The following is a 72,089-nucleotide window of genomic DNA, read 5'->3' on the forward strand; positions in this document are numbered from 1 at the left end:
TCATTTTTATCCTTCCAACTAAGAATATGGGATAAGGTGCTTAATTGTTAATTCTTATCCTTATCTTTTAGACACCTTCTAGATGTTTCCTGAGAGTCTTTAAATAGAAGCCTTGTCTCAAGCATTGCATATGGAGATTATTGGATTGCATTGACATGCCGTCGCTTTGAGTCTAGAATCACCACATTGAGAGCTTGCATTATAGCTAAATTTCCATATTGAGTTCATAGGCTGCATATTAGTGATTTGATAGTTGGTAAGATTTACATTTTGAATTGCATCTTAGTTTTTGTTATGCATTCACATTTAGTTTACATTCTAGTTTTAGTTTTCATTCTAGTTATAGCTTGCATCCATAGATAGTTTTCATAATTTCATGTTCATTGCATCATAGAGTGCCTTTGAGTGTGACTTCCTCCATAGTCATATCTTGAAAGTATTATTCTTTTCATATAGTCTAGGATCATATTACACATTGACTTTGCACTTACACTCACATTTGCACTTCCACACAAGGGATTTACTTATTGTTGTGTTTGTGAGAGCATACCAAACACACCCTCCATCAAAGATACACCAACAATGGCTACACATAGCTGCCCTTGTTGAGTAGTAGAGGTGGTTGGAATTTTGGTTTGTTGGTTGCTTTTGCGGATTTCTTTTAAATTAGCTTGATTCCTTAGGCTTCCAGCAATTTGTATATTTTCCAGCACACAATAGGATCAGAAACATCCTTTACTATGATAGTTTTAGTACTTGCACTTATTACCTGTGGAGGGGTGGCACTCAGAATTTGTGTATCTTGTATACTTTCTTCTATTTGCTACTCTACCTCAATTGTTTCTTGATTATCAATATTCATATCAGTTCCTCCCTCAAATCTGCCTTCTTCATTGTTATCCTCTTCATCATCTTCTACCTCAATAGGTTCTTGTTCATCATCTTTGGTTGTGGCTAGTCCATATGTAATCTTCCACATTTTTTTGGACTTCTTTACAACATCCTTTATGTTGTTTTGTAATATGTTGAATGCCCTATACTTAGTTTCACATCTTAGAACATATTTCTTAATGGAATTACACATTTTAGCCTTGCTGAGTTCTGGCATAACTTGAGCAATGGTTATCTCCCTAATCTTCTTCTCCATGTCTAAAAAATAGTGTCATTTCTACTCAACTCCATCATATAAACTCTTAGATATGGAGTTGGAAATTTCTAGAGGAGCTTTCTTAAAAGTAGCCATCATGGCATATATTGCCTCCTCTACTTGATTATTGTCAATCTTTCCAAGGTTATCAAATTTAATGTGAGAGAAACCTAAAAAATCAACATTGTTTCTAATGTTCTCACAAAAATTATCTAGATCTAAGGAGGGACTATGACTCATCACTTGAAATTGGTTGTTGTCATAAGATTTAGTCTTCTCCACATCAAATTCAACCTAAGCAACATACTTTCTTCTTTGTCTTTTATGTGCTCCACCTTCCTTCCTTTTAGGCTTGGCTACCTCCTTAACCTTTTATGTAGTGACTCATGTATAAGCACTTGTGGTAGGTGTTGTTGGTTTGGGCTGACTAGGTTTTATAACCTTCTTTGGTTTTGTCATTAGAGGTGTCTTTTCCTTTCTTTTCTTCTTGTCAGTAGGAGTAGGTGCTTCCTCGATTTCTTCTCCCTCAAAACCTTTTACAATTTCTATTTCCTCTTCTTATTGATTCTCTCCCTAACCTTCTATAAGAGATAATGGTCTTGAACCTGTGTGTCTTCTTCTTCGTCTTCTTTCTCTTCTTCCTCTTCTTCGACTCCTTCACCAAATTTTTCTTTTAGTTTTTTCACCAATTTGTTCTTCTTGATCATAGAAGCAATCTTCAATTCCATAGTAATCTTTGATTTGGCCAATTCATAATTTCCAAAGGCTTTTGCTTCTTTGTCCACCTCTTCTACAAGTAATGTTGTGATTGCTATAGAGGCCTTATCAATATTTATTTCATAACCTAATGATCTTAGCCATCTTACTCAAGGAATTTCTACTTGAACACATGCATGATTAGTATCAACAAGGAAGCAAACATCATCATCATTTTTCTACACTAGTGAGACTAGTATCCTTAATCTCTTCTTCATATATTGTTTGCAATCTTCAAAATAACTAGTCATTACTGACTCAAAGTTATTGCCTAATTGTTTAATGAATTCTCCTATTTGTACTGCAATTGATCTATTTGTCTTCTAGGCAACCTTACCAAATGTAGGAAATGTGTTCTACATATAGAAGAAAATACATACCAAAATAGATCCAAATTTACATTGAGCACTCTTTATTTTCCTTATTGCTCCCAGGTTCTCAATCAATTGATGCAACTACAACTTGGCAAGACCATAAGTATGATCTTTCTTCACAATTTTCTAGCCCATGTCCACTAAAATGCAAGGTACACTGTGTAATTTTCTTGATTGATAAAATGTGTGAGCTATTACCCTTATTGCAAAAGCTATCAGGGGATCTGTGATGGTGTCAATTTTCATTCCCCTTTTGTTCCATATGGCTCCTATGTTCTTTTCAATGACCTCCTTTGACTCACTTCTCATAGTCTTTGTCTGATCTAGGGTTGGATGCCCTATTACCTATGAGAAATTTTCTTTGTAATTTTAACTAGCCCATTCTCTAACCATACTGAGCTATCATGAATTATTCTTAAGATGATCTTAATCCACTCATTTTTTAAGACATTTGGAAAATCTAGGGCATGAGTTAACCCTTCTCAAAAATATTGTATTCTTCTTTCAATGCTCCATTTTCACTTAGTCTTCCATATGCTTCTCTGATTTCCATGTCACTTATGCTTCCAATCTTGCAATTATAACAATTCCTAACATCTTGTATCATCAAGACTCATGGTGGTACCGTAGACAATGCACTAGAGGGGTCCTGCTTATACACTATATCTAGAGTAGTCATGAAAATAGGTTGTTTAATCGCATTTCTAATAAACTAAACATTTAAGACCTCTTTTTCCTCTACACCTTTCACTTTTGAAGAAGTAGACACCATTGTATATATCTAGGGTTTGCAAATTTTTAAATTGCATAGCTTGACACATGATAAATACATTACAAATATGATGAAATGGTGTCAAACAAACTTTCAAATCTCCTGCAAATTCTCAAGTGAAGTTCTCCAGATCAGCTTTAGTTCTTTGACTTCATTCTTGATTTCAAATAATGTTAAATGAGCATAAATCGATCAAATAGCCCCTAAAACACTACAATTAATGCCAAGTGCTTACATAGCTATAAGCTCAAAATTAACTAATTTTTGGCCCACTTGGCATCCACATGTCGTTCCATTCACTCAAAAACTATTATGAGCTCAGCCACAAATAACCAATTTCATTAGCTCGACATCCACTAACATTTCATGTAGAAACCATAAGAGACTCTTCATGCTTGGTAGTAACATGAAAAAGATGACAAAACTTTGAAGACTTTATTTTTTATTTCAAATAAAATTTTGCATCTTTATTCATGCATATGTAATATTTTTAGAACTAAATCCTTTGGAATTGATGCATGGTATAAATTGTAAATATCAGTCCCACATACCTCTTGATTGCTTAGTTTGATGAGGTGTGATCCCCTAACCCATTGGGTAAAGTGATCCCATCTGCTCTTGATGTGTTTCAATCCTCCTTTCTCTTCCATGTCTTGTTCATCTCATCTCTGACATTTTCAATATCTTCCTTGCCTTTTCCTTTGTTGAACTCACAACTTGGTGCCTTTGACCTTGTTGAACAATATCAACTGATGTGACTAGTCTTCAAATAGTTAAAACATGTGGTTTGACTCAACCACCTTTTTTAGTCACTTCTCAAATGTGTTCTAATATAGTTCTCAGGAACATGTCCATACTCTTGATGGTAGTGACAACTATACCTTGTATTATAATCTCAATTATAAAAGTTGCCATTGTTCTTTACATTTGTTTTCTTGTTTGATGTCCACTTGGGTTTGGATCTGCACTCAAAAGCTCTATGTTCATACTTCTGATAGTTATTACAATATCCTTCAAATCTTTGAGTGTGTATGGTCTTGGTTCTACATTCATGTGCCTAATGACCTTGTTTGTTGCACTTATGGTAGTAACCCATGCTCTTCTACTTAACATTTTGATTTGCAATCTTTCTTCTACACACATTAGTAGTATGTCCTTTCTTACCAGAATTATGACAAGTAGGTTTTAAGTTCTTACCTTTGTTACTTCTTTCTTCAACACTTTTGGATAATTCTTCTTCTTCAATACTTGTTTGTCCTAGTCTAGATGTATTATTGTTAGATCTAGGAGATCTCTTCAATTTTTCAAAGTACTTGATAGCTTTATTTGGTTTATTGAAACTTTCAAAAAACTCCTTCTCCCTTTTCAAATCATTTCTCAACCATTCATTCTGAAACTTCAGTGTTGTTATCTCAATGTCTTTACCATTTATTTTATGATTAGCAATCATGATTTAATTCATTGTTTCCAATTTCATGTGAGCATTTCTATTTACTTCTGACGATTTTTCTTCCAGTCTATTGGTCAAAACTCTTTTCTCATCTTTAGCCATGACTTTATCTTCCATAGCTTTATTTTTCTAATCGGTCACCTCACATAGTAATATGGCTTGTGATTCTTTCTCTATCTTAAGATTTCTAATATCTTCATCTAGGGTTCTATTCTTTTCCATTAGATCTACAATTGTTGCATCAAATTCATTGGAGTTACCATTTGAAAATAGCTTAGTAGTGTCCATCTCTTAGTATTTTGTGTCATTCTCCTCAACAACAATTTTGTTCCTTCCTCTCAATTATTTCTTTAGATCTTCTCTTGCTTCATTCAACTGATGTAGAATGATTTGTATTTAAATCTCTTGGTTCCTAATGATCTTCCCCAACTTGTAAACTTCCATTTCCAAGACCTTTTCTCAAAGATACAAAGCTTCATTTTCAGAGAACTATGCTCTGATACCAATTATTGGAATTACAATAGGAAAGGTAAACTTATAAGAGGGGAGGGGGGTGAATCAATGCTTTAAACTTTTTCCCATAAAATATTCAATAAGTAAACTAAAATACCATCTCATATATTCAATAAGTAAACTAAAATACCATGTAAAGCATATACATCTAAAGTATGTGAACAACTAAGCATTCACACATACATGACACAAGATATGATTACCCAAAAAACCTCTAATGAGAAGGTAAAAATGGGTTGGGGATGACACCCAAAAATCTTCACTAGTGTAGTAATAACATGTATCTAATGAAGGTTACAATGCTTGATCATGAACATGATCTACCTTGTGATAGGTCTCCTTGTTAAAGACTTACAACAACTTTTAGGTCTTACCATGTTAAAGGATTCCATCACCTTGTTAGAAGTGTGCCTTGTTAAAGGACTTCAACTCACAATTATGTAAGCACCTTGTTAGAGGAATTCAATACAACCTGTTAGGAATACTCTATTAAGATATTTAACTGATTCACATATTAGAATGTCTCAGCAATGATCCTATGATTAGCACTTTAATGCCTAATGAAAGATCACCTCTATCCTATTATGTACTTGATCCTTCTTGGTCAGATGTCTCTTTGTTGTTCATTGTTTCCTTTCTTTGTTCTCCTTTTTCTAATTTTGTAATTCAATTCAGATCATAATGCATTTGTCACCATGAATGTACTAGTTTACACATACAAGACTCTCCTTGATCATTTATTCATTCCCTCTCTCACACATATGAAGTTTAAGGTTTTTCCTCCTTAAGAAGACATAGGGGACTTAGGGTTAGGTATGAATCAACAGATGTGATTCATCCATATTGTTGCTTAAACCTTCCCTTTACCTGATTGGGTGCATGTAATACTTAGGGATTCCCAATAAAGATTTGTCCTTATCACCAAAATATCATAATTCAATCCTTAAGTCAGCCCAAAATTAGTTTACATAGTAGTTTGTGCCAATACAAACAACTATGACAAAATTGTGTTACTCGGCATCTAAAGTCCCTAGTGCTCAGCACTCACTATTGTAGACACCTAAAAACCTTTAGAAAATAAAGTATTTTTATTTTCTGAAAAAGTCCTGATGACATCATCATTAATTAATTAATTAATTAATTAATTAATTTTTATGCCATTAAATCCCTTTATCTTAATTAAAAATATTTAATTAAGGAATCCCTCCCAAAAATGTTTAAATCTTATTTAAACATTATTTCCTTATTTATTAATTATTTAATTAATAAATTGACCAAAAATCCTAAAATAAATTAAAAAATTATTTTTTGCCCAAAACTTGGCCAATTTCCTTATGACCAATAACCTCTTCCAAAATCTTCTAATCCTTCTTTAATTTCGATTAAAGGCTAATCTCATCATTTTCTACCCTTAATCCCAACTCAAAATATTTAATTAAGATTAAATATTAACCCTCATATTTATTAATTATGTTTTAATAAATATCTCCTCAACCCAAACCCTTGAGATAAATAAACTTTATTTATCCTCAAAACCTTATGAAGTTCTAGACTCTTCTAGAAGGACTTTATCCTCTTCCTAATCCTATCTCTAAACCCCCTTTTTAGCTTAATCCACCCCATCCACCCATACTAACCAAGCTTAGCTACTAACTCACCCGCCCTCATTAAATGCCATCCACTTGCATATCTCTAACATCCCTAATCTAATCCTAAACCCAAGCCTAATCCCTCCCTAGCCTTTGCACAAGCCTAAGCAAGCTTAGAACCTTCCTAATCAAGCCCAAGTCGAAATTGCTCTCATCACCCTCAAAATATCTCAACCATAAAACTTTATGAAGTCCACTAGGTCATAAATGACTCTTACAAGCCCTTTTATTGCTCTTACAAGTCATTATGAGGGTCTTTATGAAGATTTTATCCCTTGAGCCTCCTTTGTTGACTCATCCTTCTCCTTTCCTCCATCCTCTCACCATGTGACATGTGTCACTCCTTGATTGGTTGTAAGGAAGCACAATCCATGTGCTCTCCTCTCATGCAATCTAAGCCCTCCATGAGCTTTTTCCCATCCTTGCATCCTAGCCCTTGATCCCTCAAGCCCTTTGCCTATTTAAGGAATCCTCTCCCAAGCCATTTTAACACAATCCATGAAGTAAAGTCATAATGCCATTTTGAGAAGCCATTTTACATCAAAATCATACACTCACACCCAAATTCCAACTCCATTTGAAGCCCTTTTTGAAGCATAAGCTTGAGCATACATCCTATCTATTTAGACAAAGCTACTCAACAAGAGAACTTCTCATTGAGAGAGCCCATTAATGGCTCATATTCTCAATTGAGAGCTCATCTTAGTCTATCTTGAAGTTTATGAATTTTTTTTAGTTTGTAGAAGCTTTATTTAAATTTGGTTTCTATTAGCATACTAACATTGCTCATATACATTTTGGCATGCCCGGTGGAACCCCGCATGGGTCATCTTCATTAGCTTTTTTAGTCAAGTTTTGTATGTCATTTGCTGATTTTGGCTAATTTTTCTTGTTTTTGTGATTGGTAGGATTGTATAAATTGGTTTTGTAGGTCCACATGAGCATGAAGAAGACAAAGGAACTCATAATCTATCTCATAGTGTTTGCAGATTTTTCAAGCTTATAGGTGGACAAAGCACTTGGAATTCTTCTTCCTCTTCTTGTCTATATTCTTCTTATTCCATCTACTTCTTCTTCTTCTTCTTGTGGGAGATCTTGGCCATTTTTTTTTAAGGAAGCAAAATCATACACACTTCTTTTTAGTGCTTAAAATGAACCCCCAAATCATACTTAAATTCATTAAAAATTAAAAATTTGCAAAAAAGAAAAAATCTTTTACCAAGTGAAACTAAACCAATCCAATCATTTGCATCCTTGCAACATCAAGGTTTTAGATGCATTCATGCAAAGTTAGGGACACTTTATTTTTGGGAATTTAAAAAGAACTTCAAGTTTCCATTTCAAAAGGTTCAAAATCAACACTAAGTGCACACTAAAATCTAAATCAAACTCAAAGCATCAATCAAGGATAAAATGAACCTCATTTGCAAATATGTTAAAGTTCTTTTAAAAATCTCATGAAAACTAAGAGTGCTAAATGGTTGCCAAAATTGTCCTAAAAAGCTTTGTTATTTGTTCCAAACAAATGTCTTGTTGCAAAATCTTGAATGTTTCTTAGGTTTTTTATGCATCAAAACAATCTAGGAATATCATTTTTGGGCTTAAAACATGCAAACTAGAACACAAAATCTTGAATGAAAACCAAAGTCCAAAGAGTCATTTTCACTTTTGAGTCCAAAACAATCTTGAATGATCTAAGGTTAAAACAAAGCACTTCAAAGTTCTTAAAACAACACACAAAATCTCAATCTTGAATGCTCAAAAGAAAAAACTTGAATATTTAATCACTTATCTTTGAATGCATGTTGCTAAAATCAAAGTTTGTTTTTTTTATGAATGCATGATTAAAACAACAAATCCAATCTTGAATGCCATAGATCAAATAATAATCTTTTGGAGCATAAAAAGAATCTACATTTTTGTAATCTTTTAAGTTATAAAAACAAATAAAAATGCTTTGAGTGAGTTTGTCGTTGGACTCACCCTCTTTAATCACCCATCAATTTAACCATTGGTTGCAATCTCAGTGCCATCTATGGGGATGGGTCCACCTAAGAGGGTGTTAAGTGCTCCACGCAAATCAAACTCCACTCACTTGGGTTTTTAGTGGTTTTTCTAAGTTAGAAAATTCCTTGAATGCGCATTAATCTCGGTCACACTTCATTTGGGCATAAAAATTGGACAAATCTTGACATGGAGGGCCTCCGGGTGCGCGCTTGGCAATCGAGTTTCACACATCTTTGTTTTGGGCTTAAAACAAACTCACACTCAATCTTGAATGCTTAACAATCAATGAACATTGCATGGTTTGGACGCATTTTCAATAACGCTCGCATTTCTTATGTTGACGATCTCTCGACTTTCATTATGCTGACGATGTTGTCAAATTGGAATGAATATTGTATGCCATAATCACAAGTGTCTTCAATCATAGATTACAAAATTTAAATCATCAATTGGAATGAACGCGTGTCTTTTAAAGCCCAAGATCATGTATGTGGTCTTGTTTTACACTTTTTAGGAGGCCTGCTTGGGGATTTCATCACCCCTTGGGACGACCTCAACTCCAGCGTTTCGGCGGAGTATAAAGATCGGGAGGTGAATCCAAAGACACCTCTCTTGGGATCAAAATTTTGTCACTCGGGCTAAGCCTCAAGGAACTTTATACCCTTGAGAAGTGAAAGAGGAGAAGTGGGTTACCGCTCCTCTCGGCTGTGTGACATCTTTTTGGTTTCATCTACGGATTTGGGCCTCACGTACCTTGCGTATATCGAGGACTCCCTAGCTAAACCAAATTTCATCCTTGTAGAAAGCTTCCTAGGATGTTGGTGTGTTTGACATGCTTGCTCAAAACTTTTGTCTTCTTGTTTGTTCATAGCTTTTGAATGAATGTTTGCCAATTTTGGTCGAAATCCCAAAAAAGTAGAAATCTCCTAGCTCAAGGCATACTTAGCGTAGTCACTACCTTATCAGAAAATCATCCAAGCTCCCTCGCTGAAACCGAATCTATCTAGTTCTTTGCCTTAGAACAATCTCAAATCCAAAGTTCATCCAAATCATCCCCCTAGCCAGCTAGTAACCCAATCCAAAATCACCCAAGCCTTTAAAGAGTTGTTTTCGCTTTGCCAAAATTTTCTATCCAATCAATCTATCCTACCAATCAACCAATCTCACCAAGGTTATCCCTCTGACAGAGCATTGTCTAGGGTAATCTAGCTTTGTCACTTGTTATCCCTCATCACCTTGAGCTAAAGGTTGGGATCCACAAGTGGTCACTCTCGTGTCATGCCCATAGGATCATTAGTCTATCCTCAAGTTGACACAGCCACCACCAAATCCAGCGCATAGGAAAGAAAAACTCTCACCTTTTGACAACATGCCCTTGAAGTCTTCCATCCACTGGAAAACCAAAAATCTCCAGCCAATCCTCCTTAGGTCTATCATGTAGCTTTAACTCTCCCTAGGAAATCTTTCATCAGCCAATCCAAAATCTGTGCTTAACCCAAATCCAACCATGAGCTTCCGTGTTCATCCATACGCAAGACCCCATCCCCATCAAACTCACCATCAAAGCATGAAGTACCAATCCTATCATGATGTGTTTGGTCACATTGTTCTTGCTCCTGCCACCTCCTATTCCAATGATGATGAAAATCTTGTTGACTATGACGGGTATATTGAAAGCCTTAGAAACATTCTCCCAAGCATCCCCCAAAATCCAAGAGTTATTCCAAACTATCTAGTCATGCCATCTGATATTCTAGCTTCCCCTCCATCACCCCATCAACCAAGCTTCCAATCTTCCACCCCCATCACACTAGCTATTCCTATCAATCCACCTCCACCTTCGACGCACGAGTCTCCAAGGAATCTCCTAGAGGAAATACAAGAAAAGTTTCCTCCAACAGTCGATAAGCCATGTCATCTAATCCAACCATGTGAAGTAGTCAGTGATGAAGCTTCCCCATCTATAATATCACCTCCATCTCCCATAGCTATCATCCCCATACCATCCATCAAATTGCTTAAAATCCTTCCACTTCCCGCAAGCATCAAAATCCCACCACCTGTCAAATCCCTCCAAATCCTATCCACATCGCCTCCAAGCATTTCCCAAATCTCTTGTAATGACCCTTATGCATCCATCTTCTACTCACCCATCTCCACTACTGAATCTCCCATCTATCCATCCACTGCCTTTGAAGAATCCATCCCTTCAACTCCTATCACACCATCCACTCCAAACCAATCCTATCAAGATCCTGCCCAAAAGCATGTTGACATCCCCCAAAGCATAAATGAAGATATCATCGTACCATGTCTTCCATCCATAGTGCATTCACCATCTCCTCCATCTCCAAAACCTCAAGCCATATCTCCTCCACTACAAGATATCTTGTCATCCCACCAGCTACATCAAGATCCTATCCTTCCATCTCCCCCACTCCATGCTTCCATCTTACCACCTATCCAAGCTATTCCACCATCTATAATCTACCCTCTTGGTTCACTTACATTCATCCATGGTGGCCCTCTCTCAGCAGAAGAATTAAGAACAGTATCTCCCCATTGCAATACACCTAATAAATCACTTCTACCATTTTCTGCAAGCAAAAAGTTTCCTCAGCTTGTTCAAATGCTCAATCGATGGCATTATCAAGGTCAAGGTTTAGGACCACAAGAGCAAGGAATCAGAGAGCCTATTATTGCACAAAAAAATCAAGGATTTCATGGTCTTGGATATGTATCCAAAGGCTCACCATCTAAAGGTGTTGGTACACCACACCCCCAAACCAAGCCTATCTCCAAGCCCACCATGCCAGCCTCCCATCACTCCTTCAATCAATCTTATGTCATCCCCCCTCCACCATCTTTGCAACCCAAAAAAACCTACCATATCCCCCCTTCATCCGCTAAATCCATTTTGGGTCCCTATGTCCCAAAATCTACCATCCTCCATCCTCCTATTAGCCATCATAAAAATCCTATTCCATCCATTCCTATGCAAGATCAACAAAGGCACATATCAGGGCACATCATCCATCATCATCCCCCTACATGCTCTTTCATATCCTCTCCATCTCACAAAGCTTCTCCTAACCATCTTCCCAAAGCTTACCACAGCAATGTGAATGCCAACTTCAAAATGCATAAAGCTAAAAGTCCACATCCTAGGCAATCATATGTCTATTCTAAAATACATACTCCAAAAAGGCAAAATCCAATCAAAGAATGCAAAACAATGCAAAAGCCTATGAAAAGAAAATCCAAAACCATGTGGATCCCCAAGAAAAAAGTTGAAACCCAATGCATAATGGCATCCACCATTGCTAATCCCCCATCTAGTGACTCATGTCCCCCATCTCCTATCTCCATCTTGGGTGCCTATATCCCCAAGCACGCTTCCAAAAATCCTCCATCACGCCCGCATCTACCATCTATCCCCCATATGCTCTTTTCACACCCGTTCCAACATGTGCCAATGTTGCTCTTGCAAGCATCCCAATCTCATGCTCCTTTCCAGCATTTTCATCCCTCCATCTCCTACCATCAATCCCATCTAATCCGATCTATTGCATAAATCACACATCCGGTATACCAACAGCTAGCAACAAAATTGAACATTTCAACAGCCAGTGAAAAATCCCAAAAAAGCCAAAATAGCTGAAGAAAGCCAAAATCATTCCAACTAAGTCCAAAGTCAAAAAGTCAAAAAAGAAAAGAAAAATAAAGCATCCACTGGTGAAAACTTGGCAATTCAAGCGCCTTGGACAAGTACCATAATGAAAACTTGGCAAACAAGCGTCATGCGTAATCCTGCCATCCCCAGCTTAGCCTATCACCCTCATGCTTTTGGTCATCTCTTGACATCCACCTCCATCTTCCAATCTATCCACCTATCCTCCATCCTCCAACTTCCATCTCACACCATCCACTAATTTTATGCAGCTTCAGCCAATCATCTCAGCCATCATCCATCTCCCTAGCCCCTTCAGCTTTTTCCATCCTAGCTTCAATCCTATCACATCCATCATAAGACCTCCTTCCGCATGTTATCTTCTAATTGGGGGCACTATATTCCTTGGAGATCTTTTCTTGTCCATCCTCCCTTGTCATTGGTATCTAGCTCTAGGCTATCCTCATGCAAACCCAATGTCATCTCTTTATATCCATCATAATCCTAGCTATCTACCATCCTATCCAGCCATCTCATCCTGCTCCTCTAGCTATCCTTGGTCACAAAATCTCTCATCATCATTGGATGCATCCTGCCAAATCCATATCTTTTGCTATCACCCCACCCTTAGCTTTCACATCTTGCACAACATTGAGCCATCCCGCTATCCTCTCATCCTGAGCTTTTTATCCATCTGTATCATACCTATCATTGGTCCGTTAGCTTGTACCATATCTTGATTAGCCCACTTGTAAATATCTTGGTCCGTCAGCTTGTACATCCTCTTTAGCTTAGTACCATTGTATCTATCCAGCGTTCATGTCAGTTTGTCCTTGATCAACATCTTGCACCCATCTCACATCTTGGTTAGCTATTCCAACGCATCCTTTAGCTAGATTTCCTGTCACCAAAGTGTTATCTTTCTTAGTTCAGCTTGCCAGACACATCACTCATCCAAATCCACTAGCTTCGGTGCTCTCTGATAGGTCCTTGCAGGATATAGCTTTCCTCATGTCTGATCTTGGTCCGTTAGTACCTTGTCCTACCCATCTCGTTGGCAAACGACTCTCTTTTGGATTTTCACTTTCTTTTGATTTGGGATCTTCCCTTTTGGGTCTTGAAGTATCTTTTCCAAGCAATCTCCTTGTTCCCTCCTCAAGGTTGCCACGATCTTCCATATCATGGTATGCTATGAATGGGGCAATTAGAGCGTAAGGTCTTGATCAGGTCTTTCATTTGTTTTTCTTTTCTTCTTGTGGGTTCTCCAGTGTCGTTTCCACGTTGCTTCCTCTAGGATTCATGTGTGATGCTGGGGCAATCCTTGCGTGTTTGTTTTGAGTTAGTTTGTCAGTCCTTTAGACGGTTGGTGAAAAAGCCTTGATGTTCTTGGTAACCTTGGCAATTAACCAACAGTCCTATAGAAAATCTAGTGCTCAACTACATAGTGGTACTTCTCTTTGAAGTATCCCCCCCACTTAAAAAGCTTCAATGGTGTCCTTCATCTCCATTATCCCCCATCCATATCCAGCATCCATCTCTCCTACCCCAGCTTATGCATCAGTATCTCTTTGAATCACTCCTCACCTTTAGCTTTAGGGATCCACAATCCTAGTCTTAGGGATCCACCAATCCAAATCAATCCACCAAGCCTCATCTTTCGAGATCCACAATCCTAGTCCTAGGGATCTCTGAAACCCATCTTCCGCCAATCTGACTCTTTGAAATCCTGTTGCATCAGCTTTTTTAATCCCCTCATCCATCTCCCCATCCTGGATTCCTTTTTATAGTGCTCTGCTCCTTCATCCTCCACCTTCCCTAAGGTCTTAAGCTTGCTTCCTCTTGTGCATCTGATTCTCCTTTATCATTCTCCCATAGTGAGAGTTTGAGCTAATTCAGCCCCTTCTCTTTGCCAATCTGAGTCTCCTTGCTCATCTTGGATTCTTGTACTTTTCAAGAAGCCATCGAGCCTCGCTTTCTCTCCTCGCTACCTTCTTGAGGGGGCATCTCACAGTCCATTCTCTCCTCTTCTACTCTAGCCTTGGGCATCTTATTTTCTTATCTTTGATGCCATGCCACTTGCGGCATCACATCAAAGAGGGGCAAAATGTAGACACCTAAAAACCTTTAGAAAATAAAGTATTTTTATTTTCTGAAAAAGTCCTGATGACATCATCATTTATTAATTAATTAATTATTTAATTAATTAATTAATTTTTATGCCATTAAATCCCTTTATCTTAATTAAAAATATTTAATTAAGGAATCCCTCCCAAAAATGTTTAAATCTTATTTAAACATTATTTCCTTATTTATTAATTATTTAATTAATAAATTGACCAAAAATCCTAAAATAAATAAAAAATTTATTTTTTGCCCAAAACTTGGCCAATTTCCTTATGACCAATAACCTCTTCCAAAATCTTCTAATCCTTCTTTAATTTCGATTAAAGGCTAATCTCATCATTTTCTACCCTTAATCCCAACTCAAAATATTTAATTAAGATTAAATATTAACCCTCATATTTATTAATTATGTTTTAATAAATATCTCCTCAACCCAAACCCTTGAGATAAATAAACTTTATTTATCCTCAAAACCTTATGAAGTTCTAGACTCTTCTAGAAGGACTTTATCCTCTTCCTAATCCTATCTCTAAACCCCCTTTTTAGCTTAATCCACCCCATCCACCCATACTAACCAAGCTTAGCTACTAACTCACCCACCCTCATTAAATGCCATCCACTTGCATATCTCTAACATCCCTAATCTAATCCTAAACCCAAGCCTAATCCCTCCCTAACCTTTGCACAAGCCTAAGCAAGCTTAGAATCTTCCTAATCAAGCCCAAGTCGAAATTGCTCTCATCACCCTCAAAATATCTCAACCATAAAACTTTATGAAGTCCACTAGGTCATAAATGACTCTTACAAGCCCTTTTATTGCTCTTACAAGTCATTATGAGGGTCTTTATGAAGATTTTATCCCTTGAGCCTCCTTTGTTGACTCATCCTTCCCCTTTTCTCCATCCTCTCACCATGTGACATGTGTCACTCCTTGATTGGTTGTAAGGAAGCACAATCCATGTGCTCTCCTCTCATGCAATCTAAGCCCTCCATGAGCTTTTTCCCATCCTTGAATCCTAGCCCTTGATCCCTCAAGCCCTTTGCCTATTTAAGGAATCCTCTCCCAAGCCATTTTAACACAATCCATGAAGTAAAGTCATAATGCCATTTTGAGAAGCCATTTTACATCAAAATCATACACTCACAACCAAATTCCAACTCCATTTGAAGCCCTTTTTGAAGCATAAGCTTGAGCATACATCCTATCTATTTAGACAAAGCTACTCAACAAGAGAGCTTCTCATTGAGAGAGCCCATTAATGGCTCATATTCTCAATTGAGAGCTCATCTTAGTCTATCTTGAAGTTTATGAATTTTTTTTAGTTTGTAGAAGCTTTATTTAAATTTGGTTTCTATTAGCATACTAACATTGCTCATATACAACTATAACTTCAATGCTATCACTCAACATCTAAATGACTCAAATCTTGAATCACTCAACACATACTATCTTCTTGGCACTTGAGTGACTCAACATATGAGTGACTCGACACTCACTATTTGCTTGGCATGTTCTAACTTTTATGTTGTGCTCGACATATGATACTTGTTTGGCATGAACTAAGTAAATGACTTAAGTGTATAGACACTCACTAGTTAAAACCAATATGAAATTAACACTTGTCTAGCCAAATTCATACTTTATAATAATTTTAAAGATGATTCAAATATTCTTTCTTTAATTTGATAATTGTCGGTGTACCACTTTCGAAAGAAGAAAATGTGTGAAACTTTATTCACTTATTGCAGGAGATAAATTTGGTTATTTTCTTCCCCTTACCAAAATCTAAGAAGCTATTTTATTTTTAGTAGAAATAGGTTCTCTAGTGTTAGTATTACTAACATCTAGATCCAAATATTATTCACCTTGCTTAGATAATTTTATCTTTTTTAATAGTTCTTTGCAGTTTGGATTTCGCGTTCTTCATAAATCTATAATTCCTTACAATGTGGTTGACTTTGCTACAATTGTAACATTGGTAATTAGGCTTTCTTTATCTTATAATTCACTCACTATACTTGTAACCATATAAAAATCATGTAAAACAATCTCCAAATAACTTCTTAACGTTTTTATTAGTTCTCCTACATTCACTAGATTTATGACCAAAAGTATTGCAGTTGATACATTTACTACAGAAATTTCTATGGTTATAATTCATTCTACTTTTGTCATTTTAGTCTTGTGACCAAATCTATTGCAATTAAATAAATTATCATTATAATATTAAAAATTCATATTTAACTAAGGATTTATCAATTCCTTGGCTTTAGTTGATTGAACATGAGTAGGTTCATTCATACTTACTATTGAACATGAGTAGGTTTAGTCATAATTTTTTCTCAAGGGAACTATGACAAAATTCTCTAGTATCATATCCAAGCCAGTTCTTATCTTTAGGCTATCTCTAATTAGGATGTTATCCAACTTTTTAGAACATTACTTATCTTTCTCTACTTGTCAAAGGAGCAACCTCAAGTCACTAGAAATCTTGCATTGCCCAATAATATTTTCTTTTAGTTTATCCCTATTATTTTCCTATTGAAAATTTTTCCATGTTTTAGGTAGAAATAAATACAATTGCCTCATTATCTTATGTGATTCTAATGGTGTGGCCTAGACATCTTGGATATCCTATGTCTAGCTTTGCAACTTGATATGATGTTTCTAGATGAATTTTTCTTATAATTTGTCTAGTCCTATATTTGAGTTTCCTAATCTTATGACTAGGTTAGAATGATTCAACTTGAAATAGATATTCATGTTACATGAAGATTAATGGTTCATTATTCTATGTTTTTTTACATGTGACCTACCTCCTTGTGTGTTCTCTCATCATGGTGTATCTATTTGGAGATATTCTTATGGATTTGGGTCTTAACGTATATTATCATCACACCTTTTTTTATCTTGGAGATTGCTAATAAAATAAGCTAACTTATACCTAGAGATCTTTTATATAAGTAGGGTAGTAGTTCATTTTTAAATAGGAAGAGAAATTAGAGCTTGGTAGGAATAATAGCCAAAAGACATGACAACAAAGATAAAGAATAAGGCTTATATCCTTGTTTTTTAGTGTTTTTATTTCTTTTTTTTGTCATTTTTGTTGTATTTTATCTAGCTACAAGTTTGAAAACTCCTTTGGGAATTTTTCCTCCTTTGAATCTATCAAATGGTATCAAAGAGTGGTTTTAGTTCTTGTGATTATAAATCCAAGTTTGTGAGCTTGAAATGTTGTAGATTTATTATTTGGGGGGTAGTAGAACCAAGGATCTCACCTACATCAACAAGGGGATTTCACAAGGTGACCGAGGATAAGATTTTTTCTGATTTAACATGATAAAATCATTTCAACTATAGGATTTATCATATCAAGTTCCAAACATTGTGAACCCTAAATATGCTAGTTGTGGGATGAGATAAGGTAGATCTATCCTAGTACTGAAGAGGGTTACACAAAGGGAATCAAAGAAGAGTTGGTGGATTGGTTAAAGGACAAGTTGGTGATTTTCAAGGAGTATGCAACCAAATTTTTTGAGGCATATTTGAGGTGTTAGTGGATTACTCAAATGTGTTAGGGAAATCAACACTTGTGATTAGAGCATCAAAGATGAGGAATTTCTACAGGGGATTCTTGAAATTTTTAAGGATGTTGCCTAGAATAATGAACCTTGTAAGGAAAGATAAAATGATGTAGAAATTAAGGAAGGAGATGAGAAGTGAGATCCAAAATTATTTGACTAGGGTTAGAAAGAACCCTGAGATTGAAGATGAATCTGAAGAAGCTATTGAAGATCTTAAGATAGCTATAGTTGAGATCATTATATAAGAAGAAATACTATTGAGAGCTATAGCACAAATAAATAAGAGCCATAGATTGGTTATTTTTTTCTTTGATGGTTCATCAAATTCTAAGGAATTGATAAGTCTAATTTATGAGTTAGAGGATTAATTTGAGCTTGAAGATGTTAATGATCCATAAAGGGTTAGGTTATCACATACTAAGTTGAAGGGTCATGTTACCTTGTAGTGGAAAGAAATACAAAAGGATAGGGAAGATAATGGCGAACCTAGATTAATAGGTGGAGGGCTATGGTATCTATAATTAAGACCAAGTTCATACTAGAGGATTATGAATTGGAATTGTATACAAAATTATGAAATCTAAAGAAAAAATATTTGATAGCTAAGAGGTACATAGATGACATCTATGAGATTAAAATCAAATCCAAATACCAATAATTGTCTCAGGAAAGGTGGCTAGCTATGCTAATAGTGTTTGAGACTTAATATCTAGGATGAGTTAAGCATCATAAGGATTTGTACAATTGAGGTTGCTTCTTAGTATGCAAGGTGATAACGGATAATGTAAACCATGAGGAAAATATTGCAAAGTTATAATGAATAGTGGTAGAATTATTAATCTTATGTTAGAGGAGTTGGTATAGAATATTTTATTGAGGAGAATTGAACACTCTTCTCCATATGGGATAAGTTCAATTTAGGATGATCATATGGTGGAAGTGAAAAAGTAGTGTTGGGATAAGTTCAACATTGGACCATACTAGGATGTGGTATTGTGTGATATAGTCAACATGAGTGCTTACCATGTTTTGTTAGGATGATATCGGTAGCATGATGTTGGATCTATTCACAAATGTTGAAGGAATATTGTGTCTATTATGAAGGATGATAGTAAGTTCACTTTAATTCCTTTGAAGGACTAAGGAGGGAAGGATAGCAATATGAGTATAATGAGGACTTATACCTTAGGATATTTGAGTACTTTAGATGAGAAGGTGATGGATTTACAATAGGGGGTTGATAAGGATTTTGAGGTTGTACAATTGTTGAAGGATCTGATGAGTGGATCTAAATGAGTGGAGTTGAAGGATGATTATGATTGGATACGTTGCAGTAGAAGGTTATCAAAATGGTATAAGATTAGCACAAGATCTTTCAAGTAGATTACAGAAAAATACATTTATGAGCAGTGGAAGATGTTGAATCAAATAGAAAAGAAGAAGCAAACATTGAATTATTATTGTATAGTGATAAATGAATAAGAAATTGATGTGAGTTGGATAAACAAAGTAAAGGTTATGGAAGTACTAGAAGAGAAGTACCTAATGAAGGATGGTATAGTGCTTGACTTGTAAATTTTTATATTTGATACAACCATTTACAAAAAATGTACCTTGCAGATGAGGACATTAGGGTCAAGAGTGAGCATGTAATTTATTGTTAGGAATAAGGAGACAAAAATAAGAGTTACATGCAAATATAACCAACATCACAAAGGAATAAAGAACACATAAATAAATAGAAGAAACATATATTTAACATGGTTCACATGATCCCTGGCTATGTCCACTAAACAACAAGTCTAATATTATTATCTAGTAACTTCAACCTATTACAATCTTCTATCTCCCTTACAAGTCAATACCATTGAAAGAAGCTATATATTTACATTAGGGAAATCCCTAACCCTAAGCCAATATTACATGAGTTATGTTGGGTCAATAAGTTAACCCTAAATATTCTTAACAAGTAAACCTTGGGAAATGGTTGATGACTCAACTCAAAGATTTTTTACGAGTTAACCAAATTATTTTGGGGTGATGTCTCGAACCCCATGGCTTATGAAAAGTACATAGTACTTTCTTGATCAGTCACCACATATCAAGAGTCTCCCACTTGGGCACTGACCAAGCTCCACACTTAGCCACCTCCTACTTGGTTATTGACCTTGTAGCTATGTTGCTACTCTTAAAGCTCCTACTAGATTGATGCACTGCTATGATCCTAATGGGCAGCCTTCACTAGCACCTCAGGGTTTTGGTGCTATGGTTTGTACCATGTGGTATCAGAGCCTCCACCTAGGTTCAATTTTTAGAGTAGGTGGAAACAACAATATTACAGTGTTCATCTAGGGCTCATATGGCCAAAGGAAGGCTCATCATATGGGTGCACATCTAGCCCAGACTCTGGACTGTGGAGCATGGTGGGATGTTATGATCCTAGTGGGTAGCCTTCATTATCACCTTAGGGTTTTGGTGCAATGGTTTGTACCATGCACCTTAGACTCAATTTTTCTATTATTACATTCAATATACAAGACCAACCAAATCTAAATATGAGTTTATCTTTTCCCTTAACACCATCTTTGTAAACATATCTGCTAGATTTTTATTTGTATTTATCTTTTTTAGCTTAAGCCATCCATCATCCAAAACTAACCAAATTAAATTGTACAACTGTATGTATTTTTTATTTGATTATAAAGCATAATTCTTGGAAGATGAATGCCACTCTATTTATCTATATATAGATAATTTTCCATCTATGGGTTTCCCAACTCTTCCATGAAAAGTTGAAGCCATATTATATCCTTGGGTGCCTCTGTAGCAACATCATCCTCTTCCTATGTAGTGGATAAAATACCCATGTTCTATAACTAAGGAATGCAAATCACTAGTTTCCTACCAATAGTAAATGCATATCCTATAGTGCTCATAGTATTTAGATCACTTGCCAAATAAGAGTCAACATAACCTTGTAAATTATTAGTATAACTCCCAAAGTATAAACATTTACTAGATGTACCTCTCAAGTATCTCAGATTTCATTTGACTGCATTCCAATGCTCAATTCTAGGAGGAATAATATACCTACTAATGATTTCCATAACATGTGAAATATATGGCCTAGTGCATAGCATGACATACATAAAACTTATTATAGTTGAAGAATAAGGTACCTTGGAAATTTTATTAATGCAGGAGCATCGAGCTTGGTTTCTATGGACCCTATGTTTTATGATCTTGTAGCATATTAGTGGACCATGTCCTATGTTTGCATAAAAAATAACTTGGACTTAAATCTCTTCTTACATATATCCTCTTCTTTCAACCAATAAACCCATTTATTTTTCAAAGCCTTTCTACATGTAGGAAACTTACATAAATCCTAAGTCTAATGTGTTTTAGCAAGGAGTCCATTTCTTCTTCCATTCCATGGTCCCACTAAACCTTCATATCTAGTTGCATATCTTCATCATAACATTTTGGCTCACTAACATTTGTTAATAAAAAAAAACACAAATTGGCAGAAAATATTTGTTGAGGTCTACTTAGCCTTGTTGACCAACTAACATTCACTAGGGTTTGTGGTATTTTTTGTTTCTATTGCTGTGGAGCATGAGGAACTACTAAAACATCATCTTTTGGAGTTGATTAGTAAACTCCTTGTTATGAATCACTTACAATTTTAAGATTCACTAGAATATAGAGTTAAAATGAAGATTGATATTGACATTGCTTGTGAACTAAACAAATAATACTTAGAAATGCAGAAAATAACTAACTAGACAAAACATGCATTAGAAAGAACAAGAGACAAAGGATTTGATTTTGGAGTTCACCAAACTTTAGCTATGTCTTCGGATCTGCAAAATTGAAAGATCAATACCATTTTTATGATTTAAAACTCATATATCACCATGGTCTTCCATGGAGTTAAAATTTGCTTCTTGCTTCCACACTGCAATGATGGAAACTTGCTAGCAACATGTTCATGCCTAGCTCCTTCGCCACTTTTTACAATGCTAAGAAATAAAAGTGCAACTCTCTCTCAATGGACTTTAAGCCTTTTTAAAAATGACATAAGGTCATGAAAAATCCTCTCAAGAGAATTTCACTAAGTTCTTATCTCATTCATGAGACCACTTAGCTTTCTAATTCTTCACAAAAGAATTTAACTACAAAATTCTTCCCAAATGTCCTTTCTTAAAAATTATAAAGAATTATCCATGTCTTCTTATCCCAAAGGACTAATTGCCCTTACAAGAGAAGAATAAGTCCCCTTTTATACAAATTATTATCTTTATTTGGTGTAAAACCAAATAACAAATTTGATAACTATCTCCCCTTTAAATAACAAATAAATCTTCCATATACCTCCCATGTAAATCCTTAACAACCCGTTTGGTTGCGAGCTTGGGAATTGAGAATTAGAATAGAAAATTTGAATGACAATGGAAAATGAAGAATAGGAATGGAAAAATGCAATCCAATCTTGTTTATCCCTTGTTTGGTTATGCAAGCTTAAATTGGAATAAGGTTAACTTGCAATCGGCGCCGTTTGAAAATATTTTGAAGATGCAATTGGTGCCATTGGAAAATTGCTGAAATATTTGAAAATATTGAAAACAAAGTTCCCGCACTCACCCCAGGTCAAAGCGGATTTGAAAATTTAATCAAATTTGAGAAAGCGAAAATGAATGCAAGAATAGCAATTCCAATTACAGGTATTTTTTGGAAAGGACAAAAGCTCATTTTGGGGCTAAAATAAGAATACTTATTCCTATTCCCTATTCCTATTCCACACACCAAACAAATAATACAAATCATATTCTAATTTCCTATTCCTATTTCGGTTGTATTCCAGCAACCAAACGGGCCTTAATGGCACTTATATTCTAACCAATTCAATTTTTGGCTTTTATAATTCAAGCCTTACAAAGAAATTTCAGTTAAATTATGGCCTCTTATTAAATTTTTAAATAAGAGAGTGAATCCTTATTAGTAGGAAGGTTATACATTCATTTTATATTTGAAAACAACATTAGTCATTTTAAAACAAAACAAACCTTTTTTAAAAGTCTGAAAAATCATGTCAAATCATGGAAAATATTGAAACCTTATCATGATGACATCATGCTGATGTCATCATACTTGGCCTAATCATCCAACTTCAAACAATCATAACTTTCACATATGAACTCTCTTTTCGATGAAACAAACGCCATTGGAAAGCTCTTGACGGACTCTTTAATTTGAAACCCATTGTTGACCAATTTTGACATGGTCATATTTCCACCTTTTAAGTCAACCTATTTGACCAAATCTTTGATGAAGTATATTTTGAGAAAATAGACTCCTTTTGACACACTTCAAATTTTGTTAGGAACATTTTCTCATGCTCTATATGTTGATGCCAATTTTGGGAGATTTTGAGTGGGCTGAATTTTTTAAGTCTTCAAGATCCACCTAGATCATTCCTCCCCACTAAAGGAACTTTTGGACCTCCAAAAGGTTCTTAATTAGACAAGTAAGAGAAACACTTTCCCACTTGTCCAATATCTGTTCACCTTATTTGTGCACCTACTTCACAAAAAAGTTGTACAATAATTATGAAAACTACAATCACATTGCTACCCATTTGCATTTCCCCACATCTTACCCCAAATGCTATCCATGTACAACACATTAGTAGCACTAATAAATAAAAAAATGATAATGATAATGAGGTAACAATACTCTTGATCCTCGTAATAGGTTTCCATGGAAAATCCTCATTTTGTGGCACTAATGATCCCTTAAGCACATGATAGTTAGGAATACAAGAAACTACATCCTTTTCATGCTTCAAATCACCTTGTTTTCCCACCTTTGTAGACATGAGTGAAGAATTTTTTCTCACATAAATGAGCCTCTTCATTTTCCTAGTGTTCACCAATAGAGAATCCACTGCAATCTTCTTCTTGTCCTTCTTTGGACAAAGCTCTGGATGAAGCTTCCAATAATGAGATTTTTGATTTCCACTTTTGTTGCAATAAATTCAAGGTGTTTTTAACATCCATCTTTTCTTGCCCTTCTCTTTCTTCTGATTTGGGTATGGTTCTTGATCCACTATCTCTTTACTAGTTGACTTGACCTTCCTATATAAAGCCATTCTTTTCTAACACTTGGAAACACTATGGTTATTTAACCCACAAAATGTGCATGGTTTTCTAAACCATAAACTTTTTACATTGCCAACTTTCTTAAAATAAAATAAAGACATTGGATTTACTAGGATTTCTATACCTTTCATGGTCACCCTTGGTGCGTGCATGATGAGAAGAATCTATGTTTTCTCTTCTCTTGGACATCTTACATGTGTCACCACTGCCTAAAGATGATGTGCCATTTCATTTCTTAGATTTTTCTTCATCTAAAGAATTATTTGCATCCACTACATGGGAGCATTCTCCTTCACCAACCCCCAATCTTGCATCAAGAGGTCTATCTTTAACCTCCATAGGTTCAACCATTTTTTGTTTATGAACTCCAAGGCCCTTTCCTTTGTTGCCCATCTTGGTTGACAACCTCATTCCAACATTTTTAAATTGTTTTTGATAATTTCCACAAGAACAAGGAAGAGAACAAAAAGAATTAGGAGATCTCACTAAGTCTACATTTTTAGCTTCCTTCAAGAAGCCTTCTTTTTCAGACTTCCATTCCTCATACATTTCATCAACCTTGGATTTCATCTCCATGAATATCTTATAAAACTTTGCATCAAAGGCAAACAAAAAATGATTTTCATTATGTGAAGCCATCTTGCCTCACTTTTCTTGAATTTGCTCCAAGTATCTCACAACCTACAACTGGTCAGACTGGCTTTGATACCAAACTTGATATATAAACTCTTTGTTATGAATCACTTACAATTTTAAGATCACTAGGATACAGAGTTAAAATGAAGATTGATACTAACATTGCATGTAAACTAAGAAAATAATACTTAGAAATGTAGATGTAGTACCTAGAAAATTGTTAGAAAGGTTAATCTTTCCTTGGATATATTTTAATTGGGATATTCCAAGGGTCCCTACATGTAGTTTGTCCACTTGTACACATGTGGAGGACATGTCATTGTTTGTCCTTTATTCCACATGTAAGGACAACTCTTGTTTATTTCTTTATTTAGTTTATCCTCCTTAAGAGGATTGTGACACTTTGCACACACCTATTATGAATGTGGCATTCATAGAAATGGGAGTTACAAATGCAACTCCTCTCTCATCTCTATATAAGAGATGCTCCTCCTTCTTTCTTCACAATTACAACACCACTCTAAGCACTTGATGTTATTGTATTGAGCTACTTTTGCTCCGACACTCTCTCTCTCTCTTCTCTAGGCATTTGCCTTCATTCATAATACTCACAAGGGGTTTTCTTTGCTTTCCCCTTATAAATCCTTGTCTCCATTGTTGAACCATCTTGGTGTATGCTCTTGGAGTTGCTTATCTTATGGTAACATTGTTTCACACTTAACTTACTTGGATTGTTTCTCGTTCCTTGCTCAACATTATCATTTTTTACATGGTATCAGAGCTTGGTTATCTAATCCTTGTTTTAAGTTTTGTGGTGAAGGTTGCCATTCATTAGAGCACACCTTATTTGGAGACGTTATTGAGAGAAGAAGTTTGTGTTGTGATTTTAGCTCTTTTTAACTAATCTTGTGCATGCAAGCTTCATATTTTTTTTACTAACCCTCTTTGGAAGGCTTGCCGCCAAAGGGTTTTCTTGTAAAGTTTCATATTTTTTTTACTAACCCTCTTTGGAAGGCTTTTCGCCAAAGGGTTTTCTTATAAAGCTTCATATTTTTTTTACTAACCCTCTTTGGAAGGCTTGCCGCCAAAGGGTTTTCTTAGTAAATTTCAATTTTTTTTGGTTTGTTTTGGACGGCATGCCGCCAAAACAAAAAAATATTACATTAGTAAAGCTTTTTATAAAAACACAATAGTAAAGCTTTCTAACTCTCTACTTTTTCCTACTTCATTTATAAAAAAAAATTTCTTTAAAAAAATAAATATTTCACTATATTGTGTTTTTTATAAAAATAGTGCAAAGCTTTAAAATATATTGTGTTTTTAAAATATATAAAAATAAAAAATATATATATAATTTTTTGAATTTGGTTGGGCGGCCGCGCCACCCGCGCGCCACCCCCACGCCGCCGACGGTGCAGACCCCACGCAGCCGCGCACAAACGATGTCGACGGTGTAGACCCCGCGCCGCCGCGCGCAAACGCCGCCGACGGTGCAGACCCCGTGCCACCACGCGCAAACGTCGCCGCCATTGCAGACCTCGCGCCGCCGCGCGCAAATTTTCTCTCACAGACCCCCGCCGCCGTGCGCAACCACCGCCTCCCCAAACGCCGCCGCGCGCAACCGTCGCGCGACACTCTTGCGCCGCTGCGAACCGGTTGCGCCGCTGCGCACCACCGCCCTCTGCATCTTTGCCCCAACTCTGCAACTTTGCTCACAAATAAACCCTCCCCATCGCTTCCACCGCTCCCATAACTTCGCCCGCAAACCTTTCTACGGCCCGCATCCCGGACACGCGGCAACCGCCGCCTGCAGTGCCCGCATCCTCCACCGCCACGTTTTTTTAAATTTTTTTAACCACCGACCTCGGCCACTCCTTTGGCCATGCGGCAGCCACCGACGAGCTCCGCTCCCCTTTTAAAATTTTTAAAAAATTTTCCCCCCTCTTTGCTAATTTTCCACCTTTTATGTTTTTAAAATTTTGTTTTAACTCAAACTAATAAAACTTGTTTTATATTAATGTTTTTATTTGTTTAATAAATCAATTTTTAATTCTCTGTGACTCAAATAGTTAAAATTAAAAGAAAATATTCTTAATCTTATAAAAAAAAAACAAAAAAAAACCAAAAAAAACCAATTTTTTTTCAATTAATAAAATTTAAATTTTTTTTCTCTCATTTAACAACATTTTTTTTCAATTCATCTGATTTTCAAATTAAGGGCATTTTTTTTTTTTTAAAAGCGAAGAATTTTTTTAATCATATCAACATTAATTCCAGAAATCAAACCTAATTATTCTAATTATCATTCTTGGAAAACTCATATCTCATTTATTTTTCATTTTAAACATCTCTTCGAAATAGCCACTGACCCTTCTCTTGAGCCCGGTTCAGCGGCTACTCAAGACGAGAAAGATACTTGGAAAGCTAAAAACGAAGAAGCTTTAGGGTTAATTGGTATTTCTATTATTCCAGATTTATATGTCTTAATTGCTCACTGTTCTAAAGCTCATGATGCATGGTCCATCTTGAAAACCAAGTATGACAGTGGCGATGAATACCGCAAAATACAATTGCAAGATCAACTCGAAGATCTCAGGTATGCAGATTTTAAAGGTATGGATGAATTCCTCTTAAAATTTGATTCTCTTAAAAGTCAAATTATGACTTTAGGTGTTCAATTAGAGGACATTAGGTTAATTCATCTTATTCTTAAAAAATGTCTTCCTAGACAGTTTCAACAGTTTATAACCAATATTCGTGCACAGCTTGCTATTCCTACTTTAACTTCTCAGTTAACTTATGTTATTTTTCAAACTTTATTACGACAGGAAGAAGCTAAGCTAATTCAGTTTGGTACTCTCAAATCAACTGAACATGCATTTGTGTCTAAAAATTCAACTAATAATTTTCGTTCCAATAATAATAATTACAAACAATCTAATTCTAATTCAAATAACACAAACAATAAATTTCATCCCAAATATAATAATACCAATCATCCTAATAATACTCGTAATACTAATAATCAAAGGAACCATTCCAATTCCAAACCTCATTGTTCTTATTGTGGCAAAGATGGTCACCTTGTCAATAACTGTTTAAAAAAACAAAATGATAAAAAACCTACGAATCCTAGTAGCAATCATCAAACCTCAAACCATAAAAAAGGTCATTTGACTAGTTCTAATCCTCGTCATGCTTTTACTTGTAGCTTTAATCTTTGTAGACCTTTAGAATGGATTGTTGATAGTGGTGCATCACAACATGTCACTTCTCATAAAGAAATTTTTGATTCTTTACAACCTGATATTGCTAACATTCCTATTCAGTTAGCCAATAATCAGACTTGTAAAGTTGAAGGACTAGGTGATGTTACTATTCCTAATGGTAAATTGCATGATGTTTTATATGTACCTGACTTGAAAACTAATCTACTTTCTGTTTCACAGCTATGTCAGAACTATAAAGTTGAATTCTACAAAGATACATGTTATATTATAGATCCTCAAACTCTCAAAGTGATTGCTCATGCTAAAATGGATAATGACAATTTGTTTAAATTCCATGAATTTTCTAGTTCACGATATTCTTTACATACTTCTATTGATTTCAATCTATGGCATGAAAGACTTGGTCATTTAAATTCTGATTATATTACTTTCATGCAAAAGCATAATATGGTTGATGGCTTGCCTTACATTATTCCTTCCAAGATTGCCTGTATAGGTTGCATGAGTGGTAAGATGCATAGGGAGCCCTTTCCAAGTGGAAAATCATGGCGAGCAACTCATAAGTTGCATCTTGTCCATAGTGATCTTTCGGGCCCCATGGAGAATACCTCCATCCAAGGTTCTCGGTATGCACTTACCTTTGTTGATGATTTTTCTAGACGAACTTGGATCTATTTTTTGCATAGCAAGGATCAAGTTCTTGATATATTTATTGAATTTCAGTTATATGTTGAAAGGCAATCTGGGTATAAACTTAAAATTCTTAGAACTGATAATGTGAAGGAATATGTGAATAATGCTTTTCATTCTTATTTGAAATCATGTGGAATTAAGCACGAGCTTACTATTCCTTATACACCACAACAAAATGGTGTAGCGGAAAGAAAGCATCGCACCATTGTTGAAATAGCTAGAAGCATGTTGCATGCTAAAAATTTGAATTATAAATTTTGGGCTGAAGCCATGTTTTGTGCAACTTATATTCTTAATCGGACTCCTACCAAAGCTCTCAAGGCTATCACTCCAGAAGAGGCTTGGTCTGGTAGGAAACCAAATTTACATCATTTACGGATATTTGGTTCTATTGCTTATGTTCATACGCCTAAATAGAAAAGGCATAAATTAGATGCTAAGTCATCTCCTTATATGTTTGTTGGCTATGATGAAAACACTAAGGGTTATCGTGTTTATGATTCCACTACTAACAAAGTTCAAGTTGCTAGAGATGTTTGCATTGCAGAAAATGGCATTCATGATTGCTCTACTAAAATGGATGAAGAATTCAGTGGCACTAAAATTGTGTTGGTGGAGGACCAACCTCCTTCTCTTAACCCTACTCTTTCTCTTAATCAAGTACCATCGGTTATTTCTGCTCCTACATCTCATGATACTCAAATAGATACTAATGATACTTTTATTACTCATGATTCTTCCTCTAGTGATAATTCCATTACAACTAAATGTAAACCTAAATGGGCTCAAAACCTCATCAATGAAGCTGATGATTATATTTCCAAATCTGGTGGAATTAAACATAGAAGGATTAATTATTGTAATTATGCTTTGATGACTACTATTATGAATTCTAACGATCCTAAGTCTTTTGATCAAGCTAACTCTCAACCTCATTGGCAGAAAGCCATGCAAGAGGAATATGATTCGTTACTTGCTAATCACACTTGGGACTTAGTCACATTACCTCCTGGCAAAAATCTAGTTTCATGTAAATGGTTATATAAAACAAAATTGAATACTAATAATGAAATTAGTAAATTTAAAAGCCAGACTAGTTGCTAGAGGTTTTTCCCAAATTGAAGGCTTAGACTATAATGAAACCTTTGCACCTGTTGCTAAAATGCCTACTATCAAATTAGTTCTTGCTTTAGCATCTAAAATGAATTGGCCCATTCATCAAATGGATGTTAAAAGTGCCTTCTTAAATGGTGAGTTACATGAAGAAATCTATATGGCTCAACCTCCTGGATTTGTTAAGAAAGGTAGTGAAAATCTAGTTTGCAAATTGAACAAATCTATTTATGGTCTTAAACAATCACCTAGAGAATGGTATTCTCAAATTAATTCTTTCTTCATTTCTCAAGGTTTTACTAGAAGCAAAAATGATCCTAATTTGTATATTAAACATACTAACGATGATATTATCATTGTTATTGTTTATGTAGATGATTTAATTCTCACTTCTAGTTTAGACATTTTGATTTCTGATATTAAATTCCAACTTAAACAAACATTTCAAATGACCGACTTAGGTATCTTACATTACTTCTTAGGTATGCAAATTTTTCAAACTCCTAATGGTATCTTTGTTTCTCAAAGCAAGTATGCTTATGATCTTTTAGAAAAATTTAAGATGAATGAATCTAACCATGTTTCAATTCCATGTGAATTAGGAACTAAATTAATGAATGATATGAATACTCCTTTTGTTGATGAAACTTTGTATAGACAGTTAGTAGGAAGTTTAAATTATTTAACTCTTACTAGACCTAATATTGCTTATAGTGTTGGATTAGTTTCTCGCTTTATGTCTAAACCTCAACAAACTCATTTTAAAGTTGCTAAACGCATCTTAAGGTATATTAAAGGAACTATTAATATAGGCTTATTTTATGATCCAAACTCTAAATTTATTTTACATGGCTATACTGATTCCGATCTAGGTGGAGATCCCAATGATGGGAAATCCACTTGTGGTTATTTTTTCTTTGTTGGTTCAGGTCCAATTTCTTGGAAAAGCAAAAAGGAACACTCTATTTCCCTATGCTCAACTGAAGCTAAATACAAAGGTTGTACCAATGCAGCTAAGGAAGCTTTGTGGATTCGAAGACTTCTTGATGATTTGGGTCTACCTCAACAATTACCTACACCTATACATTGTGACAATCAAAGTGCTATTGCCTTGGCAAAGAATCTAGTGTATCGTGCCCGCACCAAACATATTTCACTTCAACATCACTTCATTCGAGAACAAGTTGAAGACAATCAAATTATTCTTCTTTATTGTAAAGGAGAAGATCAAGTGGCTGATATTTTAACCAAACCACTTTCTAAAGAGAGATTTCAGTTCCATTGTAAAAATTTGGGTTTACAACCCATTGAAGTAAACTCCCCAAGTAAAGATTAAGGGGGGGTGTTAGAAAGGTTAATCTTTCCTTGGATATATTTTAATTGGGATATTCCAAGGGTCCCTACATGTAGTTTGTCCACTTGTACACATGTGGAGGACATGTCATTGTTTGTCCTTTATTCCACATGTAAGGACAACTCTTGTTTATTTCTTTATTTAGTTTATCCTCCTTAAGAGGATTGTGACACTTTGCACACACCTATTATGAATGTGGCATTCATAGAAATGGGAGTTACAAATGCAACTCCTCTCTCATCTCTATATAAGAGATGCTCCTCCTTCTTTCTTCACAATTACAACACCACTCTAAGCACTTGATGTTATTGTATTGAGCTACTTTTGCTCCAACACTCTCTCTCTCTCTTCTCTAGGCATTTGCCTTCATTCATAATACTCACAAGGGGTTTTCTTTTCTTTCCCCTTATAAATCCTTGTCTCCATTGTTGAACCATCTTGGTGTATGCTCTAGGAGTTGCTTATCTTATGGTAACATTGTTTCACACTTAACTTACTTGGATTGTTTCTCGTTCCTTGCTCAACATTATCATTTCTTACAAAAATGGGTTGCTATCTAACATACTATGAGCAAATCACAAACTCAATAATCATACATTAACACCCTCTAGTCTACCATGAAAGCCAAATGAATCAAAATAAGAAAGAAAATCTAAAATCCCTCTTTCATTTGTAGCTTCCATGTCCTTCTTTCTTCTCTATGTGATGTAGCTCCAAATTGTCTATAGTGCACACAATATTGAAGCAAAAGTATATGATAATGATAGTGCTATTGAGAATACTTGAAGATGTGATTTGAATGTGAGAGAAAGAGTGAAAAAATGAGAAAACTAGGGACCAAAAATGAGAGAAAGAATGCTCATTTTATAATCAACACATTGGATTTGTCACCCTTAGATATGTGACTTGGCACAAGATTCCTTTAAGAATCCATGACACATATGACACAAAATGCCAAGTGTAAGATTTATGGTGTTTGGAAGTCAAACTTGGCTAAAGAGGGAAGAGAATCTATGACGTGTCATATGACACCTCAAACCCACTTAAAGCCAAGAATTTATGATAGATGAAGCCAAATATGAATGTGCATAAGAGAATAAGAATTTTGGATTATGACATATCTTAGCCAAGTGTCAATGCAGAATCCACGAGGTGTCACACCCAAGTGTCATGATCATGTCAATATTATGTGGAATATTTGAATTAAAATTCCATATATCCACACAAATAGAAATTAGTAAAAATGGAATTAATGGTGAAAAATATGACTTAGGAAATTAAGAATTTCCATAGTTTGCAAATGATGAACCAATTAATTAATAAAATATAAATTAATTGAGGATGATAACTAGTAAGAATGATAGGATTAAATTATGGGTTATTTAATCCTATAGAGAAAATTAGAAAATGATTGGACAGTTTCATTTGATAAGAATGACAATATCCTTTGATGAAAATGTGATGATGATACAGATCAAATAGGATGATGACAGGTAGACCAAAGCCATGGTCAAATTTATTGATTGATCGAAATTGATAACATGCCAATGACATATGACATGAATTAAAGATATTTAACATTTAACAGAAATCGTAAATGCTACAAGATTGAGATTGATTGATATGGTTGATCATAATAATATTGATGGACATAGTCAATATTATTAAAATGGTTGATAATGCCATGATCTAACATTAAAAGACCCAATAATGTCAAAGATCAGAAGACATGAATGATAGTTTAACCTAGTATTGAGAGCCATGATAGTACTAAGGTCAGATTGATAAGATTTGATAGATTGATAGGTTTCCAAGGCACTAAAAGCCACAAAAATGCCTAGGATTGGATAGATGATGATTGATTTTGGATTTTTGATATGTTTTGTGATGATTAGGACTGATTTTGGGTGATTCCAAGTTGATTTGATATGATTTTGAGTTGATATGATATGATTCTGAGTTGATTTAAAATGGTTTATGATGATGTTGAAATGGTTCCAAAATGATGTGAAATTGATGTTAAAGAGGATATGAATGATGAGAGACACTTTTGAGATACAATTAGGTTGGCCAAAAGATCAAAATTAGTGGAATGAGAAAATGGGATGAATTAGTATGAAAAGTGATGTCGATTCAAGGGCCCAAGAGTATTTTCAAGGGTTACCACTTAAGATAGTGAAAAAATAATTAAAATTATAGCTCTATTTTTTCACAAGGAAGATAAAAATCCAATGCAACAGATGGTTCATAAATTAGAGTTGAAATGCAAAAGTTATGGCCTTTGGAGTAAAACATAGCAGCTCCAAGAGCAATTTTGAGCATCCTACTACCCTAAGTGTGCCCAAAATGCACACAAGTATACCCAGTGTGCACTTGGTAAGCCCAAGTGTTCCATGATAGTACCAAGTGCACCCATGGTGCACTTGGGAAGCCTAAAAGTGTAGATTGCACCCTAGAAGGCTCCAAGGACCAAAAATAGCTCGACGGGACTTGGAATGACCTGAAACTTTGTGCGAGAGCCCAAAATGGTGGAAAGAGGTTAGAAAATGAGTGAAATTAGTCAAACATGGTCACATTTGGTCAAAATTGGTCAAAAAAAGGTCAGACTAAAGCTAGACTAGGTGGAAAGCCTTAGAAAGTTGATAGCTAGTGTAGAATGATGCAGGAATGTAGGAATGCAAGATGAAGATGATTTGGTGTATTGAAACACATGATAATGGTGATGAATGAAGATATGAATGAAAGAAGACTAAAGAGATGATATGAGGACCAGTTAGAATTAGGAGAAGACTATTCCTTTCAAAGAGTGTACTACATGTCAAATGGAGCTTCATTTTGATGAAATCGTAGACGCGAACCATTTTTGAGCATCTATATTTTTCCCCTCTTTGATACAATGTGATTTAGAGTGTTGTGTCAAAGAACACTAATGTGAAGGCCATAACAACATGCCCTAGTAGGAATGATATATATGGGTGCCCCCTCGAGAAATTAATTGAGATATGCATATGGTAGGTCAATTTGTCGATAATGAGATGCAAGGTAGCAGATGAAGAAGACACAAAAGATGAAGGAGATGAGATGAGGAATTGTTAGTATGATGGGAAGACTTTTGCTTTTGTAAAGTGCACTACATGTCAAATGGAGCTTTATTTTGATATAGAAAATGGAATGTGATGCATCATGGCATAAAGGGCCAGAGTGCAAAATGCAAACCTCTTGTATAAACAAGCACGATGCAGACAGAAAATGACCTTGTCCTTCCTAAGGCATATATGCATGCCCCAGACCCTCAAAGGTATATTTTAATAGATAGAAAATAAAATATGACCATGAACCATCCCAACCACTCTCATAGATCATTTTATATCATCAAGTGGCATAGGAACATGATCAAAGAATAACAAAGAAAAAAATAAATCACTCACTAAACAACGTGAACCAACAACTATTCTTGTCCATTATTACTTTCTTTTTAGTGTTTGATGTCTTCAGATAGTGTTTGATAAGTTGATCATGTGATGGTTGTGATTTTTGATTCAGTTGATAGGCTCATAGTGACAAGTTGGATCAATTGTTGGTTCATGATGCTCAAATAGTGTGATTATCATTGAAGTATAGTGCTTTGAGTTTCAGTTTGCAAAGTGCAACTGTTCACACAAAAGGGGTGGGTATCCACAGTGACTATTGACAAGGTTTATTACAAATTTTTGATGGTTTTTGTGAATTTTAGGGTTTTTGAGGGTATTTGATGTTTTTGTGTTATTGATTTCTTCAGGACATTTTACGATTTTTAGGTTTTACTTCAGGAAGTTTTATGATTTTTAGTGATTTTTTCAGGACATTATATGATTTTTTAGTTCTTTTTTCAAGACATTATATGATTTTTAGTACTTTTTTCAAGACATTTATGGTTTTTAGAATTTTTTCAAGATCATATTTGAATGTTTAGGATTTTTTTAGGATTGTATTTTAGTTTTTAGGATTTTTTCACTTGATCCAATTTGAATTTTTAGGATTTTTTCAAGATTGTACAAGCATATACAAGTGTTAGCTCCAATATATTATGTGATAAGTCCAATGGATAAAAAATCTTAGGGATATGCCCCCAGTTCAAGTTCAAACTCATGCACTGTGTAGGTAATATGCCCCCAGAAAAGACACAAACTATGTACAAAGGCCAATGATAGAGTATCTACAGACTGGTGATGCGTTAGGTAAGATAAAAATATATATTAGCTAGTTCATGAGACATGGTCAAGGAGCCAAGGATGTCTTGCAATATGAAGGATATGATCAGGGAATGATAATGGGGGAAAAACTAGATGGAATCCCGATAGATGGAGGAGCAACAACTGACTATACATGGCACCTGTTTGCTAGGTTTTCACCATGGTACTTGCCCAGAGTGCTTGTTTTCTAGGTTTTTACTTTTGGATGAAATTTTTCTCTTGACTCAAATTATCATGCCAGGATGCCTATTTGCCAGGTTTTCATCAAGGCATCCATTTTTTCATGAATTTTTTTCACTTTTTTTTTTTTTTTCATGACTTTTTTCTTCTTCTTTTTTTTTAATGACTTTTAGATAGAATCAAGAACATTGTTGACAAATTTTGAGAAGAAATCTTTTGTTGGTGCTACTATTTGATAATCTATAGATCCATGACTGACCATAACTATGCAGGATTTGTTCTGAGTCTATAGGTAAAATAAAACCACTGGAAAGGCCTCAAGATATACCATCGTGTACCATATGTAAGATAGTGCCTGTCTCTCATGAATCAAGGCATCTAAGGATAATTGGGTCAAAAGATCCTTTGTATGGGATGTCATTAACGATGATAGGCTCAAAGGCTTGATGGATAGAGGTTTTATTTTGGGTATTGGATAGGTTAGGTAGTTGGATTTGGGGATACACAACTTGATATAAGGAAGGATTGAGAGGATTGGGACCAATGAATTCCCACATGAACACTGATTGGGAGAGCTACAAAAGACATTGTGGCATGTTGAACACTAGAACACTGATATTCATGACATCATCTTTTTCAATTTGTATCCTTGGAAGTTGCTTAGCTTTTGATTTTTCATGGTCTAATGGCATCTTTTGGTTTTCACCAAGAGACCTATGCTCGTTATTTTTTTCTTTTCTTTCAATTTTGTAACTGGAATATGGAGTTGATTCCCATTAATATGCCAATGTGTTCACTTTAGGAGAAATTTCTTCTATATGATTGTTGTTCATAATGCCTCCATATATTTCAAAGTCAGTTATAAGAGTGTCATCATTATCAAATCAATCAAAAATTGGTGGTCCACATTGGTCCCAATCCAATAGTTCAGGATAACTTGAGAGGATGTCATCATCAGTGCTAAATGGGCTTTGGTTGAAGGTATGGATATGGGAATTAGATTCCATTGTATCATTGGGGTTATGCTCAAAAGCTAGAGGATTGTTGGTTTTAAGTAGGATTGTTGGTTTCAAAACATCCATAGTCTTACACATAGGTACCATAGTACTAGGAGGACCTATTTGTAATGGTTTAAATCCAAGCCCCAAACTAGGAGGTCATCCTTTTGTAGTGATATGTTCAATTATACCTTGTTTTTGAGATACAAGACCACTACATCCATCATAGCCTTGTTTCTACATGATAGTAAACCCAAGTCCATACTTGCTAGGAGATATCAAAGTTGGTTTTTGTTCTGTATGTGCTTTCTCCATACAAACAGAAGTATTCTCGTTGGTAGAAGTGGTATTTTGTATACTAATCTCAAAATTTTGTGCTTGCAATAGTTGTGATTTACCATAATGTTGGGAAGAAAGTGGCAATTCCCTAATGTGGGATACTTGAGACATAAAGTACTCTCCACACCCATTATCTTTAATCTTCACCTTTTCCTTGGCCTTACTGAGGAGTATATTTGCATCCACATATTTAGAGGAATATATGGGTTGTGCTTCATTTTTTTTGGGACTTGGTATGTAGTAGCATCTCTTAGATTAGAACAAAACTAGAAAGGGTATGGATCTCCAAGGATGGTAACCTCCACATTGTTATAGGAAAATTTTAAACATTGATGATATGTAGAGGGCACCACTTTAATAGAATGAAGCCAAGGGCATCCTAGTATCATGTTAGAATTCATTTCTATATCTAGGACATGGAATAATGTATCTTTAGTAGCTGGACCAATTCTTATGGGTAATATGATGACACCCTTGGAGAAGTGTTCACCATCATCATAGCTTTTATTGTGATTATGTGAGAGGGATCCACATCATCTTTAGAATAATCCAAACCTTTGACAACTTTAAGAGTACAGATGTTCAGTCCTATTCCTCCATCTATTAAGACATGTCTGACTTGGTATTATGGATGAAGACTTCGAGAGAAAGGGGATTATTGTGGTTAGGTTTGTCCTTGGGAATATCCTAAGGGGAAAAGGTGATATGTTGTGAGGCAAATAGGTTCCCAACCATGGCTTGGAACTGGGCAACATCCACATTATTTGGGACTATTGACTCTTTAAGGGCTTGATCCAAGATCTTTTGATGTTGGGGAGATCCACGTAGTAGGTCCAAAATGGATATTTGTGCAAGGGTCTTGCCGAGCTATACAACAAGGCTATAATCAGATGAAGTAGTAGTATTAGGCCTATTAGGGTGTGCAAGTCTAGTAGAGGAAATAGGCCTAGAAAGAGCTCCAGGTAGGGTGATCTTGGTACGATGTGTAGTGATAGTGCAATGAGGGTCTTCAGCCTTTAAAGTGAATGTGGATATGTGAGAATCAAACTCATTGAAATAATTGATAGTGTAGTCATATTTGGTGTGTGTGTGTGTAATTTACATTAGCTTGTGAGTTTGAGTTTGAATTGGAGGGCTTCTCTTTGTCATGATTACCCAAAGGATCTTTGAAGATAGTGTGATCAGAGTCGGATGCTAGTAGTGACAGATCAACTATGATTACACCATCATCAATGAGGTCTTGTATTGCATACTTTAGTTGGAAACATGATGAGATCTTATGTCCTTTGATGTGGTGGTAATCATAGAATTTTTTTCATCCCACCAATCCGCTTGAGTTAATAGTTCATCTTTGATCGAGGGTAACTGTAGGAAGTTCTTACTTAGTAACTATTGTAGAGAAGTCTCATGAGGTATCTCCAATGGTGTGAATTTCTAGTCCTTGGTTCTAGGGTGTCTTCGGGGTTTGTCTTGCACAGAAGTCTCAGTCTTCTATTGTGGAGGTGTTGTTTGGTTAGGAGTTTGTGAATTTTTAGGGTTTGCACCTTTCAAAGTTAGTTAAGGTTGTCCTATGCTGATTGTATGTGCATCCACAATGCCATCATTAGTCACATTCTTATTTTTGGAGAAAATTTTTGCCTTGTCATTAGACATTTTTGTGTTTTCTTTATTTATCTTGAGGATTCCCTTATAGGTAAGAGCAACTTCAATACTAGCCCCTTTTTTCATCAGTTTAGAAATGGTGCTTGGACTCTTGATTTTGAGTTCATGCATCAAGTCTGGGACTAATTTTTCAATACACAAGTTAACTTGTTGTTCTTTAGGAATTTCTAGTGAGCATTAACTAACTAAGATTCTCCAACGTAGTAAGAATGTGATGAATGGTTCTCCCATCTTTTTTTTAGTTGAGCACAAATTGGAAAGTGTCACCTCATTTTTAATGTTGAAGGCAATGTGGGAGATGAACTTTTTTGCTAGCTCTGACCAAGATTTGATATTACCAGGAAGTTTGGAATACCATTCAAGTGTAGACCCACCTAGAGAACAAGGGAACAATCTCATGAGATAAGTGGGCTCATCATTGAGTTTGGTAAAAGAGGCATAGAATTCAAAGATGTGATCAATAGGGTTGCCTTTTCCTTGGTATTTTTTGAATCTTGGAGCCTCAAAGTGTTTTGGGAATGGAGGCATATATAGACTTTTGTCAAATAGATTAGGACGTAGGTCCCTTTCTATATATAGAGCCTATTTATTTTGGACTCCCAATGCCTCGACTTGTTTGGAAAGTTGTTTGAATTGTTGTAATAGTTATTCATTACAATTTTGCACAATAGCTTTTCCTTCAAGTCTTTTGTGTCTATGAGTAGACCATTTTTTTGTGGTGGGAGCTATGTCTACCTGGTTCTAACATTTTTGTGTCTGATGAGTCTGGTGATCTATCACTAGGTGGTGGAGGTATATTAGTACCTTGAATATAGAAAGGTCCTTGTTGTAACACATGTTGGGGTACTTGTTGTGGTATTTGATGTGGCACTTGTTGTAGTATGGACTATGATTGATGTACCATGTGTTGTTGTTGTGCCATTTTTTGTAGTTGTTGTTGGGATACCTCTATTGGTTGTATGTGAGACCATGTATGTGATTTTTGTTGTAAAGGTATCTAATAAGGTTCTTTTGGCACATGTTACTATTGTAACAAATGTTATTAGTATGCAATTTTTTGCTCAAGGCATCTTTGGTATTCTGACTATTTTTTGAGTTTCTGTTGTTGTTTAAAAAACATGGCTTGTTGTTGTTGTAATTATTGTTGATACATTGTGTGGAATTTGAGTGGGTTTATGTTGGACTACGTATTAGGGATGTTGGATGTTTGTACCACTTGAGGTTGTTGGTGTTGTGGTTGATGTTGTTGTTGATATGTGGAATGTGCGATAAGTGGATGTAGACTTGGTTATGGGTTGGAATTTTTAAGTCCTTGTACCACTATAGTTTGATGTTGTCATGGGAGTTGACTAAGTCCTTGAAAATTGACCACCATGTTGGTATTGTTGCTTTGGCACCTTTGTGTGTTAGAGGTTTCTCCTTCGGACATCATGTTGATTTGACAATGAGGTGCATTCCTTTTGGGAATAGGTGTAATGCCAATAAGACTTTTCCTTTTTGCATCAATAGGGATTGTTGAACTTGATGTTTCACATGGTGTACTCATGGGAGGTTCCATAACATTTGATGTCATAACACTTGGTAGAGTTAGGATAAAAGGTGTGCTTTGTTGATTTGTCTCCAAAGGAGGTATGTTTGGCATCCCTAGAGCACAAGTCCCTTTAGATGGGTCTTGTTGTTGCATCATGTGACTAAAATAAAGTCTTAATGTCCTCTTTGTATATTTAGGGAGAGTCTTGTTTCCCTTCATTGGTTGTGGTTCATCAAATAAGGAATTAATGTTGATGTGTTCAAACATACTTTGGAGGATTTTGATTGTTGGTTCTTTATGGGACCTTATAGGTGCCATTATTGTGTTTAAAAACTCCAAAGGTTGTTTTCCCTTATCTAAGTCCAAATAGCATGGGTTGTATGTTTTCAATTGTCATGTTGATTTGATTTTTGGACTTAGGTCCCTCCACGTTTGGGTTAAACTTGACAATTTCTTGGGCTGCCAAAAGTTTGAAGTTCTTACAAAAAAATTTGTCTTGACATGCCCTAGCCAATTCTTCATCAATGATGCCATAGTTAGTGTTAGAGTCAGCACTTAGGTTTATAGTACCTTGTTGTATGTTTGATGTGTTATAGTCAAAGGTACTTGCATTGGGTTTGTTGAATTCAAAGGAGTGTGTTTCTTCTTCCTCGGGTGTGGTTGGTACACTTTCACCTCTGGGTGGTATCAATACGAATATAGGTTCAAAGTTAGGACTCCACTAAACCATCCCATGTGCAAGGGAAGTGTTTGAAGGGAACCTCATGGTAGGTGCATTGTTTAAGGTTTGTTGCATCATCTCTTGGTTATGGTGATCTTTTGAATACATGTTTAAGGGGTCTACAAGTAAAGGTTGTGATGCCTCAACTTGATCTTTGTCAAAGGTTTGTTAGGTTTTCTTTCTCTTCTTTTGTCTTGGACAAGTTTTTGGCTATGTTGGTGCCTCAGAAAACAAAGGTTGATAAAGTTCTTCAGGTCTTCGAGCTGATTGTGTCCTAGTGAATGTTGGCATGATACCTAAGGATGTAGATATGAGTGTTTTCTTTGGATTTTTAGGTGTGTAAGGATGTTATGTAGCCTAGGAAAATGCTAAATGAAGTAGGGTTTTGACATGCAAGATGAAAATGCCCTAGGGAAACTATGCAAATGCAAATGCAAAGTGACATTTTGGAGATTAACTAAAGGGGATTAAAATGACCCTATAGTATGATAAATGAAGGTTAGGGTTGGATTTTGGACTTGGTAATTATGCTAGGGGTTGACGTATGCAAGGTGGATTATGAAAGAGATGGTATCCTAGGGTTAATAGTGACATTTGGGATCTGCAAAATGAGGATAAGTGATCAAGAAGACAATTTGGTTGATAGACAAGTTGATAGGGTTTGATAGTGAAAATGATGCTAAGGTTTTGAACAATGCAAGATGGTGGGGATATACCACTAGGGTAAGTCAAAATGAAATTTAGGGACCCTAGGAATATGATTATGCTAATGAAAATGGTATATGGAAGGTTTCTGAACTTAGTGGAAATCTTTAGAAAGTAATTTGTCTAGGAGTTTAGCCTCGTGATAATGGACTTTGGATCTTGACCAAAAAGTGACAAAAGAAAAAAAGATCAAAATGATAAAGATGAAAAGGTCAAATCTATCAAGACATAGATAGAATTTGACCAAAGAAAATGATAAGAAAAGATAAAAAGACTAGCCAAGATCCATTATCCATCAACACTAGGAGATACTCTAGGACTCATACTTTGTTCAGATTTTTGACTAAATTCAAAGGTTTTGGTGTTCAAAATGATGTTTAGGTGACTCAAAATGATGGTTATGTTGATTGGACATGCAATATACAAAGATACTAAGGAAGAAAATGAAATTTTGGGTGCAAGATGCAGTTTTGGGTCAAATGCAGAATGGGAAGGTACAAAGGCTCCTAGATGCAGTTTTGGGGTCCTAAAATGTAGTTTGGAGGTAAAAAATGGTCATACAGGTGCCCAACTACACTCTAATAGGACCAAGTGTGCTCTAACAGTACCAACTATGCCTATGGTGTAGTTGGGGCCAGTTTGGACATAGTTGGTATTTTTATGGCGCAGTTGGGAAGATGGGTTGAATGTTTGCTAAATTTGAGCAAGGTGGTTGCCAAATTGCTATGCTAGGAAGCTAGGATGATAGGGTTGATGTTAGGATTGGTTAAGAGATGTAGAATTGAGGTATGACCTAAGGAATGATGTCTTAACTGAAGACAATGAAGCATGGGAAGTGCAGGATGCAAATCAGGGCATGTTGAGATAGGAGGGGCCTATCCAGGTACCTAAGGACATTGTTGATGCCTCAAAATGTTGTCTGGAAGCCCAAAAAGAGTTCTCAAACTACAAGTGCACCTAGATACTACCAACTATTCCTATGGTTTAGTTGGGGCTAGTTTTGAGTACAATTTGTAGTTTCAAAGTGCAATTAGGAAGCTAGGCTGAAACTAAGGCAATTTTAGGTGTTGGGGTTTCCAGATTGATGCCACAGTGAGCCAGGTAGTAGGGGACAGTGCTAGGACCGGAATGATGGTTTAAAATGATGCTTAGGACAACTATAATTATGGTCAAAGTTTGAAAGGAGAAGGTTGGGTATGCAAAGATGCGAGATGGATAATGCAAAATGCAAGTTTTGGGGTTGAAATGCAAAGGCTAAAGGCTAAATCCTAATGAATGCAATGTGAAGGATGAGGGATACTAAGTGAGGGCTAAAATATGTAAGATGAAGCTTGTATGATGTAAGTATGAGGTTTAAACTATGGTGAATGCAAGTGAGTCTATGCAAGGATTAAAGCTATGCTATGCCAAGCACATCTAAGATCACAAATGGCCATGTTTTCCAAGTCTTGAATGTATTGGACCAAAGTTTACAAAGTTTTGGCAAAGGTTGAAACATTTTGACAATGTGTAATTTTTTGAGAAGGTTCAAGGTGTAAATTTGAGAGTTGGTTTTTATCTTGATTAATGTTTTACACACACACAAGACACATTAAGACAATAATAGATGTTGTTAAAAGTGAACAAACACACCACAACCTAGGGTTTAGGACTGTATCCACTGAATTCATACTTGAACCAAAGTTCATCTGTGCTTATCCAAAGTGGAAAACCTAGGTTCTTGGCACCACATGCTCCCCCTTATAATGCACTCACTTCTCAGGGCTACCAAGATCTACTTCCCAAGTGGCATGACTTCCCAAGGGATTGTTGCCTCTACTAAGGACCGTGAGAATGTAGGATGTCTTCATGGGCATGGGTGACCCCTTGAGCCAGTGGATAGAAAGGATTTTTGCCACTAAAACATGCTTTTTAGTGAGGGCATTCCATTCAGCAAGTGAATGATAAACTTCCTCAGAAGGTCTCCCAACCCTGAGAATCGAGGTTTTACGCACCACAAGGGTATTGGAGGAGAGCTATCACTCAGCAGTACCACTAGCACAACTTTCACCGTAATTGAGTTTTATATAGCAGCTAGAACATTGACCTAACCTTTGGCCCATTACTACTCTAAATTCATCTCTTGGCATACCCAATATCGAGTATCTTGGTCCAAGGAAAGCTTCCTATAGAAGTTACATGGATTTCTCTTACACCCAAGATCCACAAATGGTGAAGGGAGAGGATACATCCATGCAAATCCTAGGGATTTAAACATCGTAGATACACCAAGCATAAAAGAAAAAGTTTATTTTAAGCACCAAATAAAGTGTTATCTAATCTAGGAAATCCACACACATGGTTTTGACAAACACACAATGGTCTTCAACAATGTCCTATAGTTTTCAATGATTAGTCTTCATCCAATGATCACCACATGCTGCAAACAAGCCATCAATAACACAAAATCATCTAACCTATGTCCTAGAAGCAAAAGGAAACCTTAGATGTAGATTCTGGTTGAAACAGGTGCTTTCTGTGAACCAAGTGCACTTTGACAGAGCAAACTGCGCCCCAGAAGGCTAGAATGGCTTAGAATGCCCCCAAGTGCACTCAAATAGTGCTCACTATGCCCATGGTGTAGTTGGGGCTAATTTGGGTGTAGTTGGTAGTTTCTAGGTGTAGTTAGGAGCCCAAGTGCAAACTACGAAGAATTGTGCCCTAAATGATACCCAGATATTGAAAATTTTGACACCTATACTACCAAGTACACCTAGATAGTATAGAGTGGACCCATGGTGTATTTGGGGCTCATAAGGGAATAATTGGTAGTTTTTGGGTGCAGTTGGTTAGTTAGGAACAAAAAATTGGGGTTATGGTGTCTCTTAGGCCCCTTAAACTACATCCTAGGGGTCCAAGTGCACACTAATAGAGCAGAGTGCACCCTACGGCAGCAAGCTAATAAAATGCATAAAGTGAAGGAAAAAAATCATATTTATGGACTCCCTAATTAATCTAGGTGTGATAAGGAAGTGCATATAGTTGGTATACCCTTCCAAGTGAGCTCCTTCCTAGCACCTACAAGCACAAAACAAGAAAACCCAAGTTAGATAAGCATGTTCACATCGGGTTCACCAAATGTAGTACCTAGAAAATGGGCTTATGTTAAACATACTATGAGAAAATCACAAACTCAATAATCATTTGTTAACATCCTCTAGTCTAGCATGAAAGCCAAATGAATCAAAACAAGAAAGCAAATCTAAAACTCCCTCTTTCATTTGTAGCTCCCATGTCCTTCTTTCTTCTCTATGTGATGTAGCCCCAAATTGCCTATAGTGCACACAATATTGAAGCAAAAGTATATGATAATGATAGTGCTATTGAGAATACCTGAAGATGTGATTTGAATGTGAGAGCAAGAGTGAAAAAATGAGAAAAATAGGGACCAAAAATGAGAGAGAATGCTCATTTTATAATCAACACACAAGGTGAGAGCATTGGATTTGTCACCCTTAGATATGTGACTTGGCACAAGATTCCTTTGAGAATCTATGACACATGACACAAAATTCTAAGTGTAGGATTCTATGATGCATCATATGACACCTCAAACCCACTTAAAGCCAAGAATCTATGATGAATGAAGCCAAATATGGATGTGCGTAAGAGAATAAGAATATTGGATTATGACATATCTTAGCCAAGTGTCAATGGAGAATCCATGAGGTGTCACACCCAAGTGTCATGATCATGTCAATATTATGTGGAATATTTGAATTAAAAATCCATATATCCACACAAATAGAAATTAGTAAAAATAGAATTAATGGTGAAAAATATGACTTAGGAAATTAAGAATTTTCATGGTTTGCAGATGACGAAACAATTAATTAATAAAATATCAATTAATTGAGGATGATAATTAGGAAGAATAATTAGTAAGAATGATAGGATTAAATTATGGGTTATTTAATCCTATAGAGAAAAATAGTAAATGATTGGCTAGTTTTATTTGATAAACGTGATAGTATCCTTTGATGAAAATGTGATGATGATATAGATTGAATAGGATGATGATAGGTAGACCAAACCCATGGTCAAATTAATTGATTGATCAAAATTGATTACATCCCAAGGACACATGACATGAATTAAAGATACATAACATTTAACCAATATCGTAAATGCTACAAGATTGAGATTGATTGATATGGTTGATCATAATAATATTGATTGACATAGTCAATATTATTAAAATGGTTGATCATTCCATGATCCAAAATTAAAAGACCCAACAATGTCAAAGATTGGATGACATGAATGATAGTTTCACCTAGCACCGAGAGCCATAACCATACTAATGTTAGATTGATAAGATTTGATAGATTGATAGGTTTCCAAAGCACTAAAAGCCACAAAAATGCCTAGGATTGGATAGATGATGATTGATTTGGGATGTTTGATATTTTTGTGATGATTAGGCTTGATTTCAGGTGATTTCAGGTTGATTTGATATGATTTCGAGTTGATATGATATGATTTGGAGTTGATTTGAAATGGTTTATGATGATGTTGAAATGGTTCCAAAATGATGTGAAATTGATGTTAAAGAGGATATCAATGATGAGAGACACTGTTGAGATACAATCAGGTTGGCCAAAAGATCATAATTAGTGGAATGAGAAAATGAGATGAATTAGTATGAAAAGTGATGTTGATTCAAGGGCCCAAGAGTATTTTCAAGGGTTACCACTCAAGATAGTGACCAAATAATTGAAATGATAGCTAGATCTTTTCATAAGGAAGATAAAAATCCAACTCAACTGATGGTTCATAAATCGAAGTTGAAATGCAAAAGTTATGGCCTCCGAAGTGCAACATAGGGGCTCCAGGAGCAGTTTTCGGCATCCTACTGCCCCAAGTGCACCCAAAACACACCCAAGTGCACCTAGTGTATATTTGGTCAGCCCAAGTACACCCAGTGCACACTTGGTAAGCCCAAGTGTGCCATGACAGTACCAAGTCTACCCATGGTGCACTTGGGAAGCCCAAGTGTACCCTGAAAGTGCAGACTGCGTCCTGGAAGGCTCTGGGGACCAAAAAGAGCCAGACGGGACTTAGAATGACCTAAAACTTTGTGTGAGTGACCAAAATGGTGGAAAGAGGTCAGAACATGAGTGAAATTAGTCAAACATGGTCACATTTGGTCAAAGTTGGTCAAGAAAAGGTCTGACTGAAGCTAGACTAGGTGGAAAGCCCTAGAAGGTTGACAAATAGTGTAGAATGATGCAAGAATGTAGGAATGCAAGATGAAGATGATTTAGTGTATCAAAACACATGATCATGGTGATGAATGAAGATATGAATGAAAGAAGACTAAAGAGATGAGATAAGGACTAGTTAGAATGAGGAGAAGACTATTACTTTCAAAGAGTGCACTATATGTCAAATGGAGCTTCATTTTGATGAAATCGTAGATGCGAACCATTTTTTAGCATCTATAGCAGAAAATAATTAAGTAGAAAAAACATGCATTAGAAAGAACAAGAGATAAGGGATTTGATTTCGGAGTTCACCAAACTCTAGCTACATCTCCAAATGTGCAAACTTGCAAGATCAATGTCATTGTTATGATGTAAAACTCATACATTACCATGGTCTTCCATGGAGTTACAATTTTCTTCTTGCTTCCACACTGCAATGATGGGAACTTGCTAGCAACATGTTCATGCCTAGCTCCTTCACCACTTTTTACAATGCTAAGCAATAAAAATGAAACTCTCTCTAAATGGGTTTTATGCCTTTACAAAATTGACATAAGGTCATGAGAAATCCTATCAAGAGAATTTCACTAAGTTCTTATCTCATTCATGAGACCACTTAGCTTTCTAATTCTTCACAAAATAATTTAACTACAAAATTCTTCCCAAATGTCCTTTCTAAAAAATTATAAAGAATTATCCAAGTCTTCTTATCCCAAAGGATTAATTTCCCTTACAAGAGAAGAATAAGTCCCCTTTTATACAAATTATTATTTTTATTTGGTGTAAAACCAAATAACAAATTTGATAACTATCTCCCCTTTAAATGACAAATAAATCTTCCATATACCTCCTGTGTAAATCCTTAATAGCCCTTATATTCTAATTGATTCAATTTTTGGCTTTTATAATTCAAGCCTTACATAGAAATCTCGATTAAATTGTGGCCTCTTATTAAATTTTTAAATAAGAAAGTGAATCTTTGTTAGTAGGAAGGTTATACGTTCATTTTATATTTTAAAACAACACTAGTCATTTTAAAAAAAAACAAAACTTTTTTAAAAGTCTGAAAAATCATGTCAAATCATGGAATATCTTGACACCTTATCATGATGATGTCATGCTGATGTCATCATACTTGGCCTGATCATCCAACTTCAAACAATCATAACTTTCACATATGAACTCTATTTTCGATGAAATGAATGCCATTGGAAAGCTCTTGACGGGCTCTTTAATTTGAAACACATTATTGACCAATTTTGAGATTGTCAAATTTCCACCTTTTAACTCAACCTATTTGACCAAACCTTTCACCAAGTATATCTTGAGAAAATAGACTCCTTTTGACACACTTCAAATTATGTCAAGAATATTTTGTTGTGCTCTATACATTGATGCCAATTTTAGGATATTTTGAGTGGGCTTAATTTTTAAAGTCTTCAAGATCCACCTAGATCAGGAGTATCATTATATACTACATAGTCATTTTCTTTTTCCTAATGCTACTACAATAGATCTTTGTACAACACTTTATCATTGATTATGACATCCCTACTTCTTATAATTATATAATTTTTAGAACCCTAAAGTCTATATCCAAATTCATTAATGCCATATCAAAAAAAAAAGCACATTTCTTAGATTTAGCTTAAAGATTGGTTCTATTTTCAAAATATATGTGCAAATGCTTCACAACTAAAGGTTCTAAGAAAATAATAAATCACCTTCTTACCAATCCATGCTTCCTTGAAATACCACAACCCAAAGGAGTAGATGGGTCTCTATTGATTAAATACACAACAATACAGAAATATTTTCTCACATATTTTAAGGGTATCCTAACATGTAACCACATATTCCTTGCACACTCCATTATTGTCTTATCCATGCATTCAACCACTCCATTTTCTTGTGGAGTCCTTGGAATAAATTTCTACCTAAAAATACCATTACTAGAATAATCATCTTCAAACTCTTTGCTGCAATACTCACCGCCATTATCATATCTGAGACATTTTAGTATTTTACTAGTCTCATTCTCAACCAAGTTTTTCCATTTCTTAAAAGTAACATAATGAAAAGATACAACAAGGGAAGATACCCGAGCTAGTCCCCATACATCTATATGCATAAGCTCTAATTTCTCATTTTTCTTTTCCTTCCCACTCTTCACAAAAAAAAACTCTCTTTTATTTTTCATACACAACTTTCACAAAAATGCATATTGAAGCATTTTAGACTTGGTAAAAATTTCTTTGAATAAAGTGACTTCATACCTTTTTCACTCATGTGCCCAAGTCTATTAGGCCATACTGTTGTTTTAGAATCTTCAACAATTGTTTGATTTTCTTCTTCCTCAACTGCATCAGCTATTCTTGATCACTGGTTTTTCTCTGAAATAATTAAAGTAGAAGGAATAGTATGTGATATATAAATATATAAGGTTCCCACTTTTACACCTTTTTCTACTACTAAGGAACCTTTTAAGGCCATCCAATTTCTATCATTACAAGTGATTGTGTGACCCTCATCACCCAATTGACCTACTGAAATTAAATTCATACTTAGCTTGGAACATGTCTTACCTCTTGAAATGGCCAATTATTTCTATTTTGTAACTTAATCTTTATTATTCCATTTCCAAAAATCTATCAGTGCTCATTATCTCCCAAATAACTATCCCATAATTGCCTTGGACATAATCAATAAGATAACATCTATGGGGTGTAACATGAAATGAAGCCTCTGAATCTAGAACACATGAATCATCATTATTTTTAAGGAAAGAAGCAAAGCATCCTCTTTGGATTTATTACTTGCCACATTTTCCTCCTTATTTCCTTCTTGTTTGTCTCCTTCATTGTTCTTCTTAGGCCAACAACATTTCTTCTTATGACTGGTTTCCTATAGTACCCGTAATATCTTGATCCTCTAGATTGAGACCTGTTAGAGTAATAAAGTAATTTCTTATTAGTTAAATCATATTGATTTAATTATTAAGTCACTTATTATCTCTAGTTTACTTAATCTAAACTTTGGGCATATAATAATTAATTCTTTTATTAATTATTATCATGCAACCTAGGTTAGTTACCTATTAGGGTTTTGATATCCTTTTATAAGGATTGATCTTTTTGTAATTTATATTCATTCATTTTTTATAATAACAATTTCTCTTTTTGCTCATAAAAAATGTCTCATCTGTGGATCTAAGAATTTCAGCCTCCATAGCTTTTGCTTATCTCTTTCTATGGTAGGTGTTTGCATGCAAGTGATTCTTGGGAGTTGTGGAGTTGGTCTTTTATCAACTTCAACATGGTATCATAGCTCCAGATCTTCATACCCCTGTTCTATTTATGAGAGGTTTGGCTTGGCTTTCATATTTGTATTTTTTCCTCCGAGAGGGTTTCATTTTTTAGAGTTTCTTGTATTAAATTTGGGGTTCACACTTTTTTGGTGTACTTTGAGCCCAAACATACCTCACCATTGAGCTCAAAGTGCCCAAAAACCCCTATTTTCATATAAAATTTATCCAATTTGGACACAGTTGGAATCTAAGGCAAAAACATTTGCTCTCAAATTGGGTACATTTCCTAAGGTGACAATTTTATGATTTTTGACACAGAAATCAAGATTTTTTGACACAAAAATCAATTTTTTTGTCACAGAAATTAAGATTTTTAGCACAAAAATTGAGCTTTTCTAGTACAAAAATCAAAATTTTGGCAAAAAAATTGAGACTATTTCTAGTATAGAACTGACACGCTTCCTGATACACTTTTGGTGTAGAATTTGCATGCTTCCCAAGATAATTTTGGTAAAAAATTATCATGTTTTTCGACATTATTTATTGTGCTGGTGGGCACACTTCTTGAGACATTTTGGCATGGATCCTGAGGTAGTAATTTTTTTCCCTTCTAGTTCATTTTTGACCTACTTGTGTTGTTTTGGCCATAACTTCATCTGGACTCCATTGTTCACAAATGAGATATTGTTGGAAAGTTGATTCTGAGCTCATCATGATTATGTAGTTTATTTGGAATTTTGATGTTGTTTGGTTTCCAATTTATCTAATCAGAGGTTCTATTTTGCACTCCATGAGACATATCTTGAAACACTATATTTTTCAGATTTTGCTTCAAACACATCCCTTTCAGTTTTTTTCTTTTTTTCATTCTAGTGGATATCTTGGTTGTTTCAGGTCTGGGGATTGATTTTGTTGCTTCAGATGATTTTTCATGGGTTGTATTATCTCTTGTATTAGCGTTATGTCTCTTTTGATCTTTGTTGACATCCTTGTATAGTATTTTCCAAATGCATTGAGATAAAGTGTGACCCTATTGCATTTCAAGACCTTGCACATCTTTGTGTTTTGTTGTACTCACACTACATTATAAAATGCCTTGGGGGGTTTCATGTTGGCCATATTCACCATCTTCCTTTGTCAAGTTAGTGTTCGTTCCACAACATTAGCCTCATGATGTGTCGATGACATGTGCCATTATAGGTGTTTGTACTTCTTTTGCACTCTTGATGTTCCTAGTTCTTCTTTTTAGTGGAGATATTGCATTCAATTTCAGTATTCATGTCTTACCTCTCAGCATTATAGGGGGGTTATGTTGGTTCTTTTTCTATCTTGGTTCAATGGAGTGAGCTATATATTTATTATTTGATCCTATGTACTAGAAGATTATAGTGGTTGGATACATATGCATTTTGGTGAGATGGATTATTTACCATATAGACATTCTTTCATTCCTATTTTCAGAAGCCATGAAGATACTCTCCATCTTCGATTGATCACCTCTTTAGACTTGGTCTTCTCTACCTAGTCATGTTTTATACTGTGAACATTCTTCAGATCAATAGTTTGGTAGTGTTTGCAGCTTCATGCTTTAGTGAAGTTCTTCATGATCATCTTTTGTTCCTATCTTTTAAGACATTCCCTAGTTTGGAGGCTTCTTTAGTCCTTCACTGGTTCTTTCAACATTCTTTCCATCTCTTTTTGGAGTAGGGTTTTTCTCATGTGGTTTTTTCCCTTTTTAGAGATTTGGTTGTGCTTGGGTAAGCTAAACTTTGGGCATATAAAAATTAATTATTTTATTAATTATTATCATGCAACCTAGGTTAGTTACCTATTAGGGTTGGGACCTCCTTTTATAAGGATTGATCTTGTTTTAATTTATATTCATCCACTTTCAATAATATCAATCTCTCTTTTTGCTCATAAGAAATGCCTCATCTATGGACCTAGGAATTACAACCCACATAGCTTTTGCTTCTCTCTTTATATGATGCGTGTTTGCATGCAGGTGATTCGTGGGAAATGTGGGTTTGATCTTTCATCAACTTCAACATCTATCACTTTGATTTACATTTTGATTTCCCATGATTTCCAAAATTTATTTCCTTTCTCATTATACGTCCAAGTAACCTTGTTGTGTGTTCACACAACATGATGCACCTATTTGGGGATGTTCTTATGGATTTGGATTCTGACCTATATTATTATAATATGATTCTTTATCTTGGAGATTGTTGTTCGGATAATTGACTTGTGGTTGGCAATCGTGCACACAAGTAGGGTAATAGTTATTGTTTAAATATGAAGAGAAAATAGAATTCTGTAGGAAGAATAACTAAGAGATATGACAATGAAGATTGAGAATAAGGTTTATGCCCTTAGTAATGAGGCATGTTTGTTGAAAGTTTGTAATATGTATTCGTAGGGCAACTTGATGTAACTTGAAGATCATTGTTCCTTATTTTATGATGTTGTTTATTAATTTTTTTTGTCATTTCCACTATGTTGTCTTTAGCCACAATGTTGGATATCGCATTCTCGCCATTTTTCAAGTTCACTAAACTAGATCTCCTTTGAGTCATTATACTCATCCAAAGGAACTTGCTCTAATATTAATTGTTGAACCCCTAATTTATTGAGAGGGGAGGGATGAATCATTATATCCTTAAAATATTTAAAACAACTAACTATTTTATCATAGATCATATTTCACACACAACAATGTAAATTGAAAACAAATAACACATGGCACCAAAAACAAATTGATGTAAACCAAAAATAAGAAAAACTATGTTGAGAGGGTTATCTCTCAAGTATTAATTAATTGTTTAAAATAATATACGGTCGACTCATTGCCGATATACAAAAATAGCACACATGGATTAAAAAAAAATTGAGATAAGTATGATGCATCATCAATGCAACAATTTGGAGTGTAATACAATCTTCTTGATATTCATCGATACAATATATAATTCATACAATACAACCTCACATATACCACATGTATGTCACATTCATTTTATTATCTAATATGTACAAGTCTCGCTTCTTATATACAATACACTGGTTGTCAAAATAATCATGTCAACTTACCATCAAAACAAGTTAGCCAAAACACCTGTTGGATGATCCAAGGATATGAAAGAACAAAGTGTGTTGTTCCAGTGATCCTATTGATAATCTTGATCATGCAACAGTCGTTACACTAGCCATTATATGCCGATACAAAATTGTTGTAGTCAATACCAATACCAAATTTGGATAACATATGTCTACTCTGGATAACAATGACAACTCCAAAATTGGGAGGAAGGTCTTTTTATACAAAACAAAGAAAATAATGTAGAAAATTATAAATTTCCAGGGTTCAACAATAATCTATTTGCATACAAGTCAAAAACAACATGATAGTGACATTTAACATATAAATCATTATTAACTACGAAGAGTTTTGTCAATGCGAAAACATGAAAAACAAGACTACTTGATTATGCTAGAGAACATGGACATTCAATACAAAATATGTATTTCACCAAAAGCACCCTTATTGCCAATTCTTTTTGGTCAATCAATTTGGAGAAGAATAGTTTTTGTTGAAAAGTTTTATTAAAAAATAATAACTTTACTTATGTTGAAATAAATAATTTGTAACTATAAAAATATGTGAAATCTCATTGGGCTAAAAACATAGTTAGTAATAACTAGTTAATTTTTTTCGTTGCCTATAGTTTTAAGCTTGCACCAACAATTAAAAACACATATATTCACGTTGTTAATAATAAAATTAGATATTAAAAAAATAACATTATATATTGAATAAGTCTCATATATTTCTAGGGAATTAATGATGATGCTAGCATGATGATTGCTTTAACTTTGTTGAACACGATGAGAATTATATCTCTACTACAAAAGATAAAATATCATATTAGCATATATCAATGCATATGTAAGTTTTATTTATTTTAATTGCGCTTTTGGTTTATTATAGATGGATTTCCCTCTAGGAGAAATCTAAGTTCTACTCTTGTGGACGACTTATTAACGATTAGTGCCACATTAAATAATTTAATTTTTAAATATCATATATCTATTAAATGATAACATTTTCTATGCTTCAATAAATGATGTAAAAGCACATAATGAAATATCAATATTTTTTTTTTTGATGGAGGGTTCAAATCTGCGAGGCAACCCAGTGAGGTACGAAGCCTATGAGCTACCAAACAGCGACAAATAATAGTTATTCTCATTAATTTATATTAATTATATTGTTCAAAAAGAAGAAGTAAGGAGTGACTCCTTAGGGGCAAAACATGTAAATTAGGTTAGTCAAAAAACACACGAGCAATGTTCAAAACTAGAAAGACATAAGCATAGTCAGTGGAGTAAACAATATAAATAAAATCTATTAAATGACTTAATTAATGGTCGAATATAATAGATGCAAACCTTTATCATCTTAAGAACCTCATACATCAATAGAGTCAGAGGTTAACATATAGGAAGGACCTCCTTCTCTAACAACCTAATGAAAAAAAAACTCTAATATGTAGAAACACATATTTCAAGATAATGGGTTTAAATTATGTGAAGTAAACTTTGGTGGGCATGACCATGAGAGCACAATTTTTCACTTTACCATACATATCAATACATATTCTTATTAAGTAGACATAAGTCAAATGTGGAAAACTAAATGATGCGTCTTTCCTTGAAATCTTGTTGGGATGAAAGCTCAAGCTGAGATGCCTTTTACGTGCAGGATTGGGAATCTATGCGAGTAAAAGGAGGGACAAGGTATGAATATGAAATATCTAATCAAATCAAGTGGTCCTCCCTTTGCCCTTTTCAACGTGTGCTACTTCTTAGCCAGCGCACTTAGTGCTCTAGCGAACATTTATCTCATTTTACAAAGTCAATAAAGTAGACTTGGCTGCTAAGAAACACATTACATTAGGTAGCTACGTATGTACCCCAATCAATGGAAAAAGCCTCCCTTGTAGTTTTGTGGGGCATTTTGCTCCAAAAAGTAGTATAATACAAGCATCTCAAATTATCTACTCAACACACGTGGACAAGTGTAATTGTAAGAATCTCAAACAAGAGGGGCCAAAGTGGAATGTACCGTTTTAGATCATATTCATTTTAAAAAAAGGATAATATTAAGTAGTTTAAATGTAACTTGGCCTTTCAATAGTTCACTAGAGATTGTATAAAACCTCCATCTTTTAATATACAAAGTGTTGGTTATCATAGGATACACCCTAAATTTAGGTACACATGATGTGTATATGAGAAAGCTCTAGAGTCTTAGGAGGATTTGACAAATAAGTCATCATTGTGGTAGTGTATTAATCATATTATTTGATAACTACTTTTTGAAATATCTGATATTTGTTTTGAAATTTGAGAGGTTGAAAAAATGTCATTGCTTTCAGATTCTCTTTTTAGTCGTTATTAGTCCCTGCCTATTTATAGGGAGGGAAATAATGTTCGTTATTAGTCCTTGCCTATTTATAGGTAGGGAACTAATGTTTTCAATTGATATGTCTATTAATTTGTGCAATTTCTAAAATATCAAAGTTCTAAAGTTTAACAAACATTTTATTTTAAATTAATTTATTTATGTTTTTCCATTGGTCTAATGCACTTTTCCTTAGGTTAATATTATTTTTCAAGATTAAAAAAAAAAAGAATAATTATCATCAACAATAATTACATTTAATGTCATCCACACCACCACTACTGTTAGAAATGCACGGATCGACATCGTACAATTTTGAGTGGTTGTTAAGAAGAGAGTATTTATAATTAATTTCTTATTCTTATTTGTTTTGTTTTATATGAGAATACCACCAAAATCGCTTGTGTCTAATGGAAAAACCGGCGGCTTGCAGAGAGTATTTAATAGTTAAAATATGTAGCAAGTGTTGTTGGTATTTTAAAACAGTGTTCATAATATGAGTTATTATATTTATTTTTATTTGTAGATAAATGTTCATTATAATTGTTAATTGCTGATATATTAAATGAAAATATTTTTAATTAAAAACAATTAATAAGTGTATCTAACTTTTATTTAACAATGTTCAACATTTTACTTTTTTCAAAAAATTGTTAAATTAAATTAATAAGTGTATCTAACATTTATTTAATAATGTTCAACATTTTAATTTAAAAAAATAAAAATGTTAAATTAAATTAGTTTAAAAATTTAAAAATTCAACATTTTAATAAAAAATTAAAAATGTTAAATTAAATTAGTTTAAAATTTTAAAAAATCAATTTTGTAAAAATAAATTAATGCAAACTACTAATTTAAACTTTTATAAGTATTTTGTTTCTGAATTTTATGAAATATCTTACTTATTATTATATTTAATATAAAACATAAAATAAAACATATTCTTCTTTATAAAATATTTAATCAATTATTTTTTTACAAGATGGTATACATTTTAAGTTTTCTAAACTTGAAAACTAAATAATCTAGTATTGAAATTTTGACATCTAACTCATATTAACCAAAGGAAACCTTTGTATGACCAAACTTAACTTAGTGCCCAAAAAATAGCTTTTTCATTTTTAAATTGGAGAAGGCAGGGACTCAAGCTGCCTCTGAGCTCTTGTTTTTAATTTCTGTTAATTTTTCTATTATTGTTCATTTTTTGTCACTTTAAGTCATCATGATTATTTTTGAATTAGTATATTTATTTTGGTCATATGTGTATTTTTTGTTAGTTTAGCACATTTAATTAAGTAATTTGAAAATTATTTAATTAATGCCCAATGTTTTTCATCAATGAGTTAATCAATTAATTAATATCATTATGTACTCTATGAGGGAATAAGTTTCATTTATTTACCCCTTTTTGATCATTTGACATTTTATTTTCTCATTTTATTTTGCAATTTAATCTAATTTTATTTTAAGTGTCATTTGGGCTTTAGGAGAGAAATTTGATAATTTGATTTATTATGTGGTTCTTATTAATGTCCGTTGACTTTCCTCTTCTCTTTGATTTTTCATTTCGCATGTGTGACTATTTAGTTTGTGATTTGAAATTTTTACTTAATGGGCATTCTTTCACATTTTGTGACGAACCATGATTCAAGTATCCTCACTTTTATTATGTTTACATACTTGGTTATTTGGCATATCATTTCACTTGTCAAAGAAGGAGCAACATCAAATTTGGAGAGGAAAGATAAACAATGAAGCACAAAGGGAAGTTTGCATGATTTTGTTTACATTTTTTATGTTATTCTATGCAATCTATTTTAAACACTTCATTGAAGGTTAGGGATAATTTGAATATGATTTTATGCTTTTTTCATGGTTGAACTTTTCATATTCCAATGCTAACTAATTTTCCCTATATATATAATTTGAAATTAAAATTTAGATGTACATATATGATTAATATATTGTGTTAAATTAAACTTTTTTTGTAGACTAGGTTGTACTATGTAGTTTGGTCCTTGAATAGACTACACTATTTGGTTTGTTTTAAGTGGTAGATAAGGCCCTCTTCTAGTAAAATTCTTTGAAAACTCCCATTATCACTTTTGTTCTTATTTTGTAAGTGTGTTAGTTTACAAAAGCATACTAGGACTTGATTTAAAATGAAAGAAACATCATTTTTTTTCTCAATGGAATCCTAGTCTCTAGAAAAGAACATGTTTCTCATACATGCTATGACACTAATCAAGTATAAAATATATAGTACTCTAGTGAACTAGTGTAAAGTACAAATGTAAATTATTAGATTTGTATGATCTTTGATGATAAAAAAAACATTTGTTTATTCCTTTACACTTAATTATTATTTTAAACGATCAAGCTGATGTTCTTAAAAGCATGAGTCCAATCACTAATTTGAACTATTTAGTGTGTGGTTTTGTGAGATAGAAATTAAGATTATAAGAGGGCAATGATTTAAAATATCAAATAATAAATTTAAATTTTGCAAACAAGATGATGTCTTACAATTAGTCTTATATGGAAAAGGCTTTGGAATGTGAATTATTGAAGGCTAATTTAGTAAGTAATGCAAAATTAATGATGATTTCTAGGAAGAAGTAAATTATGGAACTTGAAGATAAAATTTATGCAAAATTCATATTTTTACCAAATTATTACACTATGACAACTGCAAGACATTGTAGAATAATAAATGTAGCTAGTATTACACACTATGATTACTATACACAAGAGGATTTACATTTATCTACATTCATAGGATGAGTGAACACTAGATTGTGTAATTAGGTGATGAAGTCCATTCATGAACTTAAAATTATTAAATGAGGTATCTAATTATGAGGCTATCACCTAATATACACTCATCAAGTTATTTGAGAAATAATATGTAGAATGATGTATTCGACTATTATTAGTGATATGATCAAGATCCTTTAGACATAAAAAGATCTGAACACAATATGGTTGCTACTACAATTATGATTCTCAGTGAGATGAAGACATCCTATGTGGATTCTTTAGCAAAATTTGACCCACCAAATATAAAGAATGGATTTTACAATGGATAGAAACCCTAGCGAGTCCATAAATTGCTTAAGCTTGAGAATAATTAACTATGAAATTACAAATAAAATTGAAGCTTAGAATAAGGGTAGGTATTGTTTAACCAACCAACTGTATAAGCTAATGATCTTATCAATTTGGATGATGCTATGTCCCTCCTAGTAGCTATTGTTTGCCCAACCAATTATATAAGAAAAGGATCCTATCAATTTGGATAGTGATATATGTCTCTATCATATAACCTTGCATTCTCATATATCACATTATTTGAAAAAGCTAAATAGTTGATATTGAGTCCTAAGCAAACCTTAGTATAAATATGGTGTAAAAAATATGACCACTATTCAACAAATGACCAAGGGAAGCTATAAATGTTAATCTAATTATGGTTTTGACAAAGTAGTGACAAAATACTTAGTCATCATCTAGCATAGTTGATTGGTCATCACTGCAATTGAGCCATTACTTAGGCCGAGTACACAGTGCATGCATAGTGAATAGAGCGAGCCGAGTGATTAGTGCGAGCCAAGTGATTAGAGCATGTTGAGTATAAGTATCTAGACAATACATGTTGAGTGATATGACAATTAGTGCCGAGCACTAGTAGGTGCCAAGCAGTCAGTATGTGCCAAGTCACTTTGGTGCCAAGCAAATAGCTAATGTCGAGTAGATAGTTAGTGCCAAGTGATTTAGGAGCCGAGAAGACAACATTAGAGAATAGTCAAGGCCAAGCATCAAAAGCCTATTAATGTTGAGTAACTAGTCAATGACATAAATGTTTGTAATGGCACAAACTTCTATGTAAACCACTTTTGGCTGACATAGTCTTGAATTTTTGATATCAAGAGATAAGAATGGATTCATAACACACATCCCTATGCAACACATGCAATCAATCAAAAAAACAAAAGCATTAAGTGGAAATAGAAATCAACTAGAGTCGTTGATTATTACCTAAGATCATCTCCATGATGCCTATTTAAAGAGGTAGACCCTAAGGGGAAGAAGAGTGTGAAGTTATATACTAAGGAGAGTATCATGTGTGAAAGAGGCATGAAGAAAATGCTTAAGTGAAGGTTAAGCATTGCAGAACTAGTTGATGAGAGTAGAACCAGTTGTGAAGACAAATAGTGAAAGGTCAAAGAAGATACATTTGATCAGAAGGGTTGAGAAACAAATTGTAAAGAGGAGATCTGACATCTAGCAGAAAGGTGCTAACCGAAGGATCAGATACTAAATCATTTTGATAGGTGATATAGGGTAAATCTCTTAACAAAGAAGTGCTAATAGACTTTTGTAAATCTCCTAATAGAGTACTTACTTAATTGTGAGTTTAAATCCTTTAGTCAAGGTGAGACCTAATAGTTTTTGTAAGCCTTTAACATGACAGACCTCTCATAAGGTAGATCATAGATTATGATCAAAACTTTGTAGCCATAATTGGACACACTTTATTGCTTCAGTAGTGAAGATTTGTGGGTGTCATCCCCACCCTAGTTTTACCTTCTTCTTGGAGGGTTTTTGGGTAACCAAAATCTTTTGTGTTATGTGTTGATTTACATTAAGGTATGGATGTGATGCATGTTACATATTTCAGCTTATATGCTAAGTTATGAGATGGATGAATGATGAAATGTTTTAAGGTAGAAGTTTTAAGTGTTGATTTCCCCCACCCCCCTTAGAACTTACTTTCCCATTTATATTTCCAACATAAATCCACTATATACTAATGGTACCATACAATGACACATCCCCTTACATTTCAAATAGTGTGTAGAGCTTTTTTGTTTGACAACATCACACATTTTTTGAATAATATATGATAGAGGAAAGAAACACTATATATTATTTGAGAAAGTGTTGTTTCTTAAATCTCATTAAAATAATGGATTGAGATCCTCTAGTCTATATGCAATGCTAATTAAGGTTTTTTATATATAATATAATTGTTTGATATGTAATTTCAAAAGGTTTGAGAGTCATCTAAAGCCAATTTCAAAATTTTAATGATATACACATAAATTAGCTATGGTCACTACAAAATAAAGAATAATATATTTACAAATTAATCTAAAGCTTATTAATTACATTTGAAAATATGATATTAAATAATAAAATATAATCTAAAGTGAAAGACATAATTAATAGTAAACTATCATACTTATATATAGGGAAAATAATGAAGAAACTATGAAGTGATATTTTTTTGAGGTGTACCAATCATTATAACATGAGCAACTACTGGGTCATCTCCTCTAAGGGTTTATAGATCTTTTGATGTAGTTTTGATAGAAATTCGAAGATAAGAGGTTCCATTTTTTGGGTTATGTCTTTAAAGTTATTATAAGAGGAAGAACAAGCTTTTTATGATGTGCAATCATTCATGAGTATAGAGATCTAATTGAGCTTATTCTAAGGGTTTCAAATTGTCATTTCAATAATGCAACTATTATTAATTTATTAGATGTTGGTGGCATGAGGAGCTTAGTTCAATTTCCTCTGATTTTTATTTATTGTTAAGGGTTTATTTAGACATGTATGTATCCTTTGTCAGATATACATACATAAATGCATACATACATATGTGTGTGTGTGTGTGTGTGTGTATTATTGATATAATAATATTATTTAATAATTTATTCATATATTAATATTTTTTCTTTATATTATATTGTCTCATGTTATCCTCTCATTTTGATTTTATTATTATATCATTATTTTATTATTATCTCATATTACGTTATGAGGAAATAAAAGTAAGATAATTTTAACACTTTCATAAAAAAATGTGAATATAAAACTTCATTGTTGAGAGCAATAAATGTTTCTTGATGTACTCATACTTTAAACACACACATTCAACACCTTCGACAATAGATACGTACATGTCTAAATAAACACTTCAAAATTAATAAAAAATAGAGGAAATTGAACTAAGCTCCTCATGCCACCAACATCTAATAAAATAATAATAGTTACATTATGAAATGACAATTTGAAACTCTTAGAATAAGTTCAATTAGATCTCTATACCCATGAATGACCACTCATCATAAAAAGCTTGTTCTTCCTCTTATAATAACTTTAAAGACATAACCCAAAAAATGTAAACCACCGTTTTTTTTTTTAATGAATAGTGTTTGATTCTAGTTACGGCCGTGTGAACTTATTAGTGGGGTGATCTTGTATCCCCCGACCCTTTTTTTTGTGAATTGTAAACTCAGTATATTATTTATTAATAGAAAAGGACTATTCATCAAAAAAAAAAAATTCTATCAAAACTACATCAAAAGATCTCCAAACCCTTAGGGGAGATGACCTAGTAGTCGTTCATGTTCTAATGACCACTACACCTACTGTTATAAATCCCCCCAATTGCCACGCACTAAAAATCTCCAAAAATTATAAAGCATGTACTAATAGTGGATCAAACATGTACTAATAGTTGATCATTTTTTAGCTTTCTTAGTTGCTAATTGGTCAATTTGCGCAAAAAATATGGTTTTTTTTTATAGAGTGATTATTGGAGGGTGAACATAACGGGTTCAGGGGAACATTTTAAAGTTACACTTTTAGACCACCTCATACTCTATGAGTTCTACGAAGAGCTTCGTAAATCTGGAAAAGTTGAAAGATTAGCTTTAAGCTCTTCACTCACCTACGAAAGGTCACAAAAAAATCGACAAACATCAACATACTAATTAGGAATTCTAAATACCCGAATTTAACTTGGACAGCTACAAGACATGTACAACTTACACACCCATCTTATACAAAAGCATCATCTTATACAAAAGGACATGTACCGTTATACAAGCATGAATGATTCTATTTAGAGTTTACCTACTTTCCTCCCTTTAGGATATATCCCAAAGGAATCAATGAAAGAGGTACATGTTTAAATCATTTCATCCATATTATCGTTGTCAATCATATGGCATATCACTCACAAAACAAGGTCTTTTGCTTTTCTTCACAAGGGAAAGCCACATTCTTCGCTTTCGTAATCACTGTCTTCAAGACCACAAAGATTTATAGACTACGTGGCAATCTATTACTAACACATAGCGAATAAGAAATACAAGTAAATGCGTTTTACTTTTGAAGCTGTTTATGCGTGCGGTTAAAAGTATCTCAAACTCACTCTCATGAAAAATGGTCCCCCTCTAATTTCTTTCTTCCAAGAGCGCTCTAAACGAATCTCATTCTGTCTTCTCTATTGCCATCCACCTCTTGTTTACTAAAACCACGACAAACTATAAAGTGGGTGTTCAATGTCACATCAATTCTACACAATGGCTAAAGACAAGTGACTTTAGGTGAATTAGATTTATCATTTTTTTTTCCTTAAAATTCTAACTGAAAAAAAAAATCGATATTAGTTTTTATAAATTTTTAAAAGATGAAAAGATATGGATTTCTTTTCATTAGTTTTACATTAGTTTAAGGTGTTATTCTACATATGATGTCATTATACATCTTATTTTGAATACAAAATATACTATCTTTGAATTTATTAATCAATATCTTTTTAAATTATTAAATGATTATATCAATCGCACAATAACCTTTCTTCAATACTGAACTAAAAAGTGGATGTCCTCAGATCTGTAGTAATCTATATCAACCCTGCTTGTAACCCCTCCCTCCTTTATTATAGACCACCTCTTGGGCTTGACCTTATATCAAATAGATTTGACTAATGCTCCTTGTGTTATTTTGATTTGTCACCCTTATTTATACATGCCATTGTTTAGTCCTTTATTGAAACCCAATTTTCGTAATTTCCAACCCAACTCTTTCAAGCTTTCACAATTACTTGTTGGCTTGTGTGCCCAATTTTTTTTGAGTCGAGTATCTCAATCTTGTACACATAGGAAATTTTGGATGATGAAATAAGTTGAGATAGTTACAACAACAAATATCAACAATGGCTTTATGCACCTAATCAAAGAGTTTGTGTTGAGTTATGAGTAGTTCACTTGCAACTACCTCAATAATTATGCTACCTAGTCTTCTCTCAATGAGTGGACATTAAGAAGTGTGGGTTGTTGATGTGAATTTAATAGGGAATTCATTAAACAATATAAGGTAAGTGGGAACCTACAATTATTGTGAAAATCATCAACAATAGCCTAAACTCAAAAACTAGAGTTGTGTGCATTAAAAGTCCCCATTAAATTCTTCCAAATGAGTGTTCAACCACAATTATAAAATCCCACTAATCTTAGGGAACCAAGAAATTAAAAGTGAAGAGTTTCTAGAGAATAAAATAATAAGCAAAAACTAGAAATATTTATAAAACTAAAAAATTGAGTAATCCAACTTGGCGAGACCATAACTTTCTACATGAAGCTTAAAATTTGAAACCACTTGCTTCCTTGGAAAGGTATTAAAGTGATATAGTTTTAGTTCCTTGGAATGGTGCCTTTTACAATTGCTATAAGGAATTCCAACACTTATGATCCCAAGTTTCACTCTAAAGGATTTAAAAAGTGCGACTTACTAAAATGTAGAAAATACCAAAAAATAATATCTTTGGATTTTTTGATTTTTCGCACTTCTCTTATCTTTAGATAGCTTTGGAGCTTTCTTAGCATGACACAAATCATCCTCAAACTTCTTTTTTTAGTTTTGATCATGTTTTGGATTACCTCCATATGGCTCTTAACGACTCTTGAGACATGTTTAATCATCCTCATATTGATATGGACTACTCCCAACATGCATTATATTTGTTGCATAATGGCTTCTCCCTAGGATATTGGTTCTTTAGCATTGTTTAGTACTTTGTCTCTTTTTAACAACTTTTCTTTTTGAGGAATGATTTTTTTTCTTTTCTTTTATCATATTAGTTTTGGGTTTATTTTCGCCCTAGTGCCTAAAATTGAATGCCTTGATTGAGTCCATGCTAGTTTTAGGTTTTTTTTTTTTTTTTTCGGTTGATGGCCTCTTTTATTGTTTTAAAAGATTTACTTATTTTCATTCTTGTTGTCAATATGTTGAGGATCTACATTGTTTCAACCTTGTCATTTTCACGAGTTAGCTATAAAGATGGAGATCTCTCCCCATGGATGCGAAGACATTCCTTATAAGTTAGATGGGCGGGAGGGGTGGTTGGCTCTTCACATGCTATCCTCCTTTAATGCATTTCCTATAGGGGTAGTTTCTTCTCCTATTAAGGTGGAACATGTTTGTGTTAGAGAGGTGACATGTTTCTAGAAGGGGGTTGTTGTTCTTTTCCTTTATTTGATCATTGGCTACTACATGGACAATCCTAGTTTTTTTTTCTCATACTCTTATTAAGGTGGAGACTTTACAAGGACAATGAATCTTTTGGACATACCTCTATAATTAAATGGGAACCTTTTCAAAACCAATTCATTTGGTTATGGGTGTATATAGCAATGTTAGTATGCTAATAGAAACCAAATTTAAATAAAGCTTCTACAAACTAAACAAAATTCATAAACTTCAAGATAGACTAAGATGAGCTCTCAATTGAGAATATGAGCCATTAATAGACTCTCTCAATAAGAAGCTCTCTTGTTGAGTAGCTTTATCTAAATGGATAGGATGTATGCTCAATATGCTTCCAAAGGCTTCAATGGATGATTGTGGATTTTTGGTGTGGACAGATGGCTTTAGAATGGATTTGGCTCTCAAAATAGCATTATAACTTTACTTCATGGATTGTGTTATTTTGCAAAGGGGAAAGATCCAATTTATAGGCAAGAGGCTTGAGGGATTGAGGGCTAAGATGCAAGGATGGAAAAAAGCTTATGGAGGGCTCAGATTGCATGAGAGGAGAGCACATGGATTGTGCTTCCTTATAGCCAATCAAGGAGTGACACATGTCACATGGTGAGAGGATGGAGGAAAGGAGAAGGATGAGTCAACAAAGGAGGCTCAAGGGATAAAATCTTCATAAAGACCCTCATAATGACTTGTAAGAGCAATAAAAGGGCTTGTAAGAGTCATTTATGGCCTAGTGGACTTCATAAAGTTTTATGGTTGAGATATTTTGAGGGTGATGAGAGCAATTTCGACTTGGACTTGATTAGGAAAGTTTTAAGCTTGCTTAGGCTTGTGCAAATGATTAGAGGATGGATTAGGATGGTTTAGGATTAGCTTAGGGATAGGCAAGTGGATGGCATTTAATGAGGGTGGGTGAAGGAGGAGATATTTGTTAACTTTGGCTTGGGTTAGTAAGTTTTAACCCATGTTTAGGAAATGTGACAAGGTTAGGAGGGGATTAGGATTAGTTTTAAAGACATCTTCTAGAAGAGTCTAGACTTTGGATGAGGATAAAGACTTTCTAGAATAGTCTAGAATTTCCTAGGATGAGGATGAAGACTTTCTAGAAGAGTCTAGAACTTCTTAGGATGAGGATAAATTAGATTTTTAGGAAATAAATAAAGTTTTATTTATTTCAAGGGTTTGGGTTGAGGAGATATTTATTAAAACTTTTTTAATAAACATGAGGATTAATATTTAATCTTAATTAAATATTTTGAGTTGGGATTAGGGGTAGGAAATGATGGGATTAGCCTTTAATCAAAATTAAAGAAGGATTAGAAGATTTTGGAAGAGGTTATTGGTCATAAGGAAATTGGCCAACTTTTGGGAAAAAAATAAATTTTTTATTTATTTTAGGATTTTTGGTCAATTTATTAATTAAATAATTAATAAATAAGGAAATAATGTTTAAATAAGATTTAAACATTTTTGGGAGGGATTCCTTAATTAAATATTTTTAATTAAGATAAAGGGATTTAATGGCATAAAAATTAATTAATTAATTAATTAATGATGATGTCATCAGGACTTTTTCAGAAAATAAAAATACTTTATTTTCTAAAGGTTTTTAGGTGTCTACATTTTGCCCCTCTTTGATGTGATGCCGCAAGTGGCATGGCATCAAAGATAAGAAAATAAGATGCCCAAGGCTAGAGCAGAAGAGGAGAGAATGGACTGTGAGATGCCCCCTCAAGAAGGCGGCGGGGAGAGAAAGCGAGGCTCGACGACTTCTTGAAAAGTACAAGAAATTGAGATGAGCCAAGACACAGGTTGGCAAAGAGAAGGGGCTAAATTAGCTCAAACTCTCACTATGGGAGAATGATAAAGGAGAATCAGATGCACAAGAGGAAGCAAGCTTAAGACTTTAGGGAAGGTGGAGGATGAAGGAGCAGAGCGCTATAAAAAGGAATCTAGGATAGGGAGATGGATGAGGGGATTATAAAGCTGATGCAACAGGATTTCAAAGAGTCAGATTGGTGGAAGATGGGTTTCAGAGATCCCTAGGACTAGGATTGTGGATCTCGAAAGATGAGGCTTGGTGGATTGATTTGGATTGGTGGATCCCTAAGACTAGGATTGTGGATCCCTAAAGCTAAGAGTGATGAGTGATTCAAAGAGATACTGATGCATAAGCTGGGGTAGGAGAGACGGATGCTGGATATGGATGGGGGATAATGGAGATGAAGGAAAACCATTGAAGGTTTTTGAGTGGGGGGATACTTCAAAGAGAAGTACCACCATGTAATTGAGCACTAGATTTGTTATAGGACTATTGGTTAATTGCCAAGGTTACCAAGAACATCAAGGCCTGTTCACCAACTGTCCAGAGGATTGACAAACTAACTCAAAACAAACACGCAAGGATTGTCCCAACATCACACATGAATCCTAGAGGAGGCAGTGTGGAAACGACATTGGAGAACCCACAAGCAGAAAAGAAAAACAAATGAAAGACCTGATCAAGACCTTACGCTCTAATTGCCCCATTCGCAGCATACCATGATATGGAAGATCGTGGCAACCTTGAGGAGGGAACAAGGAGATTGCTTGGAAAAGATACTTCAAGACCCAAAAGGAAAGATCCCAAATCAAAAGAAAGTGAAAATCCAAAAGAGAACTGTTTGCCAACGAGATGGGTAGGACGAGGTACTAACGGACCAAGATCAGACATGAGGAAAGCTATATCCTGCAAGGACCTATCGGAGAGCACCTAAGCTGGTGGATTTGGATGAGTGATGCGTCTGGCAAGCTGAACTAAGAAAGATAACACTTTGGTGACAGGAAATCTAGCTAAAGGATGCATTGGAATATCTAACCAAAGTGTGCGATGTGTGCAAGATGCTAATCAAGGAGGAACAAACACGAAAGTTGGATAGATACAACGATACTAAGCTAAAGAGGATGTACAAGCTGACAGACCAAGATATTTACAAGCAGGCTAATCAAGATATGGTACAAGCTAACAGACCAATGATAGGTATGATACAGATGGATAAAAAGCTCAGGATGAGAGGATAGCGGGATGGTTCAATGTTGTGCAAGATGCGAAAGCTAAGGGTGGGGTGATAGTGAAAGATATGGATTTGGCAGGATGTATCCAATGATGATGAGAGATTTTGTGACCAAGGATAGCTAGAGGAGCAGGATGAGATTGCTGGATAGGATGGTAGATAGCTAGGATTATGATGGATATAAAGAGATGACATTGGGTTTGCATGAGGATAGCCTAGAGCTAGATACCAATGACAAGGGAGGATGGACAAGACAAGATCTCCAAGGAATATAGTGCCCCCAATTAGAAGATAACATGCAGAAGGAGGTCTTATGATGGATGTGATAGGATTGAAGCTAGGATGGAAAAAGCTGAAGGGGTTAGGGAGATGGATGATAGCTGAGATGATTGGCTGAAGTTGCATAAGATTAGTGGATGGTGTGAGATGGAATCTGGAGGATGGAGGACAGGTGGATAGATTGGAAGATGGCGGAAGATGTCAAGAGATGACCAAAAGCATGAGGGTGATAGGCTAAGCTGGGGATGGCGGGATTACGCATGATGCTTGTTTGCCAAGTTTTCATCATGGTACTTGTCCAAGGCGCTTGAATTGCCAAGTTTTCACCAGTGGACGCTTTATTTTTCTTTTCTTTTTTGACTTTTTGACTTTGGACTTAGCTGGAATGATTTTGGCTTTCTTCAGCTATTTTGGGCTTTTTTGGGATTTTTCACTGGCTGTTGGAATGTTCAATTTTGTTGCTAGCTATTGGTACACCAGATGTGTGATTTATGCAATAGATCGGATTAGATGGGATTGGTGGTAGGAGATGGAGGGATGAAAATGTTGGAAAGGAGCATGAGATGGGGATGCTTGCAAGAGCAACATTGGCACATGTTGGAACGGGTGTGAAAAGAGCATATGGGGGATAGATGGTAGATGCGGGCGTGATGGAGGATTTGTGGAAGCGTGCTTGGGGATATAGGCACCCAAGATGGAGTTAGGAGATGGGGGACATGAGTCACTAGCTGGGGGACTAGCAATGGTGGATGCCATTATGCATTGGGTTTCAGCTTTTTTCTTGGGGATCCACATGGTTTTGGATTTTCTTTTCATAGGCATTTGCATTGTTTTGCATTCTTTGATTGGATTTTTCCTTTTTGGAGTATGTCTTTTAGAATAGACATATGATTGCCTAGGATGTGGATTTTTAGCTTTATGCATTTTGAAGTTGGCATTCACATTGCTGTGGTAAGCTTTGGGAAGATGGTTAGGAGAAGCTTTGTGAGATGGAGAGGATATGAAAGAGCATGTAGGGGGATGATGATGGATGATGTGCCCTTATATGTGCCTTTGTTGATCTTGCATAGAAATGGATGGAATAGGATTTTTATGATGGCTGATAGGAGGATGGAGGATGGTAGATTTTGGGACATAGGGACCCAAAATGGATTTAGCGGATGAAGGGGGGATATGGTAGGTTGTTTTTGGTTGAAAAGATGGTGGAGGGGGGATGACATAAGATTTCTTGAAGGAGTGATGGGAGGCTGGCATGGTGGGCTTGGAGATAGGCTTGGTTTGGGGGTGTGGTGTACAAACACCTTAAGATGGTGAGCCTTTGGATACATATCCAAGACCATGAAATCCTAGATTTTTTTGTGCAATAATAGGCTCTCTGATTCCTTGCTCTTGTAGTCCTAAACCTTGACCTTGATAATGCCATCGATTGAGCATTTGAACAAGCTGAGGAAACTTTTTGCTTGCAGAAAATGGTAGAAGTGATTTATTAGGTGTATTGCAATGGGGAGATACTGTTCTTAATTCTTCTGCTGAGAGAGGGCCATCGTGGATGAATGTAAGTGAACCAAGAGGGTAGATTATAGATGGTGGAATAGCTTGGATAGGTGGTAAGGTGGAAACATGGAGCGGAGGAGATGGAAGGATATGATCTTGATGTAGCTAGTGGGATGACAAGATACCTTGTAGTGGAGGAGATATGGCTTGAGGTTTTGGAGATGGAGGAGATGGTGAATGCACTATGGATGGAAGACATGGTACGATGATATCTTCATTTATGCTTTGGGGGATGTCAACATGCTTTTGGGTAGGATCTTGATAGGATTTGGTTTGGAGTGGATGGTGTGATAGGAGGTGAAGGGATGGATTCTTCAAAGGCAGCGGATGGATAGATGGGGGATTCAGTAGTGGAGATGGGTGAGTAGAAGATGGATGCATAAGGGTCATTACGAGAGATTTGGGAAATGCTTGGAGGTGATGTGGATAGGATTTGGAGGGATTTGATAGGTGGTGGGATTTTGATGCTTGCAGGAAGTGGAAGGATTTTAAGCAATTTGATGGATGGTATGGGGATGATAGCTATGGGAGATGGAGGTGATATTATAGATGGGGAAGCTTCATCACTGACTACTTCACATGGTTGGATTAGATGACATGGCTTATCGACTGTTGGAGGCAGCTTTTCTTGTATTTCCTCTAGGAGATTCCTTGGAGACTCATGTGTCGAAGGTGGAGGTGGATTGACAGGAATAGCTAGTGTGATGGGGGTGGAAGATTGGAAGCTTGGTTGATGGGGTGATAGAGGGGAAGCTGGAATATCAGATGGCATGACTAGATAGTTTGGAATAACTCTTGGATTTTGGGAGATGCTTGGGGGAATGGTTCTAAGGCTTTCAATATACCCATCATAGTCAACAAGATTTTCATCATCATTGGAATAGGAGGTGGCGGGAGCAAGGACAATGCGACCAAACACATCATGATAGGATTGGTACTTCATGCTTTGATGGTGAGTTTGATGGGGATGGGGTCTTGCATATGGATGAACACGGAAGCTCATGGTTGGATTTGGATTAAGCACAGATTTTGGATTGGCTGATGAAAGATTTCCTAGGGAGAGTCAAAGTTGCATGACAGACCTAAGGAGGATTGGCTAGAGATTTTTGGCTTTCCTGTGGATGGAAGACTTCAAGGGAATGTTGTCAAAAAGTGATAGTTTTTCTTTCCTATGCACTAGATTTGGTGGTGGCTGTGTCAACTTGAGGATAGACTAATGATCCTATGGGCATGACACGAGATTGACCACTTGTGGATCCCAACCTTTAGCTCAAGGTGATGAGGGATGCAAGTGACAAAGCTAGATTACCCTAGACAATGCTCTATCAGAGGGATAACCTTGGTGAGATTGGTTGATTGGTAGGATAGATTGATTGGATAGTAAATTGTGGCAAAGTGACAAAAACTCTTTAAAGGCTTGGATGATTTTGGATTGGGTTGCAACCTGGCTGGGGGGATGATTTGGATGGACTTTGGATTTGGGATTGTTCTAAGGCAAAGAACTAGATAGATTTGGTTGCATCGGGGGAGCTTGGATGATTTTCTGATAAGGCAGTGACTATGCTAAGTATGCCTTGAGTTGGAAGATTTCTGCTTTTCTGGGATTTCGACCAAAATTGGCAAACATTCATTCAAAAGCTATGAACAAACAAGCAGACAAAAGTTTTGAGCAAGCATGTCAAACACACCAACATCTTAGGAAGCTTTCTACAAGGATGAAATTTGGTTTAGCTAGGGAGTCCTCGATATACGCAAGGTACGTGAGGCCCAAATCCGTAGATGAAACCAAAAAGATGTCACACAGCCGAGAGGAGCGGTAACCCACTTCTCCTCTTTCACTTCTCAAGGGTATAAAGTTCCTTGAGGCTTAGCCCGAGTGACAAAATCTTGATTCCAAGAGAGGTGTCTTTGGATTCACCTCCCAATCTTTATACTCCGCCGGAACGCTGGAGTTGAGGTCGTCCCAAGGGGTGATGAAATCCCCAAGAAGGCCTCCTAAAAAGTGTAAAACAAGACCACATACATGATCTTGGGCTTTAAAAAACATGTGTTTATTCCAATTGATGATTTAGATTTTGTAAGCTATGATTGAAGACACTTGTGATTATGGCATACAATGTTCATTCCAATTTGACAGCATCATTAGCATAATGAAAGTCAAGAGATCGTCAACATAAAAAATGCGAGCGTTATTGAAAATGCGTCCAAAAGATGCAATGTTCATTGATTGTTAGGA

The sequence above is a fragment of the Cupressus sempervirens genome, chromosome 11 (genome assembly GCF_028749045.1).
Source record: "Cupressus sempervirens isolate cs-2001-9-10 chromosome 11, ASM2874904v1, whole genome shotgun sequence".
NCBI lineage: Eukaryota > Viridiplantae > Streptophyta > Pinopsida > Cupressales > Cupressaceae > Cupressus > Cupressus sempervirens.